The following is a 72,089-nucleotide window of genomic DNA, read 5'->3' as shown; positions in this document are numbered from 1 at the left end:
TTATAAGGGCAGACCTTGTGTGACCCTAGTGACAGGTTGCATGCCCAAGCAAGGATCAGCCCCTGGCATACTGAGCTTGTGTGCTCCATGCAGGGATGTGCAGTTTCAGGTGTCTGTAATGGTGGGGTACAATGGTAGAGTTGCTGGTTCTGCAGGGTCTTTTGTCTTTCAAATGCTGGGTTCTTGTCTCTGTTCCTGGGTGAGGTCCATGGTTCCTGGATGAATCAATGCAAGGTGATGGACCAGTCACTACAGGCCATTCAGTAGAGGCCTGCTACCACTGTATTTCAGTCATTCCCAATCACTCTCATTCATCTGGGAACCAATTTACATGGGAGGGATATGTGACTCATACAGCTGTGACACAGGGGATGCCCGGGCAGAGGACACAAGATGGAGACTTGACATACAAAATAGACACTTGACATTACTTTGGTTCACTTACAAACACAGACCTATACCATACAATATCCATATGAAACAATAAAAATCAATATGAGAATGATAATAATACAATATATAACAGTAAGAATCAATACAAACCTAATAATAATACTATATAACAGTGGATATCCAAAACCAAAAACTTACTACTAAAATAAAAATGTTAAAGCTTATCCTAAGTCTGAGCTCGCTTATGCTTGTCTATAAGGAATAGAGAGGGAGAGAAAGAAAAGCCAGAAATAATTGGGGAAGGGAAGGGAATGCATATCTATCACATATATATAAATATGTATTAAAAAAAACAAAACTGGGGGTTTTGCTACAAGGGGAGGGGTCAGTCCTGCTGGGCTGGAGCAGAGAGCACAGCCCTGCTCAGAGTTACAAAGCAACTGGGATGCTGGAGGATTCTGATTTAACTTAAACCTGGAAGGGGTCTGGGACAGACGTTGCATAAACTGGTTTGACACAAATCAGTTAAGTCTGATACTACATTCAACCAGGTTCATCTCAAACCAGTTTCAGCCATTTTAAAACTGGTTTATGTGCCCTGAATGTCTATTCTGTTACAGGTTTAAACCAGTTTCTGATCTCCTAAAACAGTTTATGTTTAATGTCTGTCCCTAGCCTATATGTTTAGAGTGATCATATGTCTCAGGCAACCTGGGACAGGCCCAGCTTCAATAGTCTGGTCCCAGCCAGTTGGTCAAAAGTCTCAGAGCAGAGTCCAGTGGGGGCACAGAGTGGCATGGTGCACTAGGCAGACAGGCAGGCAGTGACTTCTGGGTGGGAGCAAGCTGGGCAAAATGGAGCAGGGGGTACCCAGCTCCAGTCCACCTGCCTTGCTTCCACCCAGCAGCAGTGCTGTCTGCCTGCTCACCCAGCACATCGTCCTGCCCAGCTCAGTCCCTGGCTCTGCTACAGACTTGATGTCACTTTGGGTAATTCAATTTCTCTGTGACTCGAATTTCTTTTCTTCAATATAAGTTAGTAGTTCTTGCCTATCTCGTGGGAGTGTTGTGAGAATAAATTTTATGTTGTGAAATGTTCAGTATTTGGGGTCATAGAAATACCTCAATTGATAGACATTTGGATGGCTCTGGGACTGAAATAGATGGCCATTCTGCTTGCTTGTAATATTATTCTCTTTTACTTACTGTCATTCAAGGACTAGCTTATGGTAATGTGAAGAATTTACAGGAACAGCTTAATAGTCAATGTGATGAATATTCAAAATCAGACAGCAAAGGAGAGAGGCTTCATTAAAATCTATTCCCTGGCACATTTGTTGTAATTGCATTTAACCAGACTCATAATTAAAATGACGTAACACTTTTCCCAACGTGGCACTGTTACGATGGCCAGCTCCAGAGGCACCTACCACTTCACAACAAATATTTATACCTCAGCATAGCATTTTAATTTACAGAAAATAAGCAATGCCAAAATACAACTGAGCTCCACTAAATACAGTATAATTCTTTGTGTGTCTGACTAAAATAGGAAATAAACTGACCCGTATTGCTCTTCCTTTAGACCTTTACCCAGGGGCTTTAAATAGGCCTATCTTCCACTTCATACTGCATAAAAACATCTTATCCTGAGATTTTATCTTTGTGTGAATGTAGCTAACCCATCCCTGCCTAATGTCACTTGTCTCCTTGACTGTTGGCGATGCGTAGGGAGGTGCACACAGGTGTGGGCAGTCTGTGGGTGGCCCACAGTCACTGCTGGCTGCTGCTGCTGCTGCTTTCTGCTTTGGAAACAACAGGAACATGGCCTGTAGAGCCAGAATTGACTATGAAGGTATGAGTGCAAACATGAATACCCAAACTATAGATGAAAGAAATGATCCTCTTGGACTGCTACAAAGTGAAGCTGAAGAATTTAACTAAGCTCTGCCTATATTTTTTGTTTGTCATTACAAGGAAATCTGAATAAAAAAGTTTGTATTTTTCAAACACGAGGTAGCTAAGTACATACATGTTAGATAGCACAAAGTCAAAAGTAAAAATTATAAGCATTAATTTCTAACAACTGCATGCTAATTATATGAAAATAGAACTTAGTGTCTCCAGACAAAAGCATTATATTAAAAAAAAAATCCTTCAGTTGTCTGGTTTCAAGTTGAACCATCTTTGTGCTTTAAAGCCATTCCTTATATTATTTTCAGTATTACTGCTTGATGTTGCCATGACTACAAATTATGAGCTGAAATCGCTGTGTAATATTTTTTTTCTAGCTATAATTGTGCGGAGATTCTAGCAGTTGGTTTTTAGCAATTAAAGGAGAAAAGCTTGATGGTGGACTAGACAGAAACCTCTAACGCAACAGGTGGTAAAACACTGCTGGGATTTTTGGACTGCCTGTTGTTGACTTGGAAGCTGTGTTAGGATAGACAATGTAATTACAGCTGTAGCTGGAAGCAGAGTAAATTACTTTGCTGTAAGTGGCATGCTTTCATGGAATTAAATTAGTTAGTCGTGTCAAGAGAAAGGGAGGGGAAAAACTTAACTAAACCCATCGAAATCAAAAGCTCAGTGCTACAAGTCTATCTTAGTTTGAGCAGGAAGTGAGCAATTGATCTGTTTTGGCAGCTGGGCAGAAAATGTCTCCTCTGAGTTTCTTTAACAATTCATTCTGATCTTCAAACAAATTCATTCTATACTTGGTGAGGGATATCAGAACAATATGAAAGCCACTGTTACCAATATGGTGGAAATCAAGTTATTTAGTTGTTTTAATGAATCAGAATACTTTTTAAATTACTGTCAATTGGCAGGCTTCTCATTTTGCTTACATTGATTTTACAGTCAATTAGCTACTCCAGCTTGCCTCATGTCTTGCCTCTCCCAAGTAAATTCACACTAGAATAAACTATCTCTATAGAATACACCACAAGAAGACCCAGAAGTGAATCAAAGGCCTGGCACGGTGCTCAACGACACCATGCTCTTGGAGATTCTGTCTTTCTGATGAGGCAGTCATCAGATGGTGTCCATTAAAAATCTCATTGTAGACAATAAGCATAAGGGTATTGACCCCTGGGCTAAGTGCAGACATTTAGGGGGCCTGGGGGGAAGCTATGTCATATTAAAAATGGCCACCTAATCCAAGGTAAGTTGGCTGGGGGCGGGGGGGAATCGAGGGGTCCACAAGAGTTTTGAGGGAGCAAATGGGATTCACAGTAGTAATTGGGGAATGGAGGAGCAGGTGTCATCTGTGGGAGGGATCAGGGATGCAGGCAGTGTCTGCAGGAGCAATTGGGCAGGCAGATAGGATCTGCAGGGGGTTGCTGGGATCCAGAAGGGTTTGGCAGGATCAGGGGGTCTCATGGGGTCTGCAGGGGGCTTGTGGGGATGATGGCCTGCTTTTAGCCCCCCAACATCTTCCTGCAAACCTACCCTCTCATCTCTCCTGCCCCTTCCCCACCCAGCCAAACTTACTTTCTTGGCTCCCAGCAGCTGCGGATACTGATGAGAAGCTTGCGGGATCAGAGCTTGGGTGGTGGTGGGGATGGTCTATGGGGTGTGGAGGCTGGTGGATTAAAGATAGCTGGGTAACAGGGGGCAAGTGGGAAAAGTGCAGCTCTGGGATTGGGGCCAGTGGCTGGGCTTTGGCAGCCCCAGGGCTGCTCAGGTAACTGTACTGAAGTTTGATGCACTGGTCTAACCTAGATTGATTACATTTGAAGGTACATCAATCCAGGTCTACCTTAGACTGGGTTTTGCCATTTTCAGACTGCTCTACATGCACAAAGCTTCTGTACAGGTACGGGATTAAATTGATTTCTGATTCCTGAGACTAGGTCTAAGTATAAGGTCCACACTTGGGTGAACTAGGGGCTCAGACAGAAGTGTAGCTCCCTGCTGTAACTGAGAATACTTTGCAGGAAGCATCTGGAGTTAGAACAATCCTCCGGAACATGCAGAAGTTCACTGTTGGTTCCAGGGGGAAGAGAAATCTAGCTGCTGCCTGAAGCTGGTTTCCCCTAGAAATGGCCCCTCCTCCCTGCCAGCCTGTGCTGTTTTCAGAATGGGAGGGGGGAAACAGAGCAGAGGGAGCTCATTTTAGGGGTTCTCCAGCCAGCACTGGAGGGTAAGGTGCGTGGATTGGAGCCTCCCCACCTTGGGAGGGCTCCAGTACACCCAACTGCACTCTCCAGTGAGGAGTAAGAAAACCTCAGACTGAACTCCGCAGGCCAAAGTTACAGAAGATGCTATATTTTTAAATGTTTTTATCTGAACCCTCATGCAATGGGTTCAGATTTTCACCCCATCGGCTATTTTTATGTGGTCTCCAGCCATGCATTTGTGTTTGGTCATGGCTATAGGCTGCTTTCTGTGGCCAGATCAAGCAAAAATTGTCACTTCTGTCTGTGTCCCAAGTTGGATTCCTTGCCCATTTTTAACACAATCTAACCTCCCATAACTCCTGTGAATGTCTGCACTTAGCCCTGGTGTCTGTTCAGCTTATTATTTTCAGTCATCCTCCACTTCTCATATAGTTTCTGTAGCCATATAGGTATAATTTGTAATTTCATGGTGATGTATTTCCCCACCAGGTGGGTGCATTTCACTAGTGGAAGAAATCCCTACATAACATATACAGCCTAATGAGTAACAGTTTGTGAAGAATGTGAAAAGACTAAGCTGAAATGATGTACAGCCTTGCATAGTGCATTAACTATATGGATATTAAAAAAACACATTATGTATTCAGCATTATATCTATAACTCTGCTTTTATACACACACACACACACACACACACACACACGATTAAACATTTTATATATATAAAATATGTGAGGATGTGGTCTGATAATAGAACTATGTTCTACTGGATTTGTCCTAAATTTGCATACTGTCATTTGGTATGCAAGGTAGACAGGAGTGGGAAATTTTTGTTCTTGTTCTTACTATGATAACATGTTTTAAGTGTTTTTTAACAGTTTGAATATAAGAAGCCAGGTGAGCTGAATGTGTATGCAGTGGTCTTGCCTTCTAAAATGATAAAGTTTAAGAGTACTGATATTGTAAAAGGAAATTGGGTATAAGTTGATGAGGGACGAGAGCTCACTTTGACTTTTGTCAAGGTCCAAAGTGGAGGGACCTTCAGCTCAGGAATGCATGTAGGAATTGAGGAGGTTTTATGGGATGGTATTATATTTTGCATAGCAAGGAGCATCCCCTAAGCAAGGTTCTCAGAATTATCTGCATAGATGCCTGTCAAGTCAAAGTGATAAGAAATGGTAATACAGTGCATGCACTGGATTTGGTGTTTTATTGGGTATAGGATTTTAATTAGCAAGTGAATTGAGACTGTTATTGAAAGTTATTGCACTTTGCCACCAACCTTCACAGAAGAGCACTGGGGATGCATAGATCCCTGTAAGGGGTCCAGGTTGTAGCCTTTTACGCAGGGGTTCCCAAAACAGCCAGAAACCTTGAGCTTGCTCTAGGTTGCCCTTTGGTGGCAGACAGCAGCAGAAATAAGGAGCGACAACAGCAGTGGTGGAAACAGTGTTTTCTGAGCAGGTGTGGAGACACTGAAAAGAGGGATAGTAGGCAGCTCACCTCTGTACTGACCCTTTGGCAGTGAAGCAGCGGTGATACCAACAGGCAAGTTCAGCATGGTCAAGGAGAGGTAGCCAGCAACATGATCTTCACCAACAAATGCACTATGCTCTCGAGCAGGGACATCAAACTCGCCCCAGGCTAGTTTCAGAGGGCTGTGTTCAGGCAGACATGTGGGTCTGGGCCAGGTGGCAAGCAGCATGGGTCTGGTAGAGCTGCATTTTGGCAGCTCAGGCGTGGGAGTATGTATTCATGAGGAGCCCTGTGCCAGAGCTCCAAGCCACTGCATGCCCTTGGCTCATCACAGATGTGTGCCACTGGCCCTGCATTGTCCAAAAACAGCTCTGTGCTGCTGCATGCCCTCCACTCTGCACTGTCACATGCTCCTGGCATTGCCAACTGGCCAGAGTTCCATGTTTCTCGGGTTATTACATGAATCATGTCTGCACATCTAACAGTGCTACTACTGTGCGGGCCCCTGTAGCACCCCTGAAAGGACCTCAAGGCACTCCAGGGCACCATGGCACCCTGGTTGAGAATTACTGACTTAAATGTACTAAAGAAATGACAGAAGTCATAGGAGGGTCACTTTCTGAGAGAGTGATTAGGAATAGGATTTATGACACAGATTAAGGGCTGTGGCTAGCAAGGTTCCCAAAGCTATATTATGTCTAAACATAGGAATACTTCCTGCCCTAAAGTTAAACACAGCAAGTCTCTTGGGCACCAATTAGGGTTTCAGAGAGGAGGACTCACTGCTCTAGGGCTAGAATCAGGGGCATTGTATTGTGGGTTAAGGATAAGGAATAACAGGGGTCCCTGACCTAGTGTTAGGTCTTCTCCCAGCTAGGCTACTTAACCTGAGGTTTGGTTTAAAGATCCCAGTGTACTCTGATCTAGGCTTGTAAGTAGAACTGCTGGGCTATCCAGGGTCAAAGCTAGGATTAGTGGAGTTGTCTACCATAATGACAGTTAACAAGAGAAGGTTTTCCTGGCCTCTAATTAGGGTTCCAAAGAGTACAGGTTAGCTTGATTGTTAGGAAACCAAAACATCTTGGTTAGATATCTGAAGCCTGAGTGCAGTCCAGTTCAGTTCCTCATGGAGTCAGGTGTACGCAGGGAATGGCAACAGAACTGGAGTTGGGAGACATATCCAAAGTCAGAATAGGCTGGGGTCACAGAGACAGGATAAGCCAAGGGGGTAACCAGGATTAGAAGCCAAAACCCAGATTCAAAGGTCAAACCACGATCAAGAACCAAGACCTGGCATCAGGGAAGTCCAAGGGTCTTGCCAGAATCAGAGGCTGGTATGGGTACCAGGATTTACAACCAAATAACAAGCAAGGAAGTACACAAACGGTCAGGAACAAGATCTTTCACCTTTTCCCAGATAAAGATACTACAGCCTGGGTTTGGATCAGGAGCAGGATGTGGGGACCTGCTGCCTGTGGCTTCAAGGGATTGGCTGTCCTAATTCCTTCACTCAGCTCTGCTGTGACCAAGACACAGGTCTGGACTTGCTGCAGGCAGTGTCTCTTGAAGGGATGATGTGGCCTGATTTCCTGATTTGCACTGGCTGGGGCCCAGATTCTGGTTTGGCCTCATTACATTGACTCCTAAGGTTACAGATCTCTTCATCCTTGGTGTAAGGTATGTACACTAGATTTCCCAACTTAAGGGTGGGCTTGAAAAGACTAGGCTTTCTGAATTTTGGTTAAGGTAGAAAGGAATAGGGTTTTTAGACGAAGGCTCAGCAGAATAACACTAACGTAGGGCTAGGATTAAGGAGAATGGTGCTTTCATCTCTCCTTCTGGACAGTGCTTGCCCTGAGCCTCGTAATGTTTGAGATTTTTAACTCCTTGTTTCCAGCCTTTGAGGCCTGCTTCTTTTCTCTTGCTTACCAAACTGCATGGCAGTTGACATGAATGGATAGAGAATTTTGGTCAGGGGTTGGAGAGTTGTCTGTTATGCAAAGTGCCCAGCTAATCACCAAGCCCTTCTTCTTCCCTAGTGCATCAGTATCATATGAATATGCATCAATGTCAATGAATTTCTCCCATTTCCAGATATTTCAGAATAACTACATCTTCCTACCACCTGCTCACCTGCTTTTTGAGGTATTCCTCAGCGAGGGCATGCAGGTTCATAACAAATCAAAACTGGGATATGAGTAGAGGACCCCAGGACTGGGATCCCTATCTAGCCAGGCCCTTCACATATCCGGGCTGAGGACAAATTAAGTCACGTGGGCATTGTTTGTCTACCCTTTTTTGAGTGTTTTCTTCAGAGGCATCTGTAACATGAATAGAAAGTCTACCTCTCCTGCTTTTTTTCTGCTGGCAAATGCCTTTTAGCTTCAAGTTGCATTAGATCATGGTTACAATCCAAACTATCTGCTGCTATCGCTATGCCAGTGTATGTCAGCAGAGCCCTCTAGTGGCGATGAAGCATATGCTGACAGAAATTTTGCAGCCCGCACAGCTACACCTCTTCCCTGAATGACATGAGTGATGCAGACAGAGGCACTTTGTCAGCATAGCTGTGTTTATAACAGGAGTTTTGCCAGAGAAATGATGTCTCATGTCGGGGGAAGCAAAAGTGGCACAACGCTGTAGTATGTAGACCACCACCTGCTTCTCCAGCCAGTAACAATCTCTGTGGTTTTGGAGACTACCCACTGCCCCCAAACAGTAGATACTCTATAAAGATGTTCACTCTCAGTGGTGACTCATATCCCTCTGAGTCACTTGCTCCTAATCCGAGGCCTACTGAAAAACAAACTCAGGATTACTCTAACTTGAACAGCCTTGTGTGAATTCACATGCTAAGAACCAAGCTGAAGAGCAATCTAGCAACCAGCCAACCAAGCTCAACAAACTGGGCCAGCACCCACCCAATTCAGTAACAAATTTCCCAGCACCGAAAAAGCCTCTTTTGTCTGCAAGGGAATTCTTTTGTAAGAAGAACTGCACAGGTGCCATCACTGCTCCTGGGAGTTCCCTATAGGCAAGAAGAGCAGTCTGAGACTTGACAATGTTCATAATTTTCAGCTGCCTAATAAACTGGAGGCATTTATGTGGTAGGGTAGCAAAGGGAACAGAATATGATCAAACTGCTACGCTGAGTCAGACTAAAGAAACTCTTTCTCATGGTGGGTCACCCTGACAGATACCATCAGCTCATTCTAATCCTTTCCTAATACCCACAGCCTGTGAGAAACAAACCCACTGACATCTTTTTATGAATGAACAACTCTATCCCTAAATGTATTTACTCCAACACAGAAAGCAATTGCGTTATCCACGTTATTCCCTGAGCTCACTGATATGCTGTTCCTTCTCCCTTGTGCTTTATTTGCTGCTCTATTATTGAAAATAGATTCTGCTACCTTTGAAAATAGACAGTTTTACAATACTTTGAACTCCTTCTTATTGTGTCATGAGAACCCTACAAAAGATGCATCATCCTTGGGCTTGGTTTTAACTATGTTAAGTAACAGGCCTATTCACAGTGGGTGAAATTAAGCACCACCCACATCTATAGATTTTCCACTACAGTTTGTGATAGCTTGTAAATTTGATTTGACTGTAGCAATGCCAGCATGGACCTTAGAGGAGGTGTAAAACCCTCCTTGAGCCCTGGGCATATGCCTCTGTTGCTATTTCATGCTGACTCCCCTATTGTCCTGGCTATACTGTGATCTGCATCTAAGTTTAAAACTAGCTGAAATAGGTATAGGAGCTGCAGTCACACCTCTGACTGCTTAATGAAGCAGTCGTGTTTAATGAAAATAGATTTGATGGGCACAATCACCGGTTTGGCAGTAATATTTTGTAGTACTGCTATCTCAGGAAAGTGAGTATAGCAGTGTAGGTCAACTGCCTAGCTTTTTGTAGCCAGCAGAAACAAATCCATGTCTTGTTTGTTTTTTTAACAAATCCTAATTGCTTTGTCAACATTAATTCTGAATCTTTGAGTCAACTCTCTGAGATTTTTTTGATCCAAGATCATAATTGCAACCTCATCTCTTCTCAGGAATTCAGTTAGCTCCACATAATAGTGATATTGGTTCTTTGATCTTAGTTTGGTCACACACTTTTATGTTTTCGCCTCATGTCTGTACTCTGTTTAAAACCACCCCACTTCTATGTTTCATTTTTACGTGTAAGGCCTCACTCTTCAGATTTCTGTAATACAGTTTCATAGTTAGCTGCCTGTGCCAGAGTTAGCAAAAGCTATAAAAATGTCAAGTATTTCACAATCAGACATTATCAGAAATAAAGCCACTCTTTGCTTCTTTTTATTTTTGATTGGCATCTATCCTTACAGACATAAAAGAAAGTTGTATTTGAACAAGAGAAGGCTGAGGGGGGACCTGGTGACTGTCTATAAACTCACCTGGGGGGACCAGAAGGGTTTGGGGGAGACCTTGTTTCCCCTAGCGCCCCCTGGCATAAGAAGGAATAACGGCCACAAGTTGTTGGAGAGTAGGTTTAGATTAGACATCTGCAAGAACTACTTCACGGTCAGGGCGGCTAGGATCTGGAACCAACTTCCAAGGGAAGTGGTGCTGGCTCCTACCCTGGGGAGCTTTAAGAGGAGGCTTGATGCCTACCTGGCTGGAATCATTTGAGTCCAGTTTTTCTCCTGCCCGGGGAGGGGTCGGACTTGAAGATCTAGAAGGTCCCTTCCCACCCTACTTCTATGATTCTATGAACACTTTTCAGTTGTCCTCCATATTACTAAAGACTTTCCACAATTCTGATAGAACTTTTAACGTTTCCTAGTTCATTTTACTGTCTGCTCTGTGTGTTATTCAGCTATCATTCAAATGACATCTGTCATTCTCTGTTCGAGTTCTAACCAGCATTGCCCAGCACAAGCCTCTGTGTAATGTCTGAGGCCTTGCTCCCAACTCGGCATACTGGTTTTGTGGCTCACCTTCTGAGGCATTTAATTTTTCCCCAAATTCATGCATTCTCTAGAGAGCTTGGCACTAAACTCACTTGTGGATTCCAATACAGGGACCAGACATCAAAGTTTTCTCTTGAATCCAGATATATGTTACTTTCCCCAGATCACACAGGAAGTTTGCATCAAATCTAGGAACTGAACACAGACCTCCTAGCTCTCAAAACAGTGACCTAATCACAAGTCCACTCTTCCTTTTCTTGTACATGCTGCATGAACATAGCATTCTGTGGGGAGGAGAGGCAGTGCTGTGTAAAGTTATAATTAAAAGAGAGCCATGTACCCACTTTTTAAGTGCTATAATTTGACACCCATATTAGTTCTCTAGAAATAGTATGTTTTAAATTTGCAGAAGGGAAATTGCTTCATTTGAATATTTATCTCACAATATGTCCATTAAAAATGAGGACTGAGATTATGACAGTTTTTACAATAACATAGAAATGCAGTATAATGTAATCATAGAATTCATTTAAATTCCATCCTTCATTATAAACAGTGTCCAAACCATTGCTGCTTTTCACCATATTCATCATTTCATGGTGGATACAGATTATTGTGATGCTACTCTTTGGAATTATTAAATATGACAGGGGAAATTGGATTCATTGCTTTAGTGAAAAGGAATCCATTCTCTGTAGGTATGTCAATCAGATTATGCAACAATGAAAGAACAATTTATTTCCTGCCTAAGGAGAATGGCGGCATAAGTCTCTAGAAATTCAGTAGGCACTTGACATGACAGCCTCAGGATTTCCTGCGTACAAACAGTGTAATAAACTGAAGAAAGACTGTGATAACGTCAATCACTAACTGCGACCTTGATATAATTTCAAAATGCCATTGGCAGCACATTGTAAAATTCAGATGAGCTTAAAATAATTGAATAGATATCTGACATCAGAATTGTCAATATGAATAAATGATTATTAAGGAAAATAAAATTGCATATAAATTTGCTTTTCCCTGATTAAGATAGCTTGACTTGATGGCCTAAGACTGAGATGGTTCACATTCCTTTGACTTACTAGCTTACTCTGAAAGAAACATATCCAGTACCCAAAAGTGATATCTGAAAAACTTAACCTGTACTGTACTAAAGATTATATGGACAAATGAGGACTTTAGTTACCAGACAGAAAGGTACAAAAGTATGATACCTTTTTTAATATACTGATAGAGAAAGATGCATCATCCAAGACTTGCAAAAAATCCATCTGAATGTTACTAGCTAATAAGTTTTTCCACAGACAAAAAACATTGTTTGCCTGGTTTAACCATTGTTAGACTGTTTTCCAAGCATGGGGATAGCCGGATGGAACAATTGTATTGCTGTCAAAAGATACTGATGCCCTGCATTATGCTGCCACTTATAAGGCCTTGTTACACATTAATTTTAGGTGGCTTCTGGAGCTCTTAACTATCAGATTGTCCACACATTAACACATGAAACTAGTTTTAATCATGCTTTAAGCAGCTTGAAGTTACACCACTCCAGGGCAAGTTCATCTCTGATTCATGTTACATTAATGTGTGGCCACTCTCCACAGATGAGCTGCCCAAATCGCAGTCTTCCAGCGTCCCAGCATGCAGTGTCCCCTCCCCCACCTTCCTGTTCTGTGGGGACAAATTTATCCACCCCCTAAACTCCACTGCCCAGGAAGTGATTCTGGCACCAAGCCAGCTCCCCCTCCCACCCCAGGGGTGCAACAACATGCAAATAGCTGGCAGAGCATATGCCAGCTAGCCAGGTTGCCATGGTCCAGGTCCTGGCCAGGTCCAGGAGTGTGGTCTAGAGTGGGATGGAGGGGGAAGAAGGTAGGGGGCTGGATTGGGTCCCCATGAGTTGGACATTCCTTCCCTGGGAAGGGGCAGTTGTTCCCTCAAAAGTGCCTTCCTTCACTGCTCCCACCTCCCAGACACTCCAGAAGCACTCTCCACATCTCAGTCCTAAATCCCAATTTATTACACCATGAGACCTTTAATTTAGTTCCTCTTTCTTTCTTTCTTTTTGCTTCCATTTATTTTATCCTTCAGTGACTCACTTCCTTAATTTCACTGCTCTTCCCCTTCCTGCATCTCATTAACTCTCTTTCTTCCAGCTTTGTGTTCTGGTCCACCCAACCCACTTCTCAAACACCCCCTAGTAGAGCAGGGATAGAAGCCTGTCATGGCTTACCAGCCCTTTAATAGTAACACAAGCTGTAGTGCCTTGTCAGGTCCCTGCTTGCCAGACCCCTAGCACCAAGTCAGAGCTGTACAGGTAGGGGACAGTCAGAGGTTTTTAGCCTCAAGGCATGACTGCTCAAAACTTGAGCTAGTATTAACACCAAACAATATTTGAGCATCTCAAAATGTAATGTGTAATAAGGTGCTTCATTTGCATGCTTCTGTAGCAAAGCAAGTATAGCAAAACTGCTTTAGCTTTAACCCTTCTTCATTAAGGGTCAAAGGTGGGGTGATTTTGCTCATATATGTCACCACAGGATCACACACACGTAACCAATACAGCATAACTGCTGCACATTCCCAAGCAGCTGCTTCTCTTCCCCCTTTAAAGCTGCTAACGGGTACATTTGCCCATACCCCATGTTAATCTAACAGACATAATGTACTTAGCACCTGCAAAAAAACTTTCTTTTAAGAGCCCAGCAACTAATCTAAGCAACTAAAAACACTCTTCAAGCAAATTTATTGTTTATTCATCCAAAAGGCCTTGGTGCCCATGCCAAAAGGCTTTTGTGCCTAGGTTTTAGCTTAAGTTTATTATTTACCTCAAATAGGTTAGTTGAACTGCCCAGACCCATCCTACAAGTTGTACATTTCATTAAGGGCATGGTCATAGGCAGATCCAGGATTCTGAAAAGCGGGGTGTAAAGAGGTGGTTGTACCCCACTTCTCTCTGCCTACCCCCAATCATTAGGGTGGGCAGACCACACCACAGGAGTAGCAGCCAGAGCTCTCAACACAACCTCCCTTAATTTTTGTGCTTAGTGCATGCCCCCTTCCCTCCTATTTCCCCCTTTGCTCTCTCTAGTCTTGCCTCTGGGGACAGGGAGACCCACCTGCCACTGCTATTGTTCCAGATATTCCTGCCCTGTTCTAATCAGGGCTGCAAGGGACAGCTGGGAGGTGAGCTGGGCTTGGCTGGAGACAGCAGCAGTGGTGAGTGGGTTCCCCACCCCTTCATCTGCACCTGAGCTGGCAGAAAACACCCAGAGGCACCAGGCAGGAGGGGAAACACATGGTTCCTGGCTGAACCTGGTCTCTGCACAGCCTGGTTGGAGTGGGGCAGAAGCAGGCCTGGAGCTTCCTCTTCCCTGGGTCAGCTGGAAGCAGTGGCAGAAGTGGTGGTAGGGGTTTTGGAGGGGAGGCAAGGCACCACTGAACATGAAGGGAAAGGGTGGAGCTATCAAAAGGGTGTTTCATCCAGGGTTAAAGTTGCTACATTTGTATTTTTCCAAGTTCGTCCACATGTGACTATTAGAATGAGGAGTTGTTATGCACTCCTGAGCAACTGCTGCTCTTTTGAAATGTCCCCCTTTTGAAATGGATTCAAATGTATTTGTGTCCATAGAATCATAGAATCACGGCAAATTAGGGTTGGACGGGACCTCAGGAGGTTATCTAGTCTAAACCCCTGCTCAAAGCATGATGATCCCCAACTATACAATCCCAGCCAAGGCTTTGTCTACCCAGGACTTAAAAACCTCGAAGGATGGAGATTCCTCAGCCTTTCTAGATAGCCTGTTCCAATGGTTTCTGTGGTCCTCATGAGAGAGTTTTTCCTTCATGATCCCTTGCTGTGACGTGAGACTATAGCTCCTTGTTCTTCTGTCTGCTACCACTGAAACAGTCTAGCTCCATCCTCTTCGGAACCCCCCTTCAGGTAGTTAAAGGCTGTTATTAAATCCGCTCAGTCTTCTCTTCTCTAGATTAAATAAACCCATTTCCCTCAACCTCTCCTCATAAATCATGTGCCCCAGCCCCCAAACTATTGCCCTCTGCTGAAGCCCCTTTAACTTGTGCACATCCTTTCTGTAGGCAGGGGGCCAAACCTGGACACAGCACTTCAGATGTGGCCTCACCAGTGCTGAAAGGGAGAGAATCTTCTCTTGATCTGCTGGCAACACTCCTACTAATGCAGCCCAGTATGCTGTTAGTCTTCTTCGCAACAAGAGCAAGCTGTTGGCTCATATTTAGCTCATTGTCCAATGTAACCCCCAAGTCCTTTTCTGCCTAGCCAGTTGGCCTCCAGCCTGTACTGGTGCATGGGATTGTTCTGTCCTAAGTGCAGGACTTTGCACTTTCATAGATTCATAGATTCATAGACATTAGGGCTGGAAGGGACCTCAGAAGATCATTGAGTCCAGCCCCCTGCCCCAGGGGCAGGAAGTCAGCTGGGGCCAAAGGATCCCAGCAAGATAAATGTCCAATTGACTCTTAAAGGAGTACAGAGTAGGTGCTTGCACCACATCTGGCAGCAGTCAGTTCGGGGGCTTGGACTGTAAAGAAGTTCTTTCTTATGTCCAGCCTGAAACATTCTTGGAAAAATTTGTGACCATTTGACCTTGTCATACCATGGGGCACTCTGGTGAACAGGCATTCCCCCAGATCCTGATGTACACCCTTTATATACTTATAGGTAGCCACCAGGTCCCCCCATGAGCCTGTACTTTTCCAGGCTGAAGAGTCCCATGGCTCTCAGCCTCTCATCATAAGGCCTGTTTTCCTGACTCTGTTTATGTGCGTGGCTCTCCTCTGGACTGTCTCAAGCTTCTCCACATCCTTTTTGAATTGTGGAGCCCAGAATTGGATGCAGTATTCCAGCTGTGGCCTCACCAAGGCTGAGTACAGTGGGAGGATGACATCCTGGGATTTGCTAGAGAAGCATCTGTGGATGCAAGGCAGAGTTTTGCTCACTTTGCTGGCTGCAACATCACATTGGTGGCTCATGTTCATCTTGTGGTCAGTCATAACCCCCAAGTTCCTTTCCACCATGGCGCTAGAAAGCATAGCACTGCCAAGCCTATGAGCATGCTGCAGGTTTTTCTTCCCAAGGTGAAGTACCTTGCATTTTTCAGCATTGAAGCTATCAGGTTTTCATCTGCCCATTTTCTAAGCCTGTCAAGGTTGGCCTGGATTATCATCCTGTCCTTGGGTGTAGACGCTTTACCCCAAAGTTTGGTGTCATCAGCAAACTTGGCCAGTCCACTTCTGACACCAATGTCCATATCATTAATGAAGATGTTGTAAAGAATAGGCCCAAGGATGGAGCCTTGGGGGACCCCACTGGTCACAGTACACCACAATGACTGACTTCCATCAACTACCACTCTCTGGGTCCAACCTCAAAGCCAATTCCCCAGCCAGTGGACTGTGATGTAGCTGAGGCCACAGTTGGCCAGTTTTACTATAAGACAATCATGGGATACCAAACCAAAAGCTTTTTCAAAGTCAAGATATATGACATCAATGATATGTCACCTAGTCGTAGAAGGAGATGAGATTGGTCAGGCAACAAACCCATACTGGCTATTCCTCAGGAAGTTGCTTTCAGCCAATTTGTCAAGAATGGTCTCTTTGATGATTTTTTCCAAGATCTTCCCTGGAATAGGGGTCAAGCTGATGGGCCTGTAGTTCCCCAGATCTACTTTTCTCCCTTTCTTGAAGATAGGCACCACATTGGCCTTCTTCCAATCTTTGGGGACTTTGCCTGAGTGCCATAAGATCTCAAAGATCTGTGCCAGTAGCAGAGCTATGATGCTTGCCAGCTCCTTAAGTACACTGGGATGTAAGCTGTCTGGGTCAGCTGACTTGAAGGTGTCCAGCCTCTCAAAGGTTCCTTCACATGGTCAACACTGATGAAGAGTAACAGTTTTCCCTTGCTCTGGCCATCCTGTACCATACTGAGCAGGGCCATCCCTTGGGGCTGGTGAAAAACCGGCACAAAATACCCGTTAAGCAGGTTGGCTTTTTCCTGGGCATCGATTGTCAGTTGACCCATATGGTTCAGCAGGGGTCCAATGCTACCTTTGCTTTTTCTCAGGCTCCCCACATATCTAAAAAAGAACTTTTTATTGTTCTTGATATGTGTAGCCAGTTGGAGTTCAGTCGCAGCTTTGGCTTTCCTGGTTCACTCCCTACAGGTCCAGACCAGTGCAAAGTACTCCTCCTTGGGGTGGATCCAGCCTTCCATCCTTTATAGGTTTTCCCTTCTGGATGCAGGAAGTCCACTAGTTTCCTGCAGACTTAGGGGGACTGCTGTGCCCTTTTGCTGCCTTTCCTCTGAGATGGGATAGACATTGCTAGAGCTTCCAGATCACTCACTTGAGGAACAACCACTCTTCCTGAACTCCTCTCCCCTTTGGGTCATGGTCCCTTAGGGCCTCGCCAACAAGCCTCCTGAGCTTATCAAAGTCAGCTTTCCTGAAGTCAAGGACTTCTGCTTTGCTGACTGACTTGTCTGCTTTACAGCAGATGGTGAAGGTGATCAGCTCCTGGTCGCTGTCTCCCAGCTTCCCTTCTATTGTTAGGTCAGTGATTAAGTCATCCCCCATTGCCAGTACCAGGTTGAGCAGTGCTTTGCCTCTCATTGGTCCATAGACTTCTTGAGTCCATAGACTTCTTGAGAGCTCATCCACACATGAGGAAGCTTTGCAACCATGCAGATGTGGCCGAGTGCTCTTCCCACAAGATGTCAGGGTAGTTGAAATCTCCCATGACAACCATGCACCAGGAGCATGCAGCGTCAGATAGTTCCCTGGTGAATTCCTGGTCAAACTCTTGATACTGGCTAGGAGGTCTGTAGTAGACTCCCATTATTGTGTCCCCTGTGCCTTGTTTACCATGGATTTTGACCCAGAGAGTCTCCAGTTGTTCACCCTGGGTGCCAATGTTGGCTTGCAGGGACACGTAGTTTTCCTTGACAAAGAGAGCTACATCCCTACCCCTTTTGTCCACACAATCTCTCCTGTACAGGGTACAGCCATCTATATCTGTGGCCCAGTCATAGTTGGAGTCCCACCGGGTCTCAGTTATCCCTGTGAGATAGTAATCCTTTTTGTTTAGCAGGAGGACCAGTTCCTCCTGTTTGTTCCCCAAGCTCCTGACATTGAGGTACAGGCACCTAAGTGTCTCATTGGGGGCCCTTACCTTCCCTACAGATTATTCTGGGGCTGGGGTAGGGATGTGTTCCCTTAAGTGCCTTAGCCCTCTGGGTTCACAAAAGCTGCCCAGTGGGCTTGCAGTGGCAGTACTCCCCCCATCCACTGGTGGGCTCAGTTTAAAGCCCAGTCAAGCAGGTCAGCCAGTCTGGCTGAGAAGAGCCTCTTCCCCAGTGGAGTGAAGTGGTGGCCATCTCTTCCCAGCAGTCCACTGCCTCCCCCACCAAAGAGCGGGCTGTGATTGTGGAAGCCAAAGCCTACACTTGTCCTTGTTGAATCACATGACATTTATTTTGGTCCAATCCTCCAATTTTTCTAGGTCTCGCTGAATCCTAGCCCTACCCTCCAGTATGTCTACTATTCCCCCAAGTTTGGTGTCATCTGCACACCTGCTGAGGGTGCACTTCATTCCATCTTCGAAATCATTGATGAAGATATTGAACAAAACTGGCTCCAAAACCAACCCCCAGGGCATTGCACTTGATACTGGCGGCCAACTAGACATCGAGGCATTGATTACTATCCTAACAATTCAGCCAGTTTTGTATCTACCTTACAGTCCATTCATCTAACACATACTTCCTTAGGTTGTTTGTGAGAATGTTATGGAAGATTGTATCAAAAGCCTTGCTAAACTCATGGTATATCACATACACTGCTCTCCTGCACCCACAGAGCTAGTCATCTCATCATAGAAGGCAATCAGATTGGTGAATCCATGCTGACTGTTCCTAATCACCTTCTCCTCCTGCAAGTGTTTAGAAATGGATTCTCTGAGGACCTGCTCCATCATTTTTCCAGAGAGTGGGGGGGAGGCTCAGTCTTTTTTGCAGGCTTATCTGTAGTTTCCCATAGCCTTCCTTTTCCCTTCCTAAAGGTGGTCACTGTGTTTGTCCTTTTCCAATTGTTTGGGACCTCTGTTGTTTGCCACAAATTTTCAAAGATAATGGCCAGCAGCTATGCAATCACATCAATCAACTCCCTCAGCACCCTCAGGTGCACTGCATCCAGCCCTAGGGACTTGTACATGTCCAGCTTTTCTAAATAGCCCCTAACCTATTCTTTTGCCACTGTTGTCTGCCAAAGTGTGCTGCCAAGTGCAGTAGTCTGAGAGCTGACCTTGCCTGTGAAAACTAGATAAAAGGGCATTGAGCACTTCAGCCTTTTCCGCATCATCTGTCATTAGGTTGCCTTCCTCATTCAGTAAAGGATCCACACTTTCCCTGATCTTCCTTTTGTTGGTGACATACTTGTAGAAACCCTTCTTGTTATTCTTCATGCCCCTCTGCTAGCTGCTGCTCAAATTGTGGTTTGGCCTTCCTGATTTCATCCCTGTGCGCCCAAGCAATACTCTTATATTCTTCAGTGGTTGTTTGTCCAAGTTTCCCCTTCTTACAAGCTTCCTTTTTTGTGATTTAGCTTACTGAAGAGTACTCTGCTAAGCCAAGCTGGTCTTCTGCTATATTTGCTAGTTTTTTGTATATTGGGATGGTTTGTTCCTGCACTTTCAGTAAGACTTCTTCAAAGTACACCCAGCTATCCTGGACTCCTCCCCTCCTCAGTCTGGCTTCCCAGTGGATCCTGCCCAAGAATTCCCTGAGTGAGTCAAAGTCTGCTTTTCTGAAGTCCAGGTTCCTTACTCTGCTGCTCTCTATCCTTTCTTTCTTCAGAATCCTGAACTCAATCATCTCCTGGTCACTGCTGCCCAAGTTGCCATCCATTGCTACATTCACCACCAAGTCTTCCCTGTTTGTGAGCAGGAGGTCAAGAAAAGCACAGCCCCTAGTTGACTGCTCCAGCACTTGCACCAGGAAGTTGTCCCCAACACTCTCCAAAAACTTCCTGGATTGCCTATGCACTGCTGTATTGCCCTTCCAGCAGATGCCAGGGTGACTGAATTTCCCCATGAGAACTAGGGCCTCATCCACCTCATCCTTTTCATCTGGTGATCTATAGCCACCCATCACAATATTACCCTTGTTCCTCTCCCCTCTAACCCTAACCAAGAGGCTTTTAACAGGCCTAATTCCAGTTTCACATTGGAGCTCTGAGCAATCATACAGCACAACTCCTCCTCTTCTTCTCCCCTGCCTGTCCTTCCTGAGCAGTTTTAACTCATCTATGACAGTGCTCCAATCACGTGAGTTCTTCCATCAAGTCTCTGTTATTCCAATAATGTCATACTTCTGTGACTGTGCAAGGACTTCCAATTCTTTCTGCTTGTTTCCCAGGCTCTTTGCATTCATGTACAGGCACCTGAGGTAAGTAGCTAATTGCTCTACTTTCTCAGGAAGAACAAGAAAGTCTCCCCTACTGCTTGTAGTTTCTCCAGGTCACCCACTTCCCCAGAGATTTGGTCTCCATCCCCCAGAAAACCTTATTTATGCCCTCCTCACTAAGTTAGCAAGCCCATGAGTGAAAATGCTCTTCCTTGTCTTCAACAGGTGGGTCCTATCTTTTCTTAGCAATCCTTCTTCTTGGAACAACATCCCATGATTGAAAAAGCCAAAGCCCTGCTGGAGACATCATCTGTGCAGCCATGCATTGATCAGCAAGATGCATCTGCTCCTGCCTGGGCTCTTCCCCTTGACCAGAAGGATCAAGTAGAACACCACCTGAGCCCCTATCCCCTTCATCCTTTCACCCAGAGCCCTGTAGTCCCTTTTGATCTGCTCAGGGTCACCCCTGGCAGTATCACTGCTGCCCACATGGATGAGCAGCATGGGCTAGTAGTCAGAGGGCTGGGCGCATCTCAGTAATCTTTCTGTGACATCTTGTAACCAGGCTTCAGGCAAGCAGCAAACCTCCTGAGAAAACAGGTCAGGCTGGTAGATGGATGCTTCCACCCCTCACCAACTGCTACCACCTGTTGCTTCCTTTTAGTGGCAGTTGTCTCAATCCTCCCAACCTTGGGGATGCCTGGCTTGACCTCTTCCACCAATTGAGCATGCTCCTCCTCCTCTGTTGCTAGGGCTCCATATCTGTTCTCCAGGCAAACTGCTGCAGGTGGAGATGAAGACTTCTGCTTACTATCAGAGGTGACAAGCTTCCATCTTCCACCTTCCTGAAAGTCCATGTCCTCTTCCTTTATTAGTGCTGCCTCTGGAGGTCCTTTCTCTGCAGTCCTACAGGTCTCCTCCAGCAGTGATTCAATTAAGTTCTCATGGTGGAGGATGATTTGGAGCCACACCACCTCTTCCTGTAGCTCTCTTGCCTGAGGGATATCACCAGGAGACACCACTCACGTCACAGGCACTCCCTCACGTGGCTTTCCCTGAATCTGCAAGTTGCAGCCTCCACAGTGCCAAACCGGGGCTTTGTTGGAAGCCTTGATGGTGAGCAGTCCTACCTGGAGAGACACCTCACAGGTGCAAGCAGAGGAGGAGCTGGCAGTGACTCTGACATTTCAACATCCTCCAGCCATTTCTCTGGGTCTCTTAGTCTGACACTCCTCTCTTCCTGCCCCGCTCTCCAAGCAGACCTTCCCTAGCAAATTCACCTGTAAGTTGGCCTATTCACTGCTACTTGGTCCTGAAAGGCTCTCTTTTCCCTGCTAACCTGCTTCTTCTCACCAAGTTACAGTGAAGGATGGAGAGAGAGGTTTCCAAGCAAACTCCCTAGCAAACTCCCCCTTGCTCTTGAATCTAGTTGAACAGGGGCTTAATTATTGGTTTAACTGCTGAGTGTTAACTACCTGCACTAAATATATGTAGGTTAGTTACTCTGAATTAAAGAAAGAGTCTACTTTAAGGTTTCCCCTACAAAGAAGGGGGTGGCAAACCAACCTGCAAACTGCTGTGTTTGCTGTCCCTGTTCACTTCCTCCTGGGTTGCTTGGGGAGTCTCCTTTTGTGCCCTCCTGGGCCTTGACTGGCTCTGCCCCCTTGTTAGGGGTTTTTTAGATACAGACAGCAATCACTCAGCATCACCAAGCTAGCAGATCTCCCAGCTGCTCAGAGCACACACCCAAAACACACACAGCTCAACAAGCAAACCCTCAGCAAGCCACACACACAGGCAGCCTTGGATCACTTATCTTGACAGAGCAGGATCTGGTGCCTGGCTTCTCATCCTCTTCCCCTGCCTCCTCTTTCTCCCAGTGAACCTCTTGCAAACTTCCCTGTTTGCTGTCCCTGTTCACTCACTCCCTGGTCACTTAGTAAATCTCTTTTTATGCCCTCATCCTTCTTATAAAGACCCCTTGAATACTTAAAACCTAGCTGTGACTAGGAGAGTAGTTTTTTACTTTTTGGTATCCTGTTCATATACACTTCTTGACCAACATGATCTGTAACTTCTGGCTTGTGTCTGAAAACAATACCTGCCCAATTAATAGTCCAGCCACTATTCTCTTGCTCTTTTCAAATTGTAAATTTAAGGACGCATTATTTATGTCCCCCCTTTTTTTTTTGTTTCCTCTTTGCTCTTCTGAACATGATATTTAACCCTGTGGAGTCAAGCTGAACAATACTGATGTGGTAAACCAAAGAGCAGGTATTTGTAAAAAAATACACATCTTCCCCTTTTCTATAGTGGCTGCTAACACACTGACACCTGCAAACAAATCACTAGTATCATACTTTGCTGCAACACAGATCTTGATTGAGCCTTCCAAAAGTCAGAGCAAGGGTATTTTAAACCATTTGTTGAAGGAGGAAGAAATAAATGGACCAGTGAAATTCAAACCAAAAAAGAGAGGAATACAATAGCTAGATGCAATACATAGGGGTTGTGTCTACACATCACTATAGAGTGGTGTTGCTATGGTGCTGTGCTTTAGTATTTCCTTTTGGAAGTACTAAAACATGGTGCAGTATGGTTGATTACTGTGCTGTGCACACAGTGCACAGTTAGATTTTGCCGCTATATCACCATAGCTATACCAGGGGAGTGCGCTGCCATGGTGACGTAGCTGGTGATCATATGTAGACCCTTGTGATTACTACATTGCCATAGTGTGCTATGTGGTAATGTAGTGCGTCACTACGTCACCATAGGGTGACGTGTAGAGGCGCCCAAGGACTATGAAAATAAAACACACATAAGGAGCGTTAATGTGCATTAACCTAATTTAATATGCATTATGGGCACGTGTCTACACATGTGCACCCTTAATGTGCATTAAAAATGGTGAAGATATGTATTTGCAGGTATCAAATTTGGGTGCGATTAGTTAAAGCGCATTAATGCATGTGCAGAGGCAACCCGGCACTAACATTAGTGCCACTAGGGGCACATAGCAGGGCTGCAGGGACTTGCCACTAACTTTAATGCCAAGTCCACTAACTTCAGTGCCAAGTTCCTACACACCTACCAAAATCACTTAATGCACATTAGCTTAATGTGCATTAAATTTAGTTGTGCTTCAATGCACGTGTAGACGCACCCACATTGTATATACTTTAGTCATGTAAAGACCTTTTACATCAGAAACAGCATCCATAATATAAAAAGTTTACGCTTGACCATGAGTTTATGAGCATGCATTTATAAGACCAGTGAATCCAAGTAAAACATAAGTGCCTGTTTCTATTTCCTGTATATTTAACCTTCTATTTCATCAGTGAAATGTCTAAATATCTGAAAAGCAGTGATCATATCTTCTCCATTATTGTTGGATTTATTTCCGTTCTTCATCTGTTACATCCTTACTAACAACACTCTAACAGTCTAGTTCAACCCCAAGTGAACATAACATCATGCTTACACACCAGTCAATAATGGTTAGGCAATGTCTGAGTTATCACTACTGCTTTCCATGCTAACCAGCTTGTCTCTTCATTCTCTTGTGTGCCCCTTGAGGGGGGGGGCCCTTACTACTAAAAAGTGATCTTCACCATAAAAAGGTAGATCCCGGGGTGCCCTTTACTACTAAAAAGTGATCTTCACTGGCTTAGGGGTTTCCTAGACACTAAAACAACACAACTACAGGTAAAAAAATATTACTATGCTAATATAAGTAAGACTAACACCTAAAATATGCTGAATCTATGCTATGTTCTTTGCATTTATGAAAGTCAGTACAAAGCAATTCTAAATCATTCAGAATCAGACCAAGGAATCTTTACCCTCTATAGAGGCTCCTCAGATGATCTTGGGTCATGGTATTGATTCCTAAACTGCCCCTGCATCCCTGTGCATCTCCTCCCTGCTTGCTCTGTATTAGTTCAATATATTCTGGTCAGCCTGCCAGCCTAAAAGCTGGTCCAGCCTGCACCAATGTACAATTACTGTTCATTCTCTAATCCCACTCAGATATACCAACACTCCTGTCTATGGCTATAGATTGGCAGACCTTACTTGCATCAAAAACACAGAGCTGTACAGGACCTGTAAAAAAACTGATTTTAATAAAAAATGACTAAGTTCTTTTCACTGAAACCCTGCTCAGAAGGTAAAAGATTTCAGAATAACTTGTCACTTACACACTGTGGTTGAAATAGTGACTATGATGCCTTATTTTCCCAGAAAGGTGACCTTTAATGCCAAGATTTCTAAAGGGTTTGACATTTGAAGAATTATGAAGTTCAAAATGAAAATGGTGAAAGTGGCCACAAATGAGTATTTGGTAAAAAAAAAAAAAAAAAGGAAGAAAAAGGTTTACCTTAATGAATGCAAAGATATGCAAAACTATCATGGGAGTGAATCCAGATGAGACAAATTAGAATAAATTAAAATATTGCTCAACAATACAATTAACCTTTCAAAATTGCAGAAGAAATACAGTAATAACACCCTGTTTGCATTAGTTCAATAAAATACAACATAAATAAAGACTACTGGCAATGAAACACTTTGAGGATCAAATTTTGTTCTTAATTAGCAGGTTGCAAATCCAGAATAAATCTGTGGACTTCAGTGAAGTTCTAGATGCATAAGTGGCATAGGAGTAGAATTGGCGTACTCTCTATATGGGAATTTCCTGTACTGGTGAAAGGCAGCAATGTACCTCAGCTGATATGCACTAGCTGAGAATCTGTCCCATAGAATTACATGTAATATTTTCCTAACAACCAGATATTTCAAAGCCTAGCAGTTTTCAGAGTTGGTTATTGTTATAAGTAAGAAAAGTCATTTTGTTACCCCTGAAAGCAGAGGGGCCGTAACTGCCACCTATGGTACATTAGTCAGGAAAGTAATCCTATATACTCTGTGCTGAGATGTTACACAGGCCTCTCATGTGCAACTTCTCTGAGCAAGGTATTATTCAAGGGAAGTAAAGGGCCAAAATAGGAGCCCCTGAGATCTTTTTGTTTCAAAAGACTCTAAGGCAGTTTATAAACTGCAGTGGGCTTTTCGAAGAAGCCTGTGGCAGTTGGATACCAGACTTCCTTAGGTGTCTTCCAAAAGCCCAGTGCAGTGGGTATAAATGCCTGTGTATACATCTCATAAACTAGATTAAAGTTAATAGATTGCAAACTCAATCAGCTAAAGCTTAGGAAATGCCAGAGTTCAGACAGCCCCTGCAGTCTTAATTTGGTCATTTTATGAATATGAATTAAGACAGTCTTTAATGCATAATCACTCCCCTAGCTCATGGTTGCACCCCCATTCCCTCACTTTTGTTCCTATCCACAACTGTGCACTGTTTTTCTTTCCCTTCTTCTCCATTTCAGCTTTTGGATTCTTCAACGCTCTCCCTCATGAATCACACAGCTTTTGATTCAAGTCAGGCTACTTTCTCTGTTTCTTTGCTACTGGTGCATCAACAAGGGGACCACAGACAAATGCAAGGACTTTTCCTGCCCTCAGCTCCTGTGCCCAGATTCAAAGTAGCTCTTGACCGTAGTGCAGTAAAGTCCTGTTTAGTCCCTGCAGCCTTGAGATGAAATAACTTACTTTCCCCAGTCCTTGTCTTAAAAATGGCTGGACCATTTTCTATGACCCTTAAAAAGAAAGAAAGAAAACAGCCATAGGCAAATCCTTAGGAAATACAGATGACTTTAACCAGCTGCACCTCTAATGAATGTTTGTCTTGCCATGTTTGTCTAGTTTCAGGCTCAAGGATCAAAAATTTGTGTGTTTTTAAAATTTTCATTGTAAGATTGATGCAACAGGAAAAAAAAAAAGACTGGCAAAAGACATGCTGAAGTGATCTATGTCCTAGACCTAGATAGGACAGTCTTTAGTATCACTTTTCATGAGTTTTTAGGTTCACAGTAAAGACTAAGCTAAAAAATAACGTGAATTTGAGGTGTTTGTCTTTTCTAATTAGAATTGTTGATACATTCCGTTCAGCACAGTTAAGGACTCTCCACTCCTGACTAGACTTCCAGTGGAATCAGACAGTAGCCTTATGAAATTCATTAGGACCATCATCGCAGGAAGGACTGGGTCCACCTCTTCTGATCTGCTAGTATTTGACATAATAAAACAAGTTAATTGAATTCATTTTCTCATGCCTTGCATGACAAAGGACCTTTAACAGTTATAAAAAATGTATGGTCATTAAGCATTGCTAATGATGCAAATCCAGAAACAAAAATGAAATACTGCAGGACTTCTGAGAGCAGACAGAAAAGTTTAAATAATCCATCAGAGAAGTAGAAGTTTTACACTGAATCACATCTTACCAAGAATAAATATATATGCAATAAGATATATATATAGGCTAGGCTTTACTTTTATGATCTTTCTTATTAGAGATGTTTATATAAGTCATAATGATCTCCTTCACAACCCAGCTGTTTGAACATTGTCTCGGTAGGATCTTCCAACTTGTCGTCTTGATCTGTTTCTTTCCTCATCTCCTTTTCCTGTTTGCTCTTGTCTTTTCTTGTCCAAAAGGCAAATAGCAAGAACTCAATGTCTATTATTCTTAAGACATCTCATGATTCCTAAGCCAGTCTAAATTAGGGGGTGGGGAGGAGTATGATTTCTAAATGGTTGGTATTGAAAATTCGACATATTAGACTGACAGACTGAGGAACAGAGAACAAGGCAAAAAGAGTCTTCAAAACCCTGTCATTATTGGGGCCTGTGGGGGCTTACCATCATTCACCATGACTGAGGTGGGCACTGGTGAGATCACGCCTCATTCCCCATTGTTTAGTTTGCCCATTTGCTGTGGCTTTAGCCAAGACTCCTGTTCTTCCTCTTATGCTCATTACACTGGAAGAAATGGTGGGGAAGTGCAAGTATATTTTTAGGGCAGCAGTTATTGTAATAGATGCTCCACTTATGTATCAAGCTGCAGATTATGCAGACAAAATGGGGGCCCTAAATTAAAGCGGTGGGTTTTTTAAAACACTGCTTCAATTCAGGGCTCTTTAAACCCCTGTGTCATGCAAACACCCACTAACCTACCTCTTCCGGTAGGGAGGGGAGGGTGAGCTGCTGGTGGGCAGAGCGGTCACTGGGCTGTGGGGCAGGGCTGGTGCCTGGGCTGTGTGGCAGCAGTGGGCCCCCCCCCAGCCAGGAGGCCCCCACCAACTGGCTCAGGCAGTCCCAGGGGGCACTGTAGTCTTGGAGGGAAGCACTGGGTCCCCACACAGCTCAGGGATGCAGGCAGGCTTCAGGAAAACAAAAATATATTGCTGCTTTTGTTTTTAACTTGGATGGAGCCTGCCTTCCCAGGCTGCTGCCAGGCTGCCTGCAGGGCTCCCTGCAGAGCCCCTGAGCTGCACAAAGCCTGGTGCTTTGCTCTGCAGCTGTAGGGCAGCAAACTAGAACTTCTTATGATGGTTTTAGTTTGCTGCGCCCCAAGTCATTTAAGGCACATTACACTGCTGAATTTGCTACAGCAGCTGGAATTACTGCGCAAGATACCACTGCCGCATGCAAACACCAACACCATTAAAGCACTGCAAAAGCATTTAATGCACTTTAAAGTGTTGTGCACACATGCCCCTCATTTCATCTACACACAGCCCTTGACTATAATATGAGCGAAACCTCACTCTAAATGGAGGGTAACTTCATTTTAAGTTGAATAAAGTTCCCTTTAATTTCAGTGAAGCAATTTGGGACTTTCATTCTGCTTTACTATATCTCACTTCACTAAGCAAGTTTAATTATAAAAGACATTCCTGTTAAAACAACTCTGTGGGAACAGCCGTGCTTACATTATTCTTTTAACGGTCAGAGTTGTGACCTTTTCAGTCAGGTACATTGTTCACATTTACAGGAAGTCATAGTCTTTTTCACTTCATTTAAGTATTATTTGCAGGCTTTTTAATTCATTAGAGAGGTGCTAGAAATCTGTTCTATGTCTCTCCATACGTTTCAGTACACCGACCTTTTTAAATCATACATTTACCTGAATTTGGGTTTCTAGTCCATACAACTGAGAAAAGGTAAATGGTAAATAGCAAATGGCTGTAATACCATTTTCTTGAATCTGTAAAGACACATTGACTTCTGAGCCGGGCCATATCCTTAGGTCTGAATTCTCTGCACCGTACAACAGGGAATGTGGAGAAAATATCAACATCTCACCTGTAACATTGTTCACAAATTCTCCCTAAAACGGACATGTAGAAGTAGCCCGTATACTTGGATGTTTCATTCATTGGAAAGTACATAATCATCTTGGAAAGACTAAGGTTAGGTTAAAGAGGAACATTGTGTCAAAGATAATGAGCAGAGAGTGGGTCCAATTCAGCCTTAGCGTAAATGGATCTAATTCCATTTACACACACAACTACTTGTGCTTACATCAGGACTGACTTTAGCCCAGTGTCTACATTTTATGTTTCATTTTTCTATCTGTTTACCAGACTAAATGAATCAGAAGCCTATATTTGTGTAATTGTATGTAACCTAGCAACTTAGTAGGAGTTTTAATACAAGCACTGAAGGGTTAGATACAATGTCACAGTTTATGAACACTAAGAAGAAACGAAAAAGCAAGGGAGACTCCAAGGTGGCAAGTTGTAAAGATGCAAACGCAGGGCCAGATTAATAGCTCATGGAAAATCAGTGGAGCTGCAACAATTTACATCAGCTAGAGATCTGTCCCTGATACTTCTGATATATTTCAATATGAGTCATAAATAAGGCAGGGGGTTACTACCATTCCAGTTTACAATTCAAAAATGATTATGTGCTAGGCTCCCATGCTTTCAAACATCTGTTGGCTTGTCCGTTGCTCTGTGTGCTGAGGCTCTGGTAATCAGGGCCTGATGGTATACTAATATTTGGAAGGGCCCAGACCCCATTGCACACATCATGCCCTCCAGTTTCCAGACAGTACCACAGAGGCATGGAGATGTTAATTAAGTTTCCCAGGCAGGTAAGAGTGGGGACATGGAGTCCCAGTTACATAGGCATGTAAATGGGAGGCAGGAAACTTGTCTGATAATACTAGTCCTTATAATGACTTCTTGTTTGACCTTAAGATACAGCCTTGGCCCAGATCCCCAAAGATATTTAGATACCCAGTTCCTATTCATAGATTTTATAGACTTCATAGACACCAGGGCTGGAAAGGACCTCGGAAGATCATCAGGTCCAGCCCCCTGCCCCAATGGTAGGAAGTCAGATAGGGTCAAAGGATCTCAGCAAGATAAGCATCCAACACTTCTTAAGGGAGTCCAGGGGATGTGCTTGCACCACCTCTAGAAGGAGTCTATTTCAGGCCCTGGGGACTCAGATAGTAAAGAAGTTTTTCCTTATGTCCAGCCTAAAATGGTCTTGGAGGAGTTTGTGACCGTTGGACCTTGTCATCCCTTGGGGTGCTCTGGTAAACAGATGTTCCCCCAGCTCCTGATGTGCACCCCTTACATACTTATAGGCTACCACCAGGTCACCCCTGAGCCTGTGCTTTTCCAGGCTGATAAGTCCCATTCCTGATCACCTAACTCCTCTATTAGCTTCAGTGGACATCAGGCACCTAGATAAATTTGAAGATCTGGCCCTTAGCTAGCCTTTTATTTTTTCCTTCTCTAATAATAGGTAGTGTTATTTGCCTTCTTCACCAGAGGAATATTATTATTATTATATTTATGAAAGGCTACATGTAAAAAAATAACTTGTCTGGGTTTTTCCCTTGACCATATGGTCCCCGGGAGAACAGCAATCAACCATCTACTCAGTCTTATCAAGCATATTTTTTTTTCACAAAATTGCATCATTTTTGTGGGAAGTTTTGAAATTCCAACATGGATACATTGTATACAATGGATACATTGTACCTGTTAAAGCAGCAAAACAATGTGTGACAGCTTGAAACAGCACCAGTAACCTCTCAAACCACCTTTGAAGCCATTCCATTTCCAGTATTCAAGAAAGCCAGAAAGATTAGCAGACTAAATAACATCTCAGTATGGTCTTTTTGGAGAGCATTATTTCCTTATGCACAGATACACAACATTATCCCTTCTTAGCTTGTTCTCTCTTAAATGGTCTATTTTCCTCAGACATATTGTCTCAAGCTGTCTGTACATGCCAGTATACACATGTTATTAGTTTTATTATGTCAATCATAATTACAGGAAGAATAGACAATAAGAAATATATGGCCTTCAAATCCATTTTATGCACTGTTCAGTGTTCATGTATAAAAAAGAAGAGTCAAGACAATGCAACCTTCAGGTTTTGTTTTTTCATCCACATCTATTGTTCTTTTGTAACAAACATTCCCAGAAAGCAGAAGTTCCCAACATTCTAATTAACCCCTATTGGGAATTTATTACAATATATTTTTGACATATTTATTTCAGATAAGAAAACTAAATGTGAATTCCACAACCTGGTTATATACACTAAATACTCTATATTTCTCCATACATCCTGTAAGTAAAGTAGCTCTTATTTGTACATGTATACTTTGTAGACATTTCTATTTCTGTTCCAATATGTATGATCTATTTTGGAGTTTGTATTCTCTTTATGTCCTATTCATCAAGTCTCAGCAATGTTCCTTTATCACCATCCTCTACAGCTATGCTTGTGTCTTGCACTCAGACTGAACAGGCATATTTGCCATTGCTGTAACATATATGCCCATTTACCACTATATTCTATAAAAAAAAGCTTATATCTCTTCAACCCATGTAGTTTGCTTCTGAATTCACAATTTGTCTTCTGAAACAGTTTGATCCTGATAGTGTCCCAGGCTAGGGACAGAAATTACACATAAACTGGTTTAAGTGATCAGAAACTGGTTTAAGCCTGTAACAGAACAGACATTCAGTGTACAACAACCAGTTTCAAAATGGCTGAAACCAGTTTGAGATAAACCTGGTTGAATGTAGCATCAGACCTAATTGATTGAGCTCAAACCAGTTTATGCAATGTCTGTGCCAGCCCCCTTCCTGGTTTAGCTTAAATCAGAGTCCCTCAGCATCCCAGCATCCTCTCTGGGCTGGGGTCTCTGCTCTAGCCCCACCCCTCCGCTCCCCAGCCAAGCTGGGACAAACAGGGACAGACAGGGGCAGAGATCTGGCCAGATAGGGGTTTCATACCCCCTGGCAGGGGCAAGTGGCAGAATAAGCCCCTCCTCTGGACACCGGAGGGAGGGGGTAGGAGTGGGCTTATTTCATTGCTTGCCTCAAGCACAGAGCAAGTGGTGGCAGCTGGGTGGGTGACTCTGCTGCAGTGCCCAGGAGGCAGACTGGGGAATAACTTTGCTCCTTGCCCCCCCACTTAAGGGGTCTTGCCAACCAGTGTCTGGCCCCACCCCCACCACTGGAGCAGCAAGAGGGGAGTGACCATCACAGCCCATCATGGTTTTCCCAAGCCAAGCTGTGAGGCAAGGAAAGCTGCTGCCGGGGTGTGGTGGTAGCAGCAGCAGCACTGGTGGGGGCCTTCCCATCATCTGAGCCCCGGTGCTGTTATGTGCAGTCTGCCACTGCTCTGCCAGTCCCATAGCAGGGGACCCCTCTGGGAAGAGGCTCATGCTCCTCAACACAGTGTGACAGGGGCTACTGCCCCCATGAAGAGCCCAGCCCCCTTGCTGCTGCAGCAGCCAGGCAGGGGTTCAGCCAGATACCAGCTGGCAGGGCCCCTTAGGTAAGGGGTAGGGATGGGGGCTACTCCCCTTCCCTCCAGCATCAGGGGCTTATTCTCCTGCTTGCCCCAAGCAGGGAGTGGTGGCAGTCAGGTTAGGCAGACCTGTTTGTGGTCCCTGAGGGGCAGTGAGGGTAGCAGGAGGAATAACCCCCTTCCTTGCCCCCTCTGCCTCACGGGTCATGCTGGCCTGCTGCTGTAGCTTGGCAGACCTGGTTTGGGCTCCTGCCAATGGGACAGGGAGGTGGGGAACTAAACCCTTCTCTGGCCAGTTCAGCCCAGGCTACTGCCCAGGCTGGCCATGCCCCCCCAGCACAGCTTCCTTGAAGTTGTGGCCACTCTCTAGCACCCCCCCAAGGCCTGGCCTAAGCAACTGCAGGCATGTGCTTTCATTTCTTTGGTCCACAAGGAATGTCTGTGCTGTTACAAATCGATTCAACCTGGGTATGTTATACTAACCTGCAAAGATTGAATTAATTCAGGCTCTGGCTTTTTAAATGTTTGTCCTTAGCCCCAGTTGCAGTTCTGGACAATCTTAAGCTTCTATATTGCAACTGTCTTTGGCCTTTGCATAGCTCTCATCCTTCTCATCTGTTATACTCCTTCCATCACTACCATTTGTATATTGCACAAACTCACTATTATGACTCAACTGGGATGGGTTGCTCGCTATTATGACTAAACTGGGATTTGTTGTCTGAAACTGCATCACTTGGAACAATGTTTCTGCTGAAATTCTGCACTGTTTTGTCTATCATGATTGCTGTGGTAATGTCTGACAGCTCATTTAATTCCCTATAAATCTTAATAGTTGCCTACAATAAAATGCAGTAAGCTATACAGTTCGAGTGAAAATGTCCGTTTTCATTGCTTCAGGTTCCGTTAGGGATTATGTGTATTCTCAGTGACCTGCTGCTTGGTCTGTATTTCCCCGCCACTGTCACAACTGTTCATCAGGTTTCTGATATTGTTTGGCCAATATTCATCATCTTTTGCTTTCTGGAGTCATGCATGTCTTTCAGAATGGCTCTGGTGTATTTGAGAACATTTCTGTTTGCGAGTATCTGCACATGAGTTCAACTGCCTTTTTATGTATGCCTTTTTATGCCCTTTTTTCTGAGTGCTCTTAGAGACAGGTAGGACTTCTTCCTAGATGTCTGGCCATCTAGACTGAATGATAGCTGTGAGCCCTTGTAATTCTCTATCTTGAATAGTTTGTTCCTGGATTCTTTCTAGTCTCTTCTACCAGTTGATGTTTTCTGCAGGTATATCTGTATTTCAGCCTGCAGAGTAGTATCATGGATACTGGAGCAGTCTGGCTGCAGCAACTCAGAGCTCTATACAGGCTAATCTGGCTTTCTGCATTTCCTGCAGTGTACAGCTAAATTCAGTAGTATGCACTGGTAGTATTTGGAGGTGGTTAGCAGTGAGTTTCTAATAATGCTTTCTAGTGAATTACTGTCACTTTCTACTAAAGATGGTTTCCTGTACTTAACATACTGGCTAATCTTTCTATGTAGTAGAAAGGATTCTTTTTCCACTCTGGATATATCTGGATATATGTTCTGTTAGCCACAGTAACCTCAATGCAAAAAGCTGCTAGCTGTCCTTTTTGTAGGAATGAAGTCCCACATTTCATCTCACGCCAACAGCAAAAAAGCCCCAGTTAGGCTCCGGAGTGGCAAGAGACATGCGGGGGAAAGCCCGCTGAGCCCCCGCTCCCCCGAAGCCCCCCAGAAACCACCCCCAGCAGCTGCGGAGCCTGTGCTGGCACAGCTGGAGGCAAGCGGGGCCCGTGGTGGGAGGGGGTCAACCCCTTAGTGAGTGGGAGGAAGTGGCTGAATGGAGCCGGGCCGGATCAAGCCACGCCCAGGCCCTTACTTCACCAAGCCCCCAGGGAGCCATGCGACTGGACCGGTGTGAACAGGCTGCTCTTGAGTTAGCACAGAGTTCATGCAGGAGGGTGCACAGGAGGGCCCAAGACCCTGCCTGCAAACCCCCCAGGGTAGACAGTCCCAGCCATAGCCAGCCTACTAGAGACATGACACGGATGGGCAAGTGCCACACCCTGAGGGTCCCCTCAGCTTCTGCGGCCCCCCCCCATCAGGCACCCCAGAGACGGCCACCCAGATGGAGCCCATGGTTCTGGGCTCCACGCAGACGGAGCCCCTGGCGCTTGGCTGCGGGAGCTGCCTGTCCCCTTTTTCAGGCTCTGGGGCCTGGGAGCATGGCCACCTCCCCTTGTGGGGTCTGCTCCCTTTTGGGGTCTCTGGCACACCAGCTGGAGTAGCTCCAGGCCACAGTCCAGAGACTGCGTGCCATCAGGGACTGTGAGCAGGAGATCAACTCCTACTGCCAGGCCCTTCTCCCCTGGGAGCCAGAGGGTAGATCACAGTCTCCCTCCAGGACAAAGGAGGACTCCGGGACCTCCCACTCTGTCCAGTCAGGGGCATGGACCAAGGTGGTCAAGGGCCCTAAGGCCCACTGCACCAAGGCCCCTGCCCCACTGGAGCTTAGCAACAGGTATGCACCTCTTGCTGCTCCAGCAGAGCCTGCTGAGTTGCCAGCTCCTACAGGCAACACAGGCTCAACTGCAGCTATTGTCCCCACTCTCCCCAAGAAAAAACATAAGGTGTTTGTTGTGGGAGACTCCATCCTGAGGGGGACTGAGGGGACAATATTCTGCCCTGAACCCTTAGCCCAGGGAAGTCTACTGCTTCCCGGGGACCCACATCCAGGACATTGCGAAGAGGATCCCTAAGCTTGTCCAGCCCACAGACCACTATCCTACACTCCTTATTCATGTGGGCGCCAACAACATGGCTTGCAGTGCTCCCAGGCAGGTCATGAGGTGCTACAGGGATTTGGGAGCGGGGCTAAAGGGTCTGGGAGCACAGGTGGTGTTCTCGTCGATCCTCCCAGTCTTGGGGTATCGGCTGAGGAGGGAGAGGGGGATCCACGTAGTCAACCAAAGACTGTGGTGCTGGTGTCATGGAGAAGGCTTTGGCTTCCATGACCACAGCCTGATCTATGATGAGAGAAGCAGCGAGCTGCTGAGAAGAGATGGCCTCCACCTCTCCCCTGGGAAGGAGGCTCTTCTCAGCCAGACTGGCTGACCTGCTCACCGGGCTTTAAACTAAGCCTGTTGGGGGACGGGGGGACAACCACCACTGCTGGCGCCCTGAGCAACCCTTGCAAAGCCAACAGGCCAAGGCACTTAAGGGAACCCACCCTACCCCAACCCTGGTACAATCTGTGGGCAAGGCAAGAGACCCCAAGGGCACACTTGCCTGCCTGTACACAAATGCCAGGAGCTTGGGGAATAAGCAGAAGGAGCTCATCCTCCTGCTCAATTCAAATAATTATGATGTCATAGGAATAATGTGGGGTAATGTGGGCCCTTTCAGGACGCGATGGGAAACTTGGTCATCACACCAGACGGCAAGGCTAACATGCTTAACGATTTCTTTACCTCCTTCTTCCTAAGTCGGGACCAGAACAGCCATCTCCCTGCTGGGCCCCCCTGGGGCCCCGGGGGAGGCACATCTGGGCCACGGGTTAGCAAGGATTTAGTTAGGGAGCTTCTAGAGGGGTTGGATGTATTCAAGTAAGCCGGTCCGGATGATCTCCACCCTAGAGTTCTAAAGGAACTGGCCGAGGTCATTGCAAGTCCCCTGGCACAGCTTTACGAGCACTCGTGGTGCCCTGGTGAGGTACCGGAGGACTGGAAGAGGGCCAATATGGTCCCCATCTTCAAAAAAGGCAGGAAGGAGGACCCAGAAAACTATAGGCTGGTTAGTCTTACCTCGATCCTAGGCACGCTGTTTGAGAAAATTATGCTGGCATATATCCAGAAGGGGCCAGCAGGGGACTGCATGCTTAGAGGCAACCAACATGGGTTCATCAGTGGCAGGTCCTGTCAGACCAACCTGGTGGCCTTTTATGATCAGATCACCAGATCATTAGATGCAGGGGTAGCAGTGGATATAGTCTTCCTGGGCTTCCGGAAGGCTTTTGACACTGTCTCTCACCCCATTCTGATTAAGAAACTGGGGGGCTCTGGTGTAGACACCCACACAGTCAAATGGGTCGCCAACTGGCTGGAGGGCCGCACCCAGAGGGTGGTAGTGGATGGGTCCTTCTCAACCTGGAAGGACGTGGGCAGTGGGGTTCCTCAGGGCTCGGTCCTCGGGCCCGCACTGTTCAACATCTTCATCAATGATTTGGACGGGGGGGTAAAAAGCACCCTGTTCAAATTTGCTGATGACACTAAGATGTGGGGGGACATGGGCACGCTGGAAGGATGCAACAGGTTACAATCAGACCTAGACAGGTTACAAGGATGGGCGGATGAGAACAAGATGGGTTTCAACACAGACAAGTGCAAGGTGATGCACCTTGGGAGGAACAACTGGCACCATACCTACAGGTTAGGGAACTCCCCTCTTGTCAGCACGGAGGCAAAAAAGGATCTGGGGGTCATCATTGACTCCAAGATGAACATGGGCCGGCAGTGTGGGGAGGCAGTTAGGAAGGCCAACCGCACCTTGTCATGCATCCACAGATGCATCTCGAGCAGGTCCAAAGAGGTGATCCTCCTCCTCTATGCGGCGCTGGTCAGGCCACAGCTGGAGTACTGCATCCAGTTCTGGGTGCCACACTTCAAGAGGGATGTCAACAGCATGGAGAGGGTCCAGAGGAGGGCCACTCGTATGACCTGGGGACAGCAGGGCAGGCCCTATGAGGAGAGGCTACGGGACCTGAACCTGTTCAGCCTCCAAAAGAGAAGGCTGAGGGGGGATCTTGTGGCCTGTTATAAACTAGTCAGCGGGGACCAACAGGCATTGGGGGAGTCTCTGTTCCCCCGAGCACCGCCAGGAATGACCAGGAATAACGGTCACAAGCTGGCAGAGGGTAGGTTTAGGTTAGATATCAGGAGGCGCTACATCACAGTCAGGGCGGCTAGGGTCTGGAACCAACTTCCAAGAGAAGTGGTGCAGGCTTCTGCCCTGGGGGTGTTTAAGAGGAGGTTAGATGCACATCTTGCTGGGGTTGTTTGACCCCAGTATTCTTTCCTGCCATGGCAGGGGGCGGACTAGATGATCTGCTCAGGTCCCTTCTGACCCTAGAAACTATGAAACTATAATGGAGACCTGGTGGGACTCCACCCATGACTGGACCACAGGTATAGATGGCTATACCCTGTATAGGAAGGATTGTGTAGATAAAAGTGTGGGAGCGTGGCTCTCTATGTTAAGGAAAGCTATGCATCCCTGCAAGCTGATATTGGCAACCAGTGTGGACAACTGGAGACCCTCTGGGTTAAAATTCATGAGGAACATAGCACAGGGGACAGAACGGTGGGAGTCTACTACAGACCTCCCACTCAAAGTCCTGAGCTTGACCAGGAGTTTACCCAGGAACTGACTGAGGCCGTTTGCTCCAGGACCTTGGTTGTCATGGGTGACTTCAATTACCTGGACATCTCATGGGAGGATCACTCAGCAAAATCTGAGCAGTCACAAAGCTTCCTCTTGTGCGTGGATGACCTCTACCTGACTCAAGAAATCTATGGGCCAATGAGAGGCAAAGCACTGCCTGACCTGGTACTGGCTACTGGGGATGACCTAATCAGCGACTTAGTGATCGATGGGAAGCTGGGTGACAGCGACCATGAGCTGATCACTTTCAACATCCACCGTAAAGCTGGCAAGTCAGTCAACAACACAAAAGTCCTTGACTTCAGGAAGGCCGACTTTGACAAGCTCAGGAGGCTAGTCAGTCAGGCCCTAAGCGACTATGATCCCAGGGAGAGGGGAGTTCAAGAAGAGTGGTTGCTCCTCAAGGAAGCGATCCTCAATGCACAAGCTAAGTCTATTCCATCATGCAGAAAAGGCAACAAGAGGGCACAGCAGCCCCCTTGGCTCTCCAGGGACCTAGCAGACCTCCTGAGGCTAAAAAGAAAGGCCTACAAAGGATGGAGGATGGGATTCACCTCCAAGGAGGATTATTCTGCATTGGTCTGGTCCTGCAGGTAGCAAATCAGGAAAGCCAAGGCTGCAACTGAACTCCAATTAGCTTTGAGCATCAAGGACAATAAAAAGTCCTTTTTATTGATATGTGGGGAGCTGGAGGAAAAGCAAGGGCAACCTTAGACCCCTGCTGAACCAGATGGAGCAACTGACAACTGACACCCAGGAAAAAGCCAACCTATTAAATGGGTACTTTGCATCGGTCTTTCATCAGTCCCATGGGATGCCCATGCATGCTACAGGACAGAAAGGTCCGGGTGAGGGAGATCCCCTGCCCCCCATTAATGAAGGAACACCTTGAGAAGCTGGATACATTCAAGTCAGCTGGATCTGACAATCTACACCTCAGGGTACTCAAGGAGCTGGTGAGCATCATAGCCCAGTCTCTGGCATGGATCTTTGAAAACTCCTGGCACTCTGATGTAGTGCCCGAAGACTAGAAGAAGGCCAATGTGGTGCCCATCTTCAAGAAAGGGAGGAAAGTGGATCTGGCTTACTATAGGCCCATTAGCCTGACTTCTATCCTGGGGAAGATCTTAGAAAAGTTTATTAAAGAGGCCATCCTTAATGGACTGGCCAACGCTAACATCCTAAGGGATAGCCAGCATGGGTTTGTTGGGGGTAGGTCTTGCTTGACCAATCTCGTTTCCTTCTACAACCAGGTGACCTATCACCTGAACAAGGGAGAAGAGATTAATGTTGTCCTACGAGCGTTTGTGTAGAGGCATTTGAGGCCTCCTGTGGATGTGTGTACTGAACCCCTAGTCCCACCATTACCCTGGCCCCTATCTCTTATCTGTTTATTCGCTTCGCTTGTTGGGCTGGGCTGGGCTGTAGTTGTGGGTGCTGTTTGGTCTGGCAGTCTGATGTTTCCTCCGCCCTCATCTTCCCCTTCCCCTGACAAGCCTAGTTTAAAGCCCGCCGGAGGAGGTCCGCCAACCTAGAAGAGAACACACGCTCATCAGGCTGCTCCTCTACACAAACGCTCGTAGTCTGGGCAACAAGCAGGAACTGACACCAGCCCAGACATAGTGGGGATTACGGAAACGTGCTGGGATGCAACACATGATTCGGTGGTGAATGTCAAGGGCTATAGGTTGTACAGGAGGGACAGAATAGGAAAGAGAGGTGGGGGCATGGCACTCTATATTAAGGAGGAATACACATCCTCGTCAATTAGCAAGGAGTCAGGGGAGGGTCACTCTGAAGTGCTTTGAGTTAGAGTACAAGGCAGTCGAGGGGAAAGAGACTTAACGGTGGGGGTCTACTACAGACCTCCCAACCAGGGAGAAGAGCTTGACCAGGAATTCTTGGGTCAGCTCACAGAGGTAGTGAAGGCTAAGGATGTGGTAGTCATGGGGGACCTGAACTTCCCAGACATCTGCTGGGAAGAACAGTCAGCCAGGTCTGAACACCCATGTAGGTTCTTGGCCAGAGTGCAGGACCTCCATCTAACCCAGGAGGTACACAGCCCCACCAGGGGAGACGCCTTGTTGGACCTAGTGCTGGCCACGGGTGATGACCTGGTGAGGGGGCTGTGGGTGCTTGACCACCTGGGGGACAGCAGTCATCGCCTGCTGGAATTCACCATCCAGCGGAAGGTGGCAAAGGCATGCAGTAAGGCAGCGGCCCTAGATTTCAGGAGGGCAAACTTCAATGAGCTAAGGAGGATAGTTGGGGAAGCGCTGAGGTCCCAGAGGGGAGGGGAGCCAGGTGTCCAAGAAGAATGGTTGCTCCTTAAGGAGACGATCCTCCAAGCCCAAAGGAAGGTAATCTTAATGAGGCTCAAAGGGACCAGGAGAGCACACAAGCCTCCGTGGCTCACCAAAAGCATCCGGGCATGTCTCCTTGCTAAAAAGGAGGCTTACACCCAATGGAAAGAAGGGGTCATCACCAGGGAGGACTATTCTGTAGTTGCTCGGGGATGTAGGGGGGTAGTTAGGAAGGCCAAGGCAGAGATGGAACTGGGACTAGCATTCCAGATTAAGGACAATAAGAAGTCCTTTTTTAAATACATAGGGGGTAAAAAGGTCCCGGGTAATGTGGGGCCCTTGCAGGACGCGTTGGGAAACTTGGTCGTCACACCAGACGACAAAGCTAACATATTTAATGATTTCTTTGCCTCCATCTTCCTAAGTCGGGACCAGAACAGCCATCTCCCTGCTGGGCCCCCCTGGGGCCCCGGGGGAGGCACACCTGGGCCACGGGTTAGCAAGGATTTAGTTAGGAAGCTTCTGGAGGGGTTGGACATATTCAAGTCAGCCGGTCCGGATGATCTCCACCCTAGAGTTCTAAAGGAACTGGCCGAGGTCATTGCAAGTCCCCTGGCACGGCTTTACAAGCACTCGTGGTGCTCTGGTGAGGTACTGGAGGACTGGAAGAGGGCCAACGTGGTCCCCATCTTCAAAAAAGGCAGGAAGGAGGACCCGGGAAACTATAGGTCGGTTAGACTTACCTCGATCCTAGACAAGCTGTTTGAGAAAATTATGCTGGCACACGTCCAGGAGGGGCCAGCAGGGGACTGCATGCTTAGAGGCAACCAGCATGGGTTCATCAGTGGCAGGTCCTGTCAGACCAACCTGGTGGCCTCTTACGATCAGATCACCAGATCATTAGATGCATGGGTAGCAGTGGATATAGCCTTCCAGAAGGCTTTTGACACTGTCTCTCACCCCATTCTGATTAAGAAACTGGGGGGCTGTGGTGTAGACACCCACACAGTCAAATGGGTCACCAAGTGGCTGGAGGGCTGCACCCAGAGGGTGGTAGTGGATGGGTCCTTCTCAACCTGGAAGGACGTGGGCAGTGGGGTTCCTCAGGGCTCGGTCCTCGGGCCCGCACAGTTCAACACCTTCATCAGTGACTTGGACAAGGGGGTAAAAAGCACCCTGTTCAAATTTGCTGATGACACTAAGATGTGGGGGGATGTGGGCACACTGGGAGGAATACAACAGGTTACAATCAGACCTGGACAGGTTACAAGGGTGGGCAGACGAGAATAGGATTGGTTTCAACACAGACAAGTGCAAAGTGATGCACCTGGGGAGGAATAACCGGCACCATACTTACAGGTTAGGGAACTCCCTTCTTGTCAGCACAGAGGTGGAAAAGGATCTTGGAGTCATCATTGACTCCAAGATGAACATGGGCCGGCAATGTGGGGAGGCAGTCAAGAAGGCCAACCGTACCTTGTCATGCATCCACAGATGCATCTCGAGCAGGTCCAGGGAGGTGATCCTCCCCCTCTATGCGGCACTGGTCAGGCCACAGTTGGAGTACTGCATCCAGTTCTGGGTGCCACACTTGAAGAGGGATGTCGACAGCATCGAGAGGGTCCAGAGGAGGGCCACTCGTATGATCAGGGGACAACAGGGCAGGCCCTATGAGGAGAGGCTACGGGGCCTGAACCTGTTCAGCCTCCAAAAGAGAAGACTGAGGGGGGATCTTATGGCCTGTTATAAACTAGTCAGGGGGGACCAGCAGGCATTGGGGGAGTCTCTGTTCCCCCGAGCACTGCCAGGAATGACCAGGAATAACGGTCACAAGCTGGCAGAGGGTAGGTTTAGGTTAGATATCAGGAGGCGCTACATCACAGTCAGGGCAGCTAGGGTCTGGAACCAACTTCCAAGAGAAGTGTTGCAGGTTCCTACCCTATGGGTGTTTAAGAGGAGGTTAGATGAACATCTTGCTGGGGTCGGACTAGATGATCTCCTTAGGTCCCTTCCGACCCTATAAACTATGAAACTATGAGACTATGACGCTGCAGCTAAGGTGGCAGGGCTACACCAGGATCACCATGGAGGGACTGCAGAAGGCACACCGGGGAAGACCCGATCTGAGGGAGAGAGACAGTGAGGAGTCCAGGCAGAAGCATCGCTGGAAGGAACTTCGCCGCTGGACCGGGAGTTGCCTTAGAGTAGACAGGGAGTGGTGTGCCTATGGGGATAAGGCAGCTAGAATCCCAGTGAAGTGTGGGGGAGTAGTTAAAGGGGCAGTACACCTGGTTTTTGTGTTTGGGTTTCCTTTCTCTTTCTCCGTGATTTTGGTTCTACTCCAGGCTCTGAGGGGTCAGGAGACTAGCCAACTCCCATTGTAGGTCAGGTAGTGTCGGGAAGGGACCCGAGCAGGACTTGATCAAGGGTAGCCAAAGTGAAATGCCGACCAACTCATGGCCGCTAGACAGGAGGCGTGAGGCCGGGGTGTAGGGGTGGAGGAGCCCCAAGAGTAACTGCCAGGAGAAACTTTGGGGCTAATGAGCATGCTCGATGACTGGCCCTGGACACTGAGGTCATCAAGTTGTGGCAGGTGAGCGCAGGGTCAAGGATTCGGGCGGAAGACACCAGCTCAGGCAAAAGCGTGAACCCAAGAGGTGCACAACATCAGTCACCCGAGTGACAGCGTCACCAGAGCAACTAGTTGAGTCCCAGCGGCGACAAATGTCATATATCTTGACTTCAAAAAAGCCTTCGATCTGGTATCCCATGATCACCTCTTGGCGAAACTGGCCAATCGTGGCCTTGGGTCCACCACGATCCACTGTCTAGAAAATTGGCTCTGTGGTCAGACCCAGAGGGTAGTAATTGATGGAAGTCACTCATCGTGGTGTCCTGTGACCAGTGGGGTCCCCCAAGGCTCTGTCCTTGGACCCATACTGTTCAACAACTTCATTAATGATGTGGACATTGGAGTCAGAAGTGGACTGGCCAAGTTCGTCAGTGACACCAAACTTTGGGGCAAAGCATCCACACCTGAAGACAGGTGGGTGATCCAGGATGACCTGGACAGGCTCAGCAAATGGGTGAATGAGAACCTGATGGTGTTTAACACTGAAAAATGCAAGGTTCTCCACCTTGGGAAGAAAAACCTGCAGCATCCTTATAGGCTTGGCAGTGCTATACTGGCTAGCACTACGGAAAAAAGAGACTTGGGGGTCATCATTGACCACAAGATGAACATGAGCCTGCAATGCAATACTGCGGCTAGTAAAGTGACCAAAACACTGGCTTGCATCCATAGATGCTTCCCAAGCAAATCCCAGGATGCCCTTCTCCCCTTGTACTCGGCCTTGGTGAGGCCGCAGCCAGAGTACTGTGCCCAGTTTTGGGCTCCACCATTCAAAAAGGATGTGGAGAAGCTTGAGAGAGTCCAGAGAAGAGCGACGCACATGATCAGAGATCAGGAAAACAGACCTTATGATGACAGGCTGAGAGCCAATGGGGCTCTTTAGCCTGGAAAAGCGCAGGCTCAGGGGTGATCTGATGGCCACCTATAAGTTTATCGGGGTGACCACCAGTATCTGGGGGAACGTTTGTTTACCAGAGCACCCTAAGGGATGACGAGGTCAAATGGTTATACAAGACCATTTCAGGCTGGGCATAAGGAAGAATTTCTTTACTGTCTGAGCCCCCAAGGTCTGGAACAGCCTGCCATCAAGCAGCTATGTTGAACACCTTCAAGAGTAAATTGGATAATTATTGGATAATTGGATAATTATCTTGCTGGGATCCTATGATCCCAGCTGACTGCCTGCCTTTTGGGTGGGTGGCTGGACTCGATGATCTTCCGAGGTCCCTTCCAGCCCTAATGTCCATGAAATCTATGTCTATGAAATCACTTGCAATCTCTTCATGCACATCTTGGTGTTTCAGGATCATATAGTTGGTCATTAACTCCTTGATATGTGTGATGGCTGCATCATGTTCAGGTAACTATGTTCAGACTGCATCTTTATCTGGCAGTTGCCTCAGGGATTTCAGACACATTGGCCTTAGAAGACATTTTCCCAGATAGTATGAAAATCTTTTTTGGAACTAATTTAATAGCTTTCAGTTGGGCATCTGCTATGTTACTTTTGGAATCACATCATAACCCTGAGGAGATCTGCTGGTACCCCCTGGACAGCAATGCAGGTAATTTGCAATTTCATTTTGTTTTAATTTAATTTAATTTCATTTTATTTCCTGACTCTAATGGATGACTTAGTAAGTGTGATATGCCATAGCTCCCACCATTCTGTCCCTATAGACATATATCAGAATGTCATGAGCTATGAAACTGTTCCCTGTGAAACCTGGTAGTACATTTTACAAGAAATATGAATATAATTCCATTCTCAATTCTGGTGCCCAAAATGTAGTACAAAATGCAGTAGCTTCTATCCTTATACTGTGGTACTTCTCAGTATCCATTTTGGTATCAAGCACTGAGAATATTTTTGCTTTTGCCAAATAGTTCTTCAATAGTGCTTCAATTATAGGAACCTGGTAGTGAGCTCTTTTAAGTGCTTTAAGTTGCTTGAATCTGCACAAATATGTGACTTGACTACTGGAGTGTTTGTTCAATGTGTAGGCTCTGAGGGTGCATTCAGATGAGTGTGAGTGTCCATTTCCCCAGGGATAAATCTCAGCAGCTTAATATAAGCTGCTGATACTTGTCTCCAGGGAGCACCCATATATGCATGCTCTGGCACACAGTAAATTGCCCTGAGGTGGGGGGAGGGGGTAGAGGAAGCTGGGGCTAGCACCTGGCCTGGCCCCAGCAGCCTTACCTAGGGTCTGGGGGCCTCCTGGGGCTTCAGTGGCAGTGATCCAGCAGCCAGGAGCCTGGCTTCAATGGGCCAGACTCTAGTTTTGGGCAGTGTGTGCTGCTGCCGCATACTCCACCACACTTTTTTCTAGCATGAGTTTTTTTGACACCAGGCTCAGGCCCAAGGCCCTATGTTGGTGGGTGAATCAGGCCCAAGGCTCCAGGTGGTGGATGGGTCAATATTGACCTGGAAAGATATAGGCAGTGGAGTCCTGCAAGGATTGGTCCTTGGATCAGTGCTATTCAGTGTCTTCATCGGTGATTTGGATGAAGGCCTGGAGAGCACCCTGTCCAAGTTTGCACATGATACCAAGTTATGGGGAAAGTTAATATACCAGAGGGTATGGAATGGATCCAGGTGGATCTGGACAGTTTGAAAAAATGGGAAGAATGAAATAGTTCAACAAAGACAAGTGCAAAGTGCTGCACCTGGGCAACAAGAACCACCAGCACACATACAGACTTGGGGATGACCTTCTTAGCAGCACAGCAGCAGAAAGGGATCTTGGAGTCATAGTTGACTCCTAGATGAACATGAATCATCAATGTGATGAAGTGATTAACATGGCTAACCACACTTTATCATGCATTAGCAGATGCATGACGAACAGGGCCAGGGAGGTGATGCTTCCCTTCTATGTGGCACTGGTCAGGCTGCAGTTGCAGTACTGCATCCAGTTTTGGGCACCACACTTCAAGAGGGATGTGGGGAATCTTAAGAGGGTTCAGAGGAGGGCCACCTGTATGGTTAGGGGCCTGCAGGTACGACCCTATGAAGAGAGACTGAGAGATGTAGATCTCTTCGGCCTTTGCAAGAGAAAGCTGAGAGGTGATCTTGTGGCTGCCTATAGATTCATCAGAGGAGGGCAGCAGGGAATAAGAGATACTCTATTTACTAGGGCACCCCCTGGAGTAGCTAGGGACAATGGCCACAAATTGGCAGAGAACAGATTTAGGTTGGACATTAGAAAGAACTTCACAGTAAGGGTTGCCAGAACCTGGAAAGGGCTTTCAAGGGAGGTGATGCTCTCCCCTACGCTATGGGTCTTCAAAAGGAGACTGGACAAGCACCTAGCTGGGGTTGTCTGACTCCAGCACTCTTTCCTGTCCAGGGTAGGGGGTTGGACTCGATGACCTACTGAAGTCCCTTCTGACCCTAACATCTATGAATCTATGTTGCCTCTGTTCACTGGGATCAGATCCCAGGACCCCATGGCTACCTCTGCCCATTGGGATTGGGCCTCCGGGATCCATGCTGCCTCTGCTCAGTCCCATGCACCGGGATCAGGGTCTGGGGGCCACATACTACCTCTGCCTAGTCCCACATGTGGGGATCAGACTCTGGGGAACCCACACTACCTCCACCCAACCCCATGCACCAGAACTTACTCTAGGACCTCTGTGCCACCCCTACAAATTCTGCTGACTGGGGTTGGGCCCTGTGCAATCCTGTGTGGCCAACCTAATGAACAGGGCCATGGTCTGTGGGATTCCCCATGGATTTGTGGCCTTGAAGGTGGGGGTTGAGCACCCCTGGCCTATTTTGTGAATCATTTGTCTCTGGCTTAGTGTGACACAGTCATAGTTTTGGGCGGGTTTTTGCTGAAAGCAGTGACTTTTGTGTTGCCTGCCTGAGGGTTTCACTGTCTATATAATTACTTGGTGTTCTGTTTCTAGTTGATAATGTTGCCGTATAATTTCAATATGTCTTTGCTTGGTTGAATTTTTCTTCTTACTTTTGTTAGGCTGAAGGAGGCTTTGTAGCCTACCTTGTCTGTTTGGCATCCCATCACCTGTTTGTTTGTGTGCTGTTGCCTTGTATCTAGTCTAAACCTAATAAACCATTTATTTTTGCTGCTTTGCACTGCTTTAAAGTCATACACATTTTAAATTTCACTCTCTGAGTCACTTTCTGTTTCCATCACATACTGCATTTTAACTGTACTTTTCTTGTCTGCTGCTTCTAGCATGATGATTCTGCTTTTCATAATTATTGTAAATAACCATATGCACATGGATGTTTCCATTTGCAAGTTTTTCTCCACAGAGCCACAGGTCTTTCCTTGCATTTTCTCTGCTCTGGCTTGTATCTGTGCATTTGATTTGACATGAATATAAGAGTATTTTCCTTTGTAGTTTTTTGCTGTACCTCTGCTACTTAGTGAATTATTTTTTTTCCTTAATAAAAAGCTTGTTTACTAGTTTGTACTTATCTATAGCTCTTGACAGAATTTGTATGGGTTATTATTTGAGTTTCTTGCATCTCTGCTCCCCTTTATGGATCTACCATTAATTATTTCACCTTTTAAGTTCTGATAATTGTATGGTTTATCCATCTGCACAGTATGGCAATGTACTAATCTATTGTTTCTCCAGCTTCTTGATTACAATTGTTTTATGTGATATATTTTGTGGAATGCAAATATGTTTGGAGAACTTCAAGGATTTCATGTAAGCCTTCCTAGTCTGATGCTGACATACTGAGATGCTGCTGTGACAGCCCTTCGACATTGCAGTGAAAAGGGTGGTGGTTTTTTATATGTTGTTGTTTTTATATTTTTTAAAATCTAACCCCAATGCAATGCTGTTACTTTCCCACTGAATCTAAAAAATGTACATTTTGAAAACATACTCCCTTTCATGTCCATCAGCTCAAAATAGGAATTCAGTACCACTACCATGGCTACTAGCTCTTTCCTTTTGTTTGTTTGTTACATTATTTTTAGTTCCTTATTATACATACATGCAGGGGCTGACTCATGTTTGATGAAGTTCAGCATCCCAATATAAAAAGAGAGTAAACCAAGACACAGCCATATTCAGAACTTATTCCCTCCTTCACATGGACTGTGCTCAAAACTCTGTGTTTTTCTATTTACCAGTAATCATGCTATAACTCCCCCTACTTAGAAGCTATCTACCCTAACTCACCATGGTCATTCCCCCAAATCTCTATACCTTGAGACTGCTGCTCTCTAGGTTGCCCTTTTGTTTTTTTCTCCCTGGAGAAAGCTTGGATCTGTAGCACATAGCCCCCTATGTCTGTTCTGTAGAGGATGAGAGTCCATTGAAACTCCCAGCTAGAAAGTCTAGATCAAGCAGTAGCCTTTTGGGCTGGGGACAGCAGTTACATATAAACCATTTTAAGTGATCAGAAACTGGTTTAAACCTGTAATAGACTAGAAGTTCAGTTCATATAAACCAGTTTCAAAATGGGTGAAACTGGTTTAAGATAAACCTGGTTAAATGTACTATCAGACTTAACTGATTTAGGTCAAACCACTTTTTGAAACTTTTGATCCCTTCCTGGTTCAAGTTAAATCAGTCCCCCAGCATGCTTTCCAGACCTGGGCTGGGCTGTCTGCTCCAGAGAGCAGGGCTAGCCCTGCCCCTGTGCTCTGTAGCTAGGGTAGTGAGGGCTGGCTGACAAAGTGGGGTGGGGCAAGCCCAGCTACAGAGGGTGGGGGGATTCCTCCCCAGGCTAACCCCAGCTGGGGTCGGTGGCGGAGGGGTTATACACTCCTTCCCCTCCTTAGATTTATTGCTGGTTGCAACTATTGACTACAAATCCCAGAGGAACCTGGAAGCAGGAAGAGGAATTGATGAGCAACTCTTCAGAGTCCTGTTGCAGTAATTATGGACACAAATCCCAGAGACCTTGGGAGCAGCAGGAAGAGGAAGCAAACACACAGCCCATTCTGGCTACATGCCAGAGAGCTGTGCTCTTGTGCCCCCCCCCCCCCCCCGCTTATGGCTTGAGCCACTGCAGACATGTGGCTGCATTTCTTGAATCGAAGGTAAATGCCTGTTTACTTCTGCTTCAATTTAATCTGTGCAGTTTAGATTAACCTGCAAAGACTGAATCAATTCAGCCTCAGGTTTTTTGACTGCCTTACACTCAGCAGTAAAAGTTCCCCATTCTGGGTAGGGTGATGCCTGTCACAATTATACAGTACCCGTAGAGTGTCTGTTCTTCTTGAGGGATGTGTAGACCTTGTGTTGTGTCCCAGACTACCTTTTCTGTGGGATGCTCAGAGCCAGAGGCAAAAGAAGGAAGAAAAAAATCAGTGCATTTTAACAGCATCTATTTCTGCACTTCCAACACAACATCACATTGGGAAAAGATAATCCTTGACTTTTCCTGTTCAGTGTTTTTTTTGGCTGCCATTGTAAAGACTGATGAAAAATCATCACCACCATGCTAGACAAGCACAAAGAAACACTTCCACTTCAGACTTCCCTGCTACTAAAGATAGGAGAGAAGTGGAATATGCTACACATTCTCTTCAGTCTGAGTTTCATTATGTAAAATCTAATATAAATGTACCCAGCTCAAAAAGTAATGAGTTAGAGAACAGGGTCTACTTGTGCTAGCAAGTGATATCATGATTTGCCTGAATCATAAGTGAAGAATGCTATTATAAATATTCAGTGTGCTTAAATAGGTATTAGGTACCTAAACACCTTCTGTATCAGAAGCCAAAAGCTAAGTGTCAGAGCCTCTTTTGAAATTGGAAGTTAGGCTCCTAATTCACCTAAGAACTTTTGGGACTCTTAACCCAGATCACACATTCACATTCAGTGTCATGCTCCAGCTGTTCTGTCTTTTCTAGGATATTTAATATTGATGTCTCCTCCTTTGTCTAGATTTAAAAGAAAACTTTAAAATGTTTCTTACCCTTATGTTTAACTTTTATGCTAAGACTAGCATCATTATGAACACTGATGAATACTGTCAATTGTCAAACCCTTTCCTTGGCAGTGGAGAGTCTGTAACAAGCTTCATAGCACAGGGCAGGAGAAGAAAAAGCTGCTCTAGAATTAATACCATTATGTTGAAGGGCATTATAATAAAGGTAGCAACAGGCTCACAGTATTGACTTTTGCACTCTCTATAGGTGTTTAAAGCTCCTTCAGAATTATATGAATATTGATTAACTGTCTATAATACTGTAGCTTATCTAAATTGATTTGAATCTTGTTTGGCAATTTGCTACACAAACTATTCAGAGGAATCAAACCTGGACCAAGCTGCAGTCTGTTATAAACAGCATAAATATATAGTCAGTCATTCCTATTTACAGAGGTCAAACTTCAAGACAACTGTGGTAGAAACAAGGGGGTTTTTTTGGTGATATCTTTTTTGGACCAACTTTATAGTTGGGAGAGAGCGTTGACAAACTTCCAGATTTTTAGAAGAGCACTTCTGTGGTCAAAAGCTTGTGTAACATCCAATGTTCCCTCTAAAGAGTAGTGGTCTGTGAACATGCCACTTTGGTCTGTGAGCATGCCACTTTGGTCCCACAGTGCCCTGGAGCCGGCAGAGGCTGTGGAGCAGTTCCCCACCATACTTGCCTGTGCATGCAGTGGTGGGAGCTGCCCTCCCCCCATCCCCATGCCCCACTATAAGCTGCTCACGGCTCCATCCCATACCCGCACTGGCTGGGCATCGCCTGTTAGCGCCCCTTCACTTCAGCACCCAGGGCAGTCATCCCGCTTCCTCCCACCTTGCTACAGCACTGTGTCTTCCCTCTCCTCTCCTCCCTCAACCCCCAAGGCCTTTCTCAAGAAAAGTTGCTCTACTGTTTAAAAAAATGTGCATGTGAGAGTCATACCTACAGACAACAAACTGGGATATTCCTCATGCAGCAAAGCCAAGAGAGTCAGTCTGTGCTGGAAGCAGAGCAGAACAAGACTTTCTTTATCTTGTGGATCAGTAATGATATGTTTTTAAGGGGAAACGTGAAAATAAAAATACTGAGCTATGCCCCCTAATGAAAATGTTGAAGCATGGGTTGGTTCTAGGGAGGTAATGTTACATCACTGGACAATCAGGATAGGGCTTGAAATTTCTAATTCTGGCTGCTTGGCACACAACAAACAGAAAATTCCACGAGTCAGATAACAGATAAGCTCCTCACTCCTCATGCAGGGCAGGCAATGGCTCCTCCCTGAGGTGAGGCAAGGCAGGGATGGGAGCTGGGGGCTCTGCCGGCTCCAGGGAACTGGAAGGTTCCCGGTGCCCTTGGGGCGTTTTTCCTTGGTGTCCTTAGCGCATCTCCAGGTGGAGTACCACTGGGCAGTAGCCGCCGGTGAGCTCCCCCAGTTTGCGAGCCAGTGGGTGCTGTCTGGGGTGCTCTGCTCGGTCTCCCCCGGGGGAGCACTAGTTTTGAACCTATGACCCGCACAAGCCCACCCTGTTTTCTCTCTTGTTGTCCCCCATAATTTCTTGGTGTTTTTAAGGCGCTGGTTGCCATACCCAGTGGCGACCCCCTTGCGGTTTTAGGCTTTTAACTTTTTAAAGCTTTTAGCCTTTTACGAACCGCACGCAAGAACATCGAGCACCAGATGCCAATGCAATAACCCACTCCAAGAACTTTCAGTTGATGTCATCATGGCTCTGGTCGCCCACTGCCGGACAGCAGTGAGCAACGGCAATGACAGCCAGGCTGGACCTGCCCCCATTGGGGCGTAACATTGGGCCATCTCTGGGCTCCTGTGAGGGATTCAGAGGATGTAGACAACTTGGCTGCCAACCGCTGGCAACCCCCAGATCTAGCAGCATATCTGCATCAATAGAAGACATCAAATAGTCCCCAGCCCCAACGCCATGTGCCTCCTTGCTCCCCAAGGCAATGCGAGGCTGCAGAGCAGTTCTCTGGAGCTGGTGGAGCCTGCGGAGGTTTCCTGGAGCCGGCAGAGCCTGCGCCAGCACCCAGCCCCGTCCCCACCCCCACCTTGCCTCAGGGAGGAGCCACTGCCTGCCAGGTATAAGGAGTGAGGAGCTTACCTTTGGTAAGTGTCCCACCCCCAGTGCCTCCGCCGCGCTCAGCTCGTCTCTGGGCGGGTGCATGCATTAAAAAGTTGGTGCACAGCAAGATTTTTAATTGTGCGCAGCTGGGCATGTGCACAGCTTAGAGGGAACTCTGGTAACATCTCTCTCAACTCTATAGTTAATCCAATAAAAGCTATCATCCCAAAATCTTGCTCCTTGCATACTTCATGGACCATCATGGCTACAACAATATTTCAATCCTACGGTAGTAAGTAAGTTATTATAAGTTACTTTATTTTTATCACAGGCCAGTCAGGGCTGAAAAAGTCTCTGACAAAACTTCATATAGGTACAGGGTTAGGCTAAATTACACTACCTGTAGAAAGCAGTCTCAGTTACAGCCACATCTGTGAAGAAGTGAAACCCTTTGCTAAAGCATTCTATGCCCACAACATATTCCATATGATGTCACCTTTCTGTAGCCAAGAGATTGCCCTGGGCCAGGGAAAATCTTTAGCTGTCCTTTAATGCAGATGTTTTCCTCTAAAATACTGCTGTAGCCAGGGCAGAGGACAGAGCACTATATTCAGTGTCTTTAATGCATGGATTTTATATGTATTACACCTGGCCTCCCACTAACACACACGATCAAAAAGATGATACCATTTTAAAGAACATTTCCCATGTATGTGACAGCCAGAACCAGAGAGATTAATAAACAATAAATATGTGCTTCTTGGAGGCATTCGGTATTTTGCCTAATAGGCAATATTAGCTAATATAAAGCTTGTAAGTTTGTAACTCACACATGTAACTTGTCTGTCATAAGTTTAACCAAAATGATAAAACTAACTGTTCATGGAACTGACTGGGCCCTAAAGGCAAAGCTGTAGCTGCAAGATTAGGTGACCTAACTGTTTTTGCTCAGGGCTCAGCCTTGATGATAAAAACTGGATCCAACCGCCTGGCACACCCAACACATTCCAGGAAAGCACATCCCAAGAAAGCATATTCAGAAAAACTTAAAAGGGTTGGGTTTAGTAATATCAATTTCAAACCTAAAAACGCTGCATTATAATTTGTTTATTGGATAAATCTGAGTCTGGGTAGTAACGTTTTATGATAATTTTTAGCACCTTTCAATCCCATAAGGGTAACAGCTATAGGGCAAAATTGTGAGTGGCTCTAAAACCAACAGATTAGCATAAAACTAGGTATAAAAAAGCACGGGTATCAGGTGACCAGCAGGAAGGAGGGAACAGAATGGTCATTGCTGTTCAAAGCCCAGACTCCAGACTCCCAGTGTGAGCAAGGATCGGATCCTGGTCAAAGGACTTTCCCAATAATCCCTCCAACAGTGTCAATCGGGGATGCCTGACTTCGCTGGAATCACTTGGCGTGCACCTGGCATCAAGGGACTATCGATAAATTGCTAACCCATGTCTGTCTATCTGTTATTTTAAACAGTCCAGTGGCTGATATCTTCACAGTACCCAGTTGGCCTGTGACAGATTGATCTACCTCTCTGTTATTATTATCTGTTATTATTTACTATTAGCTCTTTAATATTGCATTATCTGCTTGTCACATTTATCTTTCTGTTAACTGTTGTGTGTGTAAGCTATAATAAATTTGTCTTTGCTTCACTCCCAACTCTGCCTCCTCGATCCTGAACCAAACAGCCCAGTGGCTGATACACTTGCAGCACCCAGACAGCCTGCAACTAAATTGATACACTCAAAGTGCCCACCTGGCCTGTGACACATGTAAGAATAGTCCACTCTCATTCAAGATCATTGTTTTCACAGATGTTTCATAGCATCTAAAGTGAATACCCTATCTGGTGTTTGCAATTTATATGAACTGATAGTACCTTTTAAAATAGTTTGTGTTCTCTAGCAGGACTGTATATCAGAAACTACCAGAACCCTATTGAAGTGGCAGTGTGTATAAATAGCTTGGCCTTGACCTTTGTATATAGTAATTAAGCACGACTGTCTGGATCCCTTCTGTAGCTATAAGGGTCCTTCATGATACACCTGTGTTTCTCAGAGAACAAAATGCTCAAGAGGTTGCAACTCAGCTTGCAAAGTTCAGATCCAGATCCAACTGTCCCTGAAGTACAGAACTGGGGGAGGGTGTCTTCTCAGTTGTTCCAGTTCCTGCTCATCTATAGCATAACCTTTGAAAACATGCTTTGAGGCACAATTAGTGGCTGCACGGTTTACTTTTTTTTCAGGGATAGATTTTGAGAGACTAACAGACCCTCAGTTTTCAGTCTACTGGGAAGCAGTGTAAGCAGTTTCCTTGACCTTTTACAATCCTTTTAAATCATTTACTGGAGTAGTCTTCTTGCAAAATCTCTTAAAATGATCAGAACAGATGCATCATTTTCTAAGACCCTTTACTCTTACTTACTTAGATTTGCACATCACTGACTTTAAATTACCTAATGTATTGCACTTTTTAGGCTTTAGTGGTGAACTGCAGTATAATAAAAAATCTACTTTAATCTATTGTAACAAGTTCAGATCCTTCGCAATAGTTTTTGTAGATAAAATATAATAAATTACCATGACCCAGGAACCTGTTATCTTATAGTCACCTGACAAAAGCAACCATTATTTTGTGGAAGTGTTCTACTATATACATGTTTGAACTAATGTTTTGCTATTGCTCTGTTGTCTATTCATGTTTACTCATGGACACATGGCCTCCAAAGAAGGCTGTGCATTTTTTGATAATGTGCAATGTTCTGGGGGGGGAGGACTAATATCAAGAGATAGGATCCAGATGACCAGAACTGGAAAGGGCATCTTTGGGTGTTGTCTGGTCAACCTAGTAAGTAGGGCTTTAAATTAAATTCCTTGCAGGGTGGTAAACAAACCCTCAAGCAACAGAGCAAAAAACCTAGAGGTAACAGAACTAGAAGAAACAGCTCAACTCCAGGAAAGGGCAGAAGAGGCACAGGACAGCAACAAGTGATGCAAAAGAGAAATAAAAAGGTCAGAATGCAAAATATATCTGATATATGTATTCAAATGTGAAATGTATAGGGAACAAACAAGATGAGCTGAAAGTTTCAGCATATAAAAGGAATTATAATCTGATTAGTATCACAGAGACTGGGTGGGACAGTTCTGATGACTATCTTGAACATCAAAATACATACACTTGTCCTCTGTGTGGCAAGTTCCCCAGAGGGGAACTCACCTGGGGTAGAAGATGAATGGAGCTGCACAAGACCATGCTGAGCCATGGGAGCAGTGGGCATGGAGCTGTAGCCAGAGAAAGCACCACGATGGAAGAAAAGAAAACATCAAAGAAACAGCTGAGCCAGGAGGAGCTGGGATTGGCTCCCATGCCAGTGTGGTCTTTATGGTTGTGTGCTGGGACCAATTCTCTGGCTGGACTGCAGAACTGGGGATAAAATCTCTGATGAACAGGAAGCCCAGGGGACCAGATGTGGGTTCCCCTGTGGGCACTCAGCATTCCAGTACAGAGCTGTGCCCCACAGAGGGCAAATGGTGGTAACCCCAAAATGGAATTTTGAGAGATAATGTAAGCCCAGAAGCAGATCTGTGGATTCTGGATGTCTTCCAGGCAGACTGGGATGTCTCAGAGCCTGCAGAGAAAAGAAGAGACAGCTGTCCATACCACGGTGACGACAGGCCGAAAGAATTGAGACTGACACCAGGAGACCAGGTAACCTGGGGACAGACAGAGGCTAAGTCAGTCCCACTGAGACAAGTGCCGGGTGAGGCAAACTGACGTCCATACACAGTGTCGCAGAGCACTTTGGTGCCCCCTATAAGGAGGGGAGGTGTGTAGCAGCGCACTGAGGTGCCTGCTACTTGTGGAGCAGCAAGTAAGGAGCCTAGCTGCAGGTTGCCAGGGTAACTGGTGGGAGTTAGTTGACTGGAAGGGGCAGGGCCTGCCTCCCATTTAAACCCAGGCTGAGGCACAGCAGACAGTTTAGTGCCAGCAGCCATAGAGGAAGGAGGTCTGCCGGACTGAACAAAGAGGAGAGGCTAAACTGCAGGTACAGCTTTGAGACTGGGGGAAGGATAGAACACCCCTGATGTGGCGGGACTAATGTTATAGCCAAGCAGCTTGAATTTGTGTTGCAGCCTAGGGGCTTGAGCTTTCTGTTTACGGTTTGCAACTGGTGGCTTGGGTGAGGCTATTAGGGGTTGGAGGAGGCCTCATAGGGAACCCATGGTAGCATGGAGAACCTGGCACCAGAGAGGGTGCAGCATTTTTGGGGTGCGCAGACCCCAGACCTAGAGCAAAGAGGCAGGCATGGCTACCTGAGCCCATCTGCGGGGGTTCGAGACCCCAAGGAAGAGAGGTGGGGGCCAGGCACAGCTATGGCCACCTGAGCAAGAAGCCCTGAGGCAAAGGGGGCAGCGAGAGAAGCCCTAGAGCAAAGGGGGTGACGAGAAGCCCCAGAGTAGAGAGGGCAGCATGAGACACCCGAGAGCAGGGGGGCAGCAATTGACGAGTGCCAGAGGGCGTGGTTGCGAGACAAGCCAGAGCACCTGTGGGGTGCAGGGTGAGACACAAGCCAGAGTGCTTGTGGGGTTCAGGGTGAGAGACAAGCCAGAGTGCCAGAGGGTGCCAATAGAGACAAGGGGCTGCGGAGAGCCCAAGCACCAGAGAGCGCCAAGAGTGAAACAGACCAAACAATGTCTGGTACATCAGCGAGTCTTGAGGCATGGTACTGGCATGGTTGGAGCCATGCATAGCCCATAAGGCTGGGGTGCCCGGAACCCGTTATCAGAACAAGACTCAGGGTAGCAGGGAGAACCATGACCAAGGGGATGAAAGGCAGCCTCTCTTTTATTTATACAAGTTCAAGACATGGCGGGCGAGAATGAGGGTGCTTTAACGCAAACTTGGCACAGTAGGAGGTGCTAGGGGAGATCATGGCCACCCCTAGGACCCCACCCCGTGACACATGGTTTACCATTTTGAAAGGCCAAGACGTACCAAGACTGTTTACAAATGCAGAAGACTGGGATGTGACATTATTGGTTGGTGTTAGGTGTGGTATAAGGGAGGAAGAGCCCCAAAACAGGAAGATGGATAGACGGAATGAAAGAGGGGACCAGGCTGGATGGAACATACATCTTCCTCCCTACTAAATGCATTTATTTCAGCAAAGTCATGGCAGACGTCCCCAAGCAATGCTGTCCAAGGGATACCAGGATGGACCCTGGAATGCAGTTCTTGGGCTCCTCACGGGCCTACTGATCTAGGCAATAGCTAACTAATCCTTTTCACAGAGCTGCATCTTCCTTTTGAATGGTTTTCAGATATTTCAGCTAATTTATAGTTTCTGAAGGACACTGATAATGTACGATTACTCAGATTTCTTTTACTTCAACTGTCTTTAGACCAATTGCAGTGCAAGCTTTGCATTCTTTTGACAAGGTAATTTTAACTGCACCACAGGGCTTTACTACTTGTAGCCTTTGCTAAATTTACTAGGCGTTACTTTATACAAGGCTTCACTACATCTTAAACTATAATTAGGCTTTTAGCAACAACTTATAGCTTAATATCTAAACAAATACAAAAAAAACACTTGGTATAATGTTCATAGAGCCTTCAGCAAACCCCTTTATTACACAGACATACTTTTCAGCTGCCACACTCTACCCGTTGCTTGCTGAAGCACTATGATAGCTACAATTTAGATGCCAAAGCCACATGCACTACATTGGGAAATGGGGAGGGATCTATAAATTTAACTTGCATAGCATGAACAGATTTACGACAACAATGGTTGAAACACCATTTAGCGGTTGCCACTAGGGCAATGCAGAATACTATGATGCTCAAGATGGTTAGCCACGTAGTTGAGGTGACACTTGGTGACACACGAATAGTACAGATTACATCATACCATTTACATGGCTCAGGCATGTTGACAGCCAGTCTAATGATTTGCCCACCCTCTTGAGCAAAGAGAGCTGAGTGTCTTTGCCTCAAGGCTCAAGGCTTTGCAGCTTAGTTTTCACATTATTCTAGTTTTCTAACTGTGGCATGTCTACATCTGATACCCATGAAGTGGGTATTGTAAAGTTGAGAGAGATAGTCTCAGGAAATTTTTGGCTATTTTAGGGCAATAATATGGTTACTTAATTGTAGTAGAGCAACGGCTCTACTTTTAGCTCTTAAGCAACACAAATTGCACAAAGTCTACGTGGTACTATTTTCATGCAGCAAACGACTTGGTCTTTCTCAACAAATATGTTGCCCTATTGTTACATATGACACATTAGGTAACTCGTATATGCAGGTCATGTTAGGTGGGTTGAGAGACTAGCCTCTCCATAGGGTCTCTAATCTAATCAAAGTGCTACTAATTTGAGCCAAGGGGGACTGTGCTACATACTGAGGGTTATTGGGGGTAACTATTTTCCATATGGGGCAATGTAAATTATAGTCACAAAGGTATCCACCTCCTAGTCCTGTGTTTAACAAATAAGCAGTGGTCTAGTTTCTCTCTTTTACCCCCTGCACTAGGAATGAATATTTTCTTTTATTACAGCTTTCTCAAGTGGTAATCTAGGTACTTGATAGGGGTATCACTCTTTAAATGTTGCAGGCATCTCATAAAGCTCTAAGCCAAGGGGCTATTCTCAATTTTTAATGTTTATTACTTGGGAAAAATGCATATTCAATGATAACTGAACTTGCACACAAGCAGTACTCCAAGTTTGATTTTTGTCTGCTTTAAAAGCAGTGTCTATCATGACCTGGGCAAGATGGGCTGTCTCTAATCCTACATTAGTTAGCAATTTGTCAATGTGCTGTAACATTTTTCTTTTGAGCATGCCTTCTCTAGTGAGCACCCCTACTGCCTGTCAGAGATTGGCTACCCCCTTCAGTGTTTTCCTGGGATTTATCTAAATTTCATATATTCATAGCTGAGTTAAGTCCATCTTAAAGATAACTTGGAGTATCTCTTTGTCTGCGGGACTTAAGTGCACTTATGGAATGGAAAATGACTAGCTATTCCCATCTAAGCAACCCTTCAGATACCCAGGCCCTTGCTGAACAGTTTGGAAAAGTAGCTTGGACATGCTATTGTTCTGGTCTGAACAATACTTGGGCAGTGAACAACGAAGCATTTAGGAGGGTTGGGATTTTAACTTGTGACTTCTACCAGGACGTGGAGTTATACACAGGCAGTGTCAGGGCCTCTCATGGGGGAACGGCCTGAGATAGTAGTGCACATTTCATTTTTTCACAGATCACATTTATCTTTCCTTCTTTGGGAGCCTGTAACTATGCTTCACGTCCCAGAAAGTGAAAGAGCTCCCACTGTTGTTCATGGGGACAATGCTGTATTGGGTTAATGAAATGGCATTGTCCTGGCAGAATAATAGCATTGATTTGCTTTAGGAATCTCACTGGTATGAAAGGATGAGGGTAAGTGATAGAGACTTGCGGATACAGCCTCCTTCTGGTTGTATTAAAGTAGGTACCATTCCACTACGCCTCTGGTATGGTAGGTATGATTCACAAACCATGTAATAACCTTGTTCTAACCTGTAATGCACTCTCTCACCTGGTGGGCTTCACACCACCGCTGGAGAGAGTGATCACCTATAGGAATGGGAGGGGGCAGATTCTCCCCTGAACGCAATGGCTCAAGAGGCTGAACAGATGCAGGATGCACTATTGGGGACACAAACTCAGGAGCGCTGAGCTCAACGGGGTTCCCCTCAGGAAGTATGTAACAACAAATTCTCAAACAAGCAGAGCTACAACAATCACTTCCCCTCCCACAGTCAGCCATTCCAGCCTTCAGGTAGGGAATGAACTCAAGATAATAACAGGTGCCACAGGTGCACTGACAGTTACCACTTTGCCAGTCAACTATCCTGTTTCTTCTACTCAGAGACCAGGACTTCACTTGCTCCAGGGTGGTGGGTTTCTTCCAGTATGGATACTGCATCTGGACCACGTGAAGGCTATCTGAGCATGTTTCCGGGGGATGCCCTTCAGGGTCAGGCCACTTCTTGAGGTCTTCAGGTGCAAGTTCATTAATATCTGGGTAATAAGAAAGGTAGTAGACATGCCCCACCCAGGAAACATAATAAGGCATTAATAAAAAGAGTACATTCACAACAGTTTACTACTTCATGGTGTCAGTCAATTCAGACTGCTACAGAGAAGGACTCGTTTTCAGTGGCAGGCTCAGTTAGGAATGGTTATGGCTGCACTTGTGGACAGATCCAATCTGTAGGAACAAGACAACAAGGAGCTTGGCTCCCATTAGGTGAATCTGACTTAAATACCCATCATATATTATGCATACTTTTGGCTAATAGTGTCCCCTCCCATTTATCTCCTTGAGGATGCTTCACTACTACCCGCTGTCCTGCCTGGAGCTTTCCTGGGTCACTACTCCTAGGTTGCTCCACTGCTGGCTCACGGGGACTACCCAATCCAAAGGCTTGTTGCATGGGGCTACCTCCCGGACGGGGTCGGTTATCGGCTCAATTGATAGCTCAATCCAGGTGCGAGTCTCAGTCTTTAAGAGCCGGGCCAGCAGCTAACCGAAAATTGCATTTGAGGATGCCATTGGCTCGCTCTACCAATCCATTAGACTGCGGATGGTATGGGATGTGATATGTCCATAACATGCTATGTTTCGTGGTCCAGTCATACACAAGATGGTTGTGGAAGTGAGGGCCATTATCACTCTGTAGGTGGATACATAGCTAGCAAAGTTTCCAGTGCTGCACAAGTGTCTTGGGCTGTAGCTCTCGCTGAGGTGCGGGCAAACATTATCTTTGTGACAACTTCTACAGCTATAAACACATACTGTTGCAACATGTCTTTGATATTAATGGATCTTATCCATGCAGGGTTATAACACTGGATGCTTTCTGTCAAGGCTGGTAGTGATAGGAAATCAGCCATCAAGGGCTTAGTATTAGCATTCAGAGCTTGAAAGTCAATAGTCAGTTGCCACGGTCCATTTGGCTTGCGCACTGGCTACACTGGATTGTTATATGGAGGGTGGGTTTGAATAACAGTCCCATCTTCTGACTGCTGACTTATAATACACTGGATAGGCTGGGTGGCCTCAGGAGGAGTTTGATACTGGGGTCTGAGTATCCTTTCATGGGAAGCAGGGTTAGTAGGATCATGCTACATTGAGTTACAGCTGTTATAGCTGTTTTTCTGTTTCTCGGTGAGGCACTGTGCACTCAAACTGCCAGTTCTCTTGTTCAAGGGCAAACTGCTGTCTTCTTAGTACATGAAGTCCCACTAAGTTTGGTTCCCCTTTAAGTATTACTGCTTCTGCTGTTACCTTAGATCCATTAGGTAATGTGACAGTTGCTTGGACCAGATGTCTTGGTCATCTGGTGCCTCCAACTCCAATTACTTGATAAGAGGTTCTTTTCTCCCCTTTCTAATCTGCAGAATTTAAAATGCAAATCTGGGCACCAGTGTCTAATAGCATATCAATTGACTTTTTACTTTTACTTAACTGAATCTGTATAGGTATCCGAATTAAAGGGCCAATATTAACTTTAGATACCGGTCCCAGGCTCACCACTATCCCCATTGTGGCTCCTTTCTTTGGGGGTTGGGCCGGCCCGACTTCCTAGGCCATGTGATCTGGCAGGGTAAAGACTGGCGGCCCTGTATGTGCCTGGGAAAATGTTGACAGTTCTGCCCTTACGGCAGAGAATCTCTCTGATGACACAGTTGGTGATGCAGAAGGTTCTGCTTTTGGTCTTGTCCCTTTGGTACAGTGTTTATCCCCCGGCCCTCTCAAGACATTGGAGGGCAGTCTATTAATTTGCACTTTATTGAAACAGGTAGCTAACAAGTCTTTCCACATTTTTGCTTGTGGAGTCTTGGGCCGGCTTTTCTCAGCTTTTCTCAACAATTCAGGGAGGTCAGGGGGGTTATTTTTCACTGAGGCTACTGCCATGGCCTTGGCAGTTTTCAACGGCTTGGTAAGCCTTGGCTTCTGCATTTGAACTAGCCAGTCTATTACTGGCTCTTCTGCTGCTTTTGAATATTTTTAATTTCCGCATGGGTAAAGGAATGCAGCTCTGTTTGGAGATTCTCTCCTTGCAGCTTTGAACAAGTTATCACCATGGGAAAAACTTGGCTGAGTTTCTCCTTGGGGCGAGGAAGGCCTAGCTAGGTTCCTCCCTCTGGGCAGGAACATACAGGGGTGTTTCAGCACCAGACTCGTCATCAATCTCTTCCTTTTTATCAATCTTATCCTTTTGATTTTCCCAGAGCTCAGCTTCTGCTTTATCTCTATACAGACACTTGTGGGAGGATGGCTCCACAGCCTGTGATAACTGCACTCTCTTCTGGGGGGAAGCCGCCACGTGTGCAATTATAATTTTTCCTTCCTTCCATTCTAATGTTTCTAAGCAGCTCTGTGCAACTTCCGCTGCCTTGCATGCCACGCTGTAGGAATCTCTCACGTTTTCTAACTCCTTACTCCTTCCCGGAGCTGGGCATTTTCTTCAGCCCTTCACTGCAAGCATGTGGCCAGCAGCCACGACAAGCACCCCTTCTAGGGCTTACCCCGGGAAGCAGCAGCAAACCTAACCCAATAATCGGGTACAGTTTCTGGGTCACTCCAGGCAGGTCTCAACCCATCCTTATCCTACTCGGGATTCTCCATCCTTGTCACTTCCTTAAGCAAAGCCACTAACGGGGCCCATGCAAGTCCATTCAGACCTTTCTCTCTGGACCAGAGCCTCTCAATCCTGTTTGTGACAGCAATTTATGTCTCAGCCACCTGTGGAGGGTTTAGGATTGAGAGTGTGGTTGTGGTAGAAAGGTAAGAAAGATTTATTAACTTAACAAAAACACAACTACGCATAGTAACAAGACAAACAATGACAGACAAAAGCAATTCACATCGGCAACTTATCAGCAGTCCCCTCTGATGCCTGATACACAACAAGTTCCTCTTTTCACAAAGTTCAGTGAGGTCAGGCGTCCCCGAGCAACGCTATCTGAGGGGTACCAGGAAGGACCCTGGAATGCAGTTCTTGGGCTCCTCGAGGTCCACGGGCCTACTGATCTAGGCAACAGCTAACTAATCCTTTTCACAGAGCTGCATCTTTCTTCTGAATGTTTTTTAGATATTTCAGCTAAGGACACTGATAACATATGACCACTCAGATTTCTTTTACTTCAACTGTCCTTAGACTGACCAATAGCAATACAAGCCTTGCATTCCTTTGATAAGCTAATTTTAACTGAACCACAGGGCCTTACTACTTCTAGGCTTTGCTAAATTTACTAGGCTTTACTTTATACAAGGCCTCACTACATCTTAAACTATAATTAGGCTTTTAGCAACAACTTATAGCTTAATATCTAAATAAATACAAAAAAACCCCACTTGGTCTAATGTTCATAGACCCTTCAGCAAGCACCTTTATCACACAGGCATACTTTTCAGCTGCCACAGATGGGAAGGTGATGGGAAACTTGGGAGGAAGTGATCATGATATGATAGAATTTATGATCCTGAGACAGGGAAAGCATGAGATCAGCAGAACTAAGATACTGGATTTCAAAAAGGCAGATTTCAAATAACTTAAGGAGATAGTAGGCACACTTTCACCCTTTGGTGGGACAGGAAAACCTTAGCCTGTGTTCTGCCATTTTAAAACCAGTCTTATGTGTGCCAAACATCTGTTCTGATATGGGTATAGACCAATTGCTGATCACCTATACTGGTAAAAGTGTAATGTCTGTACCTGGCCTAAGAGAATCTAAGAGACCAATGTGGCTATACAAGGTGCTTCTAGGATGCCTCAAATACAAAAGGAAAGCATACAGATAATGCAAAGATTGACAGGTCACCAAGAAAGCATTCCAAGAGATAGCATGGATTTACAGGGACAAAATCAGTAAGGAAAAGGTTAAAAAAGAAAAGAACTTCACCTGGCAATGCAATTTAAGGACAAGAAGAAGAGGTTTTATGTTGACCAGAAAAGAAAGACTTAGAAATTTAAGAGTCCTCTATTAAATAGTCAGAGCAAATTCTTAACAGATAATACATAGAAGGTGGAGCTGTTCAACAGCTACTTTGCTTCAGTCATCACAAAAATAATTAGGCTGCAACCAGACAGCTAACATAGATTATTTAGATAAGGAAGGGACAAGCTGAGAGATGAGATAACAAAACAAACAAGAGCTTTTTACAGGTCTGGATGAATTCAAGTCAGCAGGAATTGGCAGAGGAGATCGTGGAGCCCTTGGCAATAATATTTATGAAGTCATGGGCAACAGGCAAAGTACCAGAGGACTGGGAAAGGGCCAACATGGTGTCCCTCTTTAAAGAAGGAAAAAAAGGAGGGGCTGGGAAACTATTGATCAGTTAACCTCACCTTACTACCAAGCATGTTGCTAGAGCATATAAAAAAGTCCACTTGCAAGCATCTAGAGTAAGAAAGGCTGATTACAAGCAGCCAACATGGATTTACTAACAAATCATGCCAAACAAACATGATATCCTTCTCTTTCTGCTACATATAGCCATTGGGGGGTGGAGGATAGGATAAAGTTTGTCTTCCTCAGAAGCATTAAGAGTTGGCTGCAGCCAGTGCTGGGGATTTTGATGAGGGTGTACCAAAGCTCCTGCTGGAGATTCCTAGCAAAAGGGTCTTTTGCGACCTCCTCACAAAGGCAGCTCCCAGGGCTGCTGCTCCAGTTGCCCCCACCTTCAGCTGTGCTACTACTCTGTTGGAAAATATTGGGGGACCTTAAATATACAGAACTTGTTAACAGAAGAACTGCCACTAGAACCAGAAAATACAGTCACCTGCTGTCTGTCTAAAGTCAGGATAACAAAAGTAAGGCTTGGTGCATCTATATATGCACTTTACTGTGGAGTTGACTAATTAGCTCCACAGTAAAGAGTCACAGTCTACACATGAACCAGTATTAGGGTGCAGTAAATTAATTCCACCATAGGATAATACTGTTGGGAACAGTGAACTACTTAACTGCAATGAAACACACATGTAGATTGTGTCGGGCTGGCTGGGGCACAAGGGTGATAAAATTTGGGGGCTGCCTGCCATCTAGCTCTCATGCCTCAGCCAGTCCCTCAGCTGCCCAGTGCTGCCACCTGGAGCCCAAGGCTGACCCCTGGAGCTGCTCCACCCTGGCTCAAAGTCCTGTGGTCCTGGGTGCATGTGTAGATGCTTCACCTGGGAGCAGCTGACTCCAGCACAAACTGTGCTAGAGTTAACTTTGTCACCTTAATAACATGTGTAGATGCATCTGCCTTTGACTGGATTCAAAGATCACTCTCTTTGTGTCTGCCATGCTTCTCTTATAGTTAGTACCTTGTGGGTGCGACTATACATACATTTGATCTGAGATCAGTTTACTTGCAAGTAAACTACTTGTGAGTAAACACTCCTGGGTAGGCATCTACATATGTCAGAACTTGGCAGCAGATTTGCTGCTCTTAGCACCAAACTAGTGCCACTTCCTGCAGCCCTGCAATGGGACCCTGTTGCCACTGGGGGAAGCTCCACACTCCAGCTAAAGCTGCAGCTGTCAGCAGCCAGCAGCCATCTTGAAAATGCAGCCCCGCTCTCTGCTCCCTGGCCAGTCACTTCCCTGGCCAAGAGCAGCATGCACAGCACAGGGGTAGCACATGGCAGCTCTTTCCTCCCTGCCTCTGACTCCTTGCACCATGGCTGCTCCTGCCTCTGCCCTTGGCAGTGATGACCAGCATCCCAGGCCCCTGCTGGCCTGCTGCACTAACTACCGGTTGGTTCATGGCTGTTTGCGGCCACTCAGCTCCCCCATGTGTGGTGACCACCTGCCTGGCTGCAGTACACCGTCACAGGGCCACTGCCACTGTGCAGTTGCCACCTGGCCCCCATCCCACTGACCGGACCCCAGCAGGGATGCTAATGATGTGCTTTTAGATGTCACTGCTGAGCCATCACCTTCCTGGGCCTCCAGCCCTATTGCTTCTGGGCTCACTAGGCCAACCAGGACTGGTGGCTGCACATTGTCCAGCAGACCTGGGATGACAAGCAGTGACTGGAGGCATTTTGGATGATCCAGACCACCTTCCAAGACCTCCTGGAGCAGCTCCAGCCATACCTGGAGTGGCAGAGCACTGCCATTCAGCCACTCCTTTTCATGGCTGATCCTCACCCTGTTCAAACTGGTCATGCCCACCAGCCTCCACTACATGGGCCATCTCTTTGGGTTGGGCAGGGCCACCATGGAGGAGGCCTGGAGGTATGCAGCACCTTCCAGGATGTGCTGGGGCACACAGAGCTTCATGTGTACAACTCCCTGGTGGTAGTGGCAGGGTTCCATACCCTGGGATTCCACCAATGCATTGAGTCCTGGATGGGACTACATGCCCATCACCTGGTCACCCCATGGTGATTGCCCCTACTGCAGCTGGAGGGGCTTTCATTCCATGACGCTCCAAGCCATCATGGACCACTGTGGCATCTTCATGCACATAAGTACCAGCTTGGTGAGCAGTGCCCACGATGCCTGCATGTTCCATAACTCTGCCCTGCCAAGCCTAGTGTAGAGTGGCTGCTTCAGGATGGGGGTCCTGGACCTGCTGCTGGGCATCATGGTGGTCCCACCCCTGCTCACTGGGGACCCTGCCTACACATTCCTGCCCTGGCTCATGTGGCTCTACACCAGCCAGCTGGACCCCCCACCAGGACCACTTCAACTGGTGCCTGGGCTGGATCTAGGGCCTGGTGGATTGTGCCTTCGACCACCTGAAGGGAAACTGGTGCACCCTCACCACCTGCCTTGAGTTCACCAAGGACAACCTCCCCCGGGGCATTGTTGCACCTGTGAGGCCAAGAGAGAGCTCTTCCATGAGGCCTAGGAGGAGAACACATGGCAAGCAGAGGGAATACCATCTGTGGCAGCAGTGACAGCTGTGGGCCCCCCCACCAAGGCTCCAGGTGAGCCACACACCCACCAGCAGGGGCCAAGGCACCAGATACAAGAGGTGCTGGCCAACCACCTCCTCCTGCACTTCCTGTTGTAGCCCACCTGGAACACTGCCCATGGACCCATCACCCCATTGTCCATCCCCAGCACTATGCTCACTTCAGATGTGTCAGAAGAACAAGTTTTTATTCCCTTCACATCAAAAGACCCCCTCCGCCCTCCTTCCCCAACAAACAGAACCCTCTCCCTTCCCCTGTTGTCCATGGCCTGCACTGCCCTCCCAGGATTATGTTCTGCAACTCCAGTGCCTCTACCCACTTGCACTCTGAGGCCAGGAGCCGCACCCAGAACTCCCAGTATGCCCAGTCTTGTGCATCCTTTTGGGTGACATCTGTGGCCCACCAAACCCATGCTTACACCAGGTGGTCCTTTGACACTATCACCAGTTGGTCCAGGAGAACGGTGCAGTCCTGGGTCTGCCTCTGGCAGAACCAGCACATTCACAGGGTCCTAGCTGTAGGCAGCAGCAACCCTGAGCCAAAATCCCAGCTGCCAGTTGTGGCCTCTCTCCCACATGGAGCAGCAGGACCTGCAGAGTCATGAGAAAGAAGCTGTTTGTGACAGTTTGCAACATTTCTGAGATAAGATTCTCTGTACGAGGGCCTGTGTGCTGCCTGGCCTCAGATCAGGAGCTGCGCATGGATGTGTGCCCAGGAACCATGGTAAGTTGGCCGGGCAGGCCTGGGCCCAGGCAGCCAGAAGCTGAGCACCCCCATTCCCACTCGCTCCTCAGAGGCAGGTGGGCTGCTGGGGGCTGGCTGGAGGCAACCTGCCTACCCACCCTGTTTCTACAGTGGGGCAAACCAGGATGATGGAAGTACCTCTTACCAAAGGACCAGACCCCACAGTGTCCCCTTCTCCTTCTGCAAGGCAGCTACAGTCCTGGGCTGCCACTCAGCCCATGGTGCCTGGGCTTGGGGGCTGTGGCACTCCCAGATGACTGGAATGTGGAGCTGGCTATGCCCCTGCCTTTCCTACAAGGGGCCTCTCTGGGGAGGTGCCCTGGGGCCAGTGAAGCACCCTGAGCATGCCCCTGTGGCACTTGTCATAGGTGCTGCATGAGGAGCTGTTTGCATGGACTGAGGGATGACTGACCCATTATGCCCTGCTGCTGCTGATTGTCATGGTTCCCTGGGCACATCTGCACATCTATCATGGGACTCTGAGTTTAGACAATATGTGGGGGGAGGAGGGGAAAGCTCGGGCTGCCCTGCAACCTCCACTGCTGCCTGGAGAACTATCTGTGGCAGTGCTACGTCCCTGCCTCCCACAGCTGAGGAGGCTCACACTCTGTCTCCCCACACCATGGTGGTCCCTGCCCCTGCCCCTGCCCCTGCCCCTGCCAGTGATGACCAATGCCCCGGGTCCCTGCTGGCCACTACACTGGCCTTGCTGGCCTGCTGCACTGACTGCCAGCTGACAACAGCCATCTAAACCCACCCAGCTCCCTTATGTGCAGTGACTGCCTGCCCATCTGCAGGGCCCTGTGAATGTGTCAGCTTTGATAGAGGTGGATCCAGGACCGCACCATTCTCCTGGCCCAACTGGTGATGTCATTAATGCACTCCTTGGCATGTGAGAAGCTAGTGCCCACCTAGATGCAGGGATGCAGGCTGCTTAATAAAGTTTTACACTGTCTCCCACCTCTCTGCATGCTGTGGGGGGGAATCTGAGGGAAGGGAAGTACAGGTGGGCAGGGGCAGGGACAGGGTCTGGGGCAGGGAGGGCCGTCCTTCCAGTGTGGGGCTTACCACATGTCTGGGGCTGACATGGCCAGTGGCTTTGCTTCGTCTTGGCTGTTGGGGATGGCATGTGGCTATGGCCAGTGCTCTCGGATGGCAGGTCACTGTGTCAGGCACCTGGCCATGCCCTCCAGCCCCACAGGGAGGTGTGCTGGTGGTGACATGGCTGGCTGCACCTCATAGCTGGAGTTGAGGCTACACAGATGTCAGGGCAGGTGCTGGCTCAGGCTCCCCAAGCTGCTGGTGGAGCTGTGGCTGGGGAGCTTGGTTGGCAGCTGCAGGCCTGAGGGCCGCCCCCCCCAGTGACACATCACCCTAGGTGCCAGGCCATGGCAGGGGCTTGGGCATGCCACCTGTGCTGCTGTACACAGCATGGCTGGGGTCTGGGGCATGCGGATGGTTGTCAGTTGATGCATAAAGGGCATGGACATGTGGGCACTTCCCAACTGATGGTTGTGGTCAGTAATGGCGGGTAAACAGTAAACAGTGGGTCCACTGTTCCCATAAGGCCTTGACCTTGATGCAATACTGCTGCATTGACCATGCTCCAGCCTGACAGCCCCTCGTAGAAATGGGCGCTGGAGCACTTGCCCTGCATGAACTGCGCTGCACCTCTGCCTCACCCCAAAGTGCCACAAAGTCACCAGTCTCCTCCATGGGCCAGTTAGGGCCCTTGGTGGTGGACACAGGCATGGACACAGGCGTGGGTAAGGATGGTACCTTTGGGGATTGCACGCCAACTCTCTGAGCCTCTGTGCAGCTGTCCTTGTGCTGCAGCACCCAGCACAGGGGCATAGTATGAGACTGACAGCTGCGTAGTGAAGCAATGTCCTACAGTACCTGCAGGCTCAGGGCAGGATGCTGGGGGTGGGCTGTGGGCAGCTAGAGCTTTCCTTAGGAGCCAGGAGCTGCCTGGATGGTGTGTGTCTGGTCACTGCATGGCACTACAGTGCCAGGCAGTGGTACCAGGGTGCAGGCAGACTGACAGGGATGGCCTGTGGCCTGCCCAGGGGGGAACACAAGGGGCTTGAGTGGCCTCAGGCTCCCTGCTTATGTGCCCCAGGGTTCAAAATCCCTGCAGAATTTTAAGGCCTGAGGCTGGGGCTGTCACAGAGGCAGTCTAGGTCTGGGGCAAGAGAGGCCGCAGTCTGGAGCCCTGGAGCTAGCCTCAGGCTGGCCCCCTAGTGGCAGGGCTGACCAGGATCAAAGTTGCTGCTGGTTGGTGTCTACATGTCCATTACTGTGCAGTAACTAATCCTGAATAAATTTGCTACCTGCATTTGGAAATGCAAATAGCAAGTTTACTTGCAATTCATATCATTTACTTTGCGGTAAGTGGGCACATGTGTAGACACACACACTAACTGTGCATTAAACTATGCTACTACTCAGTTAAGCATCTCACGTAGATGCGCCCTGTTTATACCTAATCCAAATAAAGGGGCATCATACCATGCTAAGGCATTGTCTCAAAGAAACAACTTTCTGAAACACCAACATTGGTTCCTACTTGTTTTACACTGAAAAACACAACCTCACAGGGCACAGCTTTACTTGAGAAGCATAGTAGCTCTGGAGAGCATCAGCATACATGAAGGCAGATGTTCTTATGATAGTAACAGAAGGCCTATTTTTAACTTTACACAAGATTTTATAATTTTAATAGGCTAAAAATTTTCCTGCTGTGGACATTCTTTAAGCATCTATCTCTTAGCTAGTATCTCCCTCCCACCTCCTACATGGTGGCTACAATTTACTAATGGTAAGTAACTTTCAGAATCAGAATTATTGGGTATCATGCCAGGTTTTAAGTTCTGTTGCATCATTAAATTGTAAAAGATGTGTCAAGTCAGAGTGTTAGCTACAGAATGACACAGCATGAATAAATTACAAATGATTGCTGCTTCTGAGAAATGTAAAGCAACATATATTATTTCCAGCTGGAGAGTCATTATTGACTCACACAGCTATTTTCACAGTGGGTAAACAACAACAAAATAACATGAAATAATGGGAGGAAGTGCATGAAGTTTACACAAGCTGGCAAAAACTACCTGTTTGCCTGCATTCAGTTGTTTGGTAATCATTCATTTATATTTCTATTTTTGACAATACAGATCTGTTTTATTTAGTTTGGGTAGAGGAGATTTATGCATTAGCACCTTTATATAACTCAAAAGCACATTTGCAAGTGAGGTGAAATAAACAGGCTTCTGCATCTCACATAGAAATGGATTGTCAAAGGAAATCTCATTGCATTGTAATGGCTTCAAGCATAGATAAAAGCCAACAAAGTGTTTGAAGTGGGAATCAGCTAGGGAGAAGAAACCCTCCAAGCTTCCATGCTGAAGCCAACTCTTGTGCCTGCAATTTTTGGCATATTCTTTACCTCAATGGACTTTGTGTTGGCAATTATGAGAGAAGGGACTAGCCTAGCACTAGTTCAGAGAAATTTGCCATGGGATGGATCAAGCTGCTAGTGTTAACAGCAAAAACAATTAATGTAACTTGCTTCCAAAGGGAGGAAGCTTTCTAAGATGTAGAATGAATCAGAGGCTGTGATTGTCAAGGCAGGAGTACATATGTTTGGGATAGGGAGGGGAGGTCCTGCAGAAAGGCAGCTGTGAATGCATATTCCCATAGATTAATTTAGCACAAGAAAAACAAATTAAGGCCTCAGCCCTGCAAAGAAAGCTGCATGGTTAAGCTCCAGTGAAGAACCATTGCTTTCCAGGGGGTACCTGTCACAGGATTATGACCATTCTCATTAGGCAATAATAATTACACTCATGGAATAGCCTGTGAAGCTGTGTGAACTGTGTTAACATGATATAGTGCTCCTTTCTCTAAAGAAAAAGGAGTTAACTTTTGCAAAACATGTCTAGTTCCTGTAACAGAATTAATCTACTTAATAGAACTGCTTCAGGAACTGAGTCCCGCATATGTGTAATAACATGACAACTCTGTACTTACATGGCTAAACTTGCTTTCTATGGAGAGCTAGTTATACAGATGCTGCAACTTTAGCTATGTGTCTGCAGACAGACTTCCGGGTGCTTTTCCCCAACTTTTCCCTTGTACAGCCTATGTTCCTCTCTCCAAGCATACAACTGTGCACATACCAAAGCACAGTTCTGGTACCTGCAACTGCTCTGTTAGCAGTCTTCAGGGAAACTGCAGGGAGGAGCACAGGCTTTTGAGGAAGATTATAGAACAGACTGGGTTTATATTCTGCTTGTGGATTTTTGGTACAGGCTTTGATATGTGCAGCACCAAGTGTACTGGATTAGTCCTTTGCAGACATAAGGAGCTGTATGGATAGCTGCTTTTCAATGCAGTTTCATAAATTACTCCCCTATTATAGAATGTGCAGGTGAACCCTTGTGTCCATGCATCGTGCAATGAAATCAATGTCACTGCAGGCACAAAAGCCTGTACTCCTGCAAGTCTGAGCATAAGAGTAGAACTTGATCCCAGTGCTGCCAGTTTGCTGCAGAAAACCTGTTAGAGGGCCAGGGGTGTTGGTTGTAGCCATGTTGGTCTAAGTACATAAGCAGACATTCTTTGGGTAAATCTGATATCTTTTATTAGGCCAACTAAAATAGCTGGAAAAATTCTTCTTTGCAAGCTTTCGGGTACAAACACCTTCTTCAGGCAGAGGAAGCATCTGCAGTTGTTATGTGCTCTTCCTGGATGGGATAGAAGAGAAGCCAGAGGCCAGTACGTAAGATTGCCAGTCAGTGAAAATCCAAATTGTGGCAGACAATGGTTGAGACACAGGTGGTGGGGAGAAGCAGATTGTAGGCCTGGTGATAAGAT

This window comes from Crocodylus siamensis, chromosome 3 (assembly GCF_052110815.1).
Source record: "Crocodylus siamensis isolate JL-2025a chromosome 3, ASM5211081v1, whole genome shotgun sequence".
In the NCBI taxonomy this organism is placed as follows: Eukaryota; Metazoa; Chordata; order Crocodylia; family Crocodylidae; genus Crocodylus; species Crocodylus siamensis.
Note: the sequence above shows the minus strand (reverse complement) of the source record.